This window comes from Panthera onca, chromosome A1, assembly GCF_046562875.1.
Source record: "Panthera onca isolate mPanOnc1 chromosome A1, mPanOnc1 haplotype 2, whole genome shotgun sequence".
In the NCBI taxonomy this organism is placed as follows: domain Eukaryota; kingdom Metazoa; phylum Chordata; class Mammalia; order Carnivora; family Felidae; genus Panthera; species Panthera onca.
Genome location: NC_138339.1, coordinates 127,398,876 through 127,469,850, shown reverse-complemented (window position 1 = coordinate 127,469,850; position 70,975 = coordinate 127,398,876). Strand labels below are relative to the sequence as shown.

General features: G+C 49.4%; 1 long non-coding RNA gene across 1 annotated transcript; it reads left to right on the top strand.

Moving 5' to 3' along the window:
- The first annotated feature begins 36,187 nt into the window (after nucleotides 1-36,187).
- Nucleotides 36,188-56,791, top strand: LOC132681529 (uncharacterized). The gene is made up of 4 exons (XR_009611093.2): nucleotides 36,188-36,369; nucleotides 37,000-37,060; nucleotides 38,913-39,118; nucleotides 56,526-56,791. It is a non-coding gene; the product is annotated as an uncharacterized LOC132681529 (long non-coding RNA).
- The last annotated feature ends 14,184 nt before the right edge of the window (nucleotides 56,792-70,975 follow it).

Genomic DNA, 70,975 nt, shown 5'->3' with positions numbered 1-70,975 from the left:
CGTACATGTGGACGGATGCACCATCAGAGACGTGCAAGGTCCTGGCCCATCATTAATGCTTTGTAGACGTAAGGCTCACAACTCAATCCAGTAAATGTTCACGGACTACCTGTCATGTGCCAGGCACCAGGTTTGATTTTGGTCTCTAAGGCACTTTGAGGGAGGTGGTGGTCGGGCTGTTGGTCAGCTGAGTGTAGTGAAACTTAGGTCACACACACTGCCCCCAGGTTGTAGAACTCGAGGGTGCTCATCACTCCCAGGGCTGGCAGTGAAATGCCAGCGGTGTGCCAGGCTAGGTGGGGGGCTCTGGTGGGTGGCGAGCCCCTCACAGTCTTACCCTTGTTCCAGGGTCCGACGGGGAGACCATTTGGATGAGGACAGAACAGGATGAGGGCAGGTGATGGGCAGCTTCTCAATGAACAGGATTAAATATTTACATTAGGTAAAGATGAGAGTTAAGTGCCTCAGCGGCAGGCAAGGGAAAGCAGGGAATTGCTGCTGGGGCAGCTCCAAAGAGCTTCTAGAGAGCTGCAGGAGGGAGGACCCTCTTCGGGGGCTCAGTGGAACCAGCGGCAAGGGGCTGGGGCCAGAGCGCGAGTGAGGGGCCGCGTCTCCTGTGAGATGTGTGAGAATGTGTGGTGGCCAGGAATGTGGGCGCCACATACTTTTGTGTAATTAGGTTGGCTCCTCTGCTGCGGCTGCAATTAGCTGCAGGCGGGTGACAGGACTTCCTGCAGCCAAGGTCACTGCTGCACCTGGGGCGGCTTACCTGGGCTCCTGCTGTCCGGGCCCAGCCTGTGCAGTTTCCGGCAGGGGCAGCCAAGAGGCAGGTGGGGCTGTTGGGACGCCAGGGCCACAGCTCCTACCTCGCAGCAGGAGGATGGAATTGTCCTGGCCCTCCTCCCGCTGTTCAACCCTATTTAGTTACCTCTTCTCTGAGGCCCAGCTGGATGGGGGTCCCTTGCTCCCTCCTGTCACCTTTTAGGTGGCCGTTCTGAGTTTTTCCCACTTTCTCTGCATGTGAATAGCACTGTCCGTATCCTGGAGGTAATGAGCATCATGATGGGTCAGTGAATGCCTTTCTGCCTCCTTCCACGGAGAGCTCAGTGGCAGGAATATTCTGAGAATTTGGATTGCTCTTTTGAGGAGCTCAACCTATCCTGCCTTAGTGGAAAGATGTAAAAAAAAAAAAAAAAAAGGATTAAGGCTGCTACTTTGTTTCTCTTTAGCATCCAGGGAATACTACTTTTTTTTTTTTAATGTTTATTTTTGATAGAGAGGCAGAGAGAGAGAGGGAGATACAGAACCTGAAGCAGGCTCCAGGCCCTGAGCTGTCCGCACAGAACCCGACACCGGGCTCTAACCCACGAACTGCGAGATCATGACCTGAGCTAAAGTCAGATGCTCAACCGACTGAGCCACCCAGGCATCCCCCAGGGAATATTACTTGATTCATTTAATTTCATCAGCAGCAGTAACAGCCACTGTCTTTGTGATCTTCCCTGGCTCTGCTGGTGTTGTCTCTGCTAAAATGGTGAGATCGTAGATGTGAAGCATTGGACGCAGGAGAGTGACTCTTCCCACTTTGAGGTACAGACGGGAGAAACTGGAGGTTAGAGTAGGGAGCTGTTTGCTCAGGGCCACATGGGGAAGCCAGTAGTGGCCTAGGGCCACCGTGTGCCAAGTGGCACCATACTCAGGCTTTCACATCTCAGCAAGGGCTGAGGCTGGCGTCTGGGCTCTTCCAGCATGCCAGGCTGGGAAGGAGAGGGTAGTTTGCCTGGTGGCTGTCACACTGGGCAAGGGGAGTCGGTGTGGTGCCTCCTGTAGGAAGGCCCTGACTGAGGCTCAATGCTGGTGGGTTTGGGGGTATAGGTTTGGGAGGGGGCACAGGCTGGCTGCCCTCTCAGGCCACTGTTTCAAGGCTGGACAGAGTCCCAGGTCTTGCCTCCCCTGCTGTGTACCCCAGAGTTGGAAAATGGTGTAAAAATCTTTGCAGTGATGGCCTTCCTCAGGTTGCCCAGCCTTCTCCTTGAGGAACCCAAAGCAGCGATGGTAAAGACTACCTTCTATGAAAGCACAAGTGCCCTTGGGCGTGAGGCCCTTAAGCACCCAGTTTCCCCGGGGCACAACGAGATGAGATGGGGTGCCATGTGATCCATGTGGAGTCATTAGTATGTGCCCAGCTCATCCTATTACTATTATTACTATTTTAAACGCTATGATGAAAAAAGGGTTCTAGTCTGAGAAGACAGTCTGCAGGGATAGGAGCTGACACCAGCTGCTGGCCCTGTCTATGCCTCCTTTCAGTTTGCATTCCTGGATAGGCTTAAGCCACCTTCAGTAGGAATAAAACCCCAGTTGCTGCTCATGATTCACGGTGGTTACGTTCCAGAAAGTCACCACGACCCTGAAATAACAAGTGCTGGTCTGCTGTTCCTAGGGGAGATACAGAGTTCAACTCCTGTGAGCCTCTGGTCCCAGCATATTCATCAACTGATCGATACATAACCTAATGGGTTTTTGTTTAAAGACACTCTCTTTAATACGCGCGTGTGTGTGTAAATATATATTTGGTTGATTAACCTGTATTTGACTGATACATACCTTTGTTTGATCAACCGTAACTCATGGTCAGTAGCACTTTAACGGATGTCTGATCAAAGCTTATCCAGCATAGGTATTGTCTCCAAGAGGCACACCACAGCCTTCCTGCCACTTAGGAAAACCAGACAGCCCTTGAGCACTACATAGAGGTTATTTCCAACAGCCAAATCACCAACAAAAAGCACGAGTATGTGGCCAGCATGGCCCTGTATAGACGGTGAAAAGGGTACTTGATTGCTAGATGAGAGCTCAAACAGGAGGCGGGGGGTCGCCTCGTTTAACCTGTGCTGGGAACGTGCATAGCTGGGGACTCGAAATTTTTGCTGCTCTATGCATGTCCACATGGGATCTTGAAAATGCTACAGGTATTGATCCTTGGGGTAACACAGTTGAACAAGGAGGCGGTCTGCATATACGGAACGTGAATACTGAAGATAAGCCGTGTGTGGTGGATGACCCAAACGTCCGAGCCAGCGCAGCTGTGGGGGATGGAGCCAAGGTTGGGAGATGGCAGCCGAGCCCTGAGCCACATGGAGAGCAGGGAGGTCTTCGAACGACAGCTGGGCCAGATGCTGGCCCAGCCCTGAGCAGAGAGAGGCCCTGGGCAGGGCTGCGGCTGAGCCGGAGGGCTTTGTCTGAGGCGTCCTGATGGGTTCTCCACGTATCACACTTGAGCTGTTTACAGCAGTGGATAGGAGGGATATGCTTCTTTTTACTCTTCGGACATATTTTGAACATAGAAATGGAAAGAAACTTGTCTTGGCAGGATTTTCACCCTGTAGCCCCCTTCTGTACCCCCACTCACTGGTTTCATAGAGCATTGGCAGACATGGAGGCATCCTTGGAAGTGGTTGTATGTTCTGTTGGGAGCCTGCGCATCTGTGCAGGTGGAAGGGGGGGAAGGCAGGGGCTATGACTTCCACCGTAGAGAATCCCTTCAAGATTGGCTCAAGGGGGAAGGTGAGGGAGGGCTGGAAAGGAGCAGGGCAGGTCGTCACCTACAACTCCCCTATCTCTTGGGCCTCCTGGCAGACTTACATACGTTCCATTAATCTTCTAGAGGCTGAGTTTGAGACCATGAAGGGTCTCTGGGCTCCAGTCACCTTAGGTTTAAGTGGCACCTAGGCTCAAAGAAGAGAGGTGCTTCACTGATCACCACAGAGCAGGGCTGGAGCTGGAGCTGGAGCCCAGGCTTCTAGACTCCCAGTCCAGTGCTCTCTCCACATCAGTACAGTGCCACTGCTGTTTCTTCTTACAGAGCCACTCTGCATATGGTGGATGGATTTGTTCTGTGAAGGGCTTTTTGCGAAGGATTGCCTGCAGTCCTGTGGACTGGTTAGGAACTTGGGCTTTGGGGTCAGACTATCAACCTTGGCATCTTGTCTTAGTCACTTGCTACGTGACCTGGCACAAGTAACTTAACCTCTCTGTCTCAATTTGTTCATTTTCTTCTTGTAAAAACATGTCTATTTTTGAGAGAGAGAGTATGAGCAGGGGAGAGGCAGAGAGAGAAGGAGAGAATCCCATGCAGGCTCCACACTGTCAGTGCAGAGTTGGGTGCAGCGCTCGAACTCATGAACTGTGAGATCATGAACCGAGCTGAAACTAAGAGTTGGACACCCAGCTGACTGAGCCAGCCAGGGACCCTGTTCACTTTCAATTGAGGATAATAATACCTGTTACTCGAGGTTGCATTGAGGATTTAATCAGTTAATATTTATAAAACATTGAGAACAGCCTCGAGCACAAAATTAGAGCTATGTAAGGATTTGTTAAATAAATAAAACGTATAAAGATGCTGTGATCTGGGGGTGCTTGAGTGGCTCAGTCAGTTAAGCGTCTGACTCTTGATTTCTGCTTAGGTCGTGATCTCAGGGTTCGTGGGCTCAAGCCCTGCATCAGGCTGTGCGCTGACAGTGCAGATTCGCTCTCTCCCTCTCTCTCTGCCCCTCCCTTGCTCTCTCTCTTTCTCTCTCTCTCAAATTAACTAAATGTAGGAAAATGCTGTGTTGTGGGGCCAATTACCCTTAGCCTCACTTTTACCATCTGAGAAATGGGGATAGATAATAATACCTGCCACAAAGGGTTGTCGTGATGACTCATTGTGATGAACATTGAATTTAAGATGCTTAATATGGTGTAACCTCTTAAAAACTCTCAGTAGCTTTCATCGTTGGTCTTCTTGTCTCCTGGTACCCTTGTTTCTACTGACACTCGTCTGCCCTGAATGCAGATGAGGGGAAGGAAGAGCAGACACAAAACATGGGCCAGGAGGAAGGGAGATGACAGGGGCCGCTGAGGTCTGCATGCCCATGAAGCCGGGGGGTGGCTTTGGGCCTTGAGGTGGCAAAGACGCTGTGACCAGCTGGGTGGAAGGTTCCCAGAAACAAGCGAGTGGGGAGGTGTTAGCTGTTGTCAGAGCCACGCCCTGCAGGGGGCTGCCTTCCCCTACCCCTGGGGACTCTGAGAACCCTCCCCATCAGCCCTGCGTCCTCCCAGGAGCCTCCTGCACAGGCTTTTGTTTGTCGGGGGCGGCCCCTCCACCTGCCCAGGCATCTGAGTGCGAGCAGAGCCAAGGGCACCAACAAGCAGTGAGAACGGCTGTCAGAGGAAGCGAGCGTGTGCAGAAAACTACCCCCCAAGCTTTCTTTGGAAGGCTCAAGATACACTTCACAGGAAGCGTCAGCACAATTTTCTAATCAAGTTGAAGTCCGTGGCCCGTAGTTAGAAACAATAAATGAAATGCAATTTGAGCCGGCAGTTTGCCTGAGTCCCCGTTTCTGGAAGTGGGTGTGGGTGAGAAGCTTGTCTTTCTGAGGGAAGAACTTGCCCCCTGTCACCCCCCTCCCGCCCCCGAACCCTGACCATTTCGCCCCCAGCCCCACCATCGGCTTGCAGGGGTGGGACCCTAGGACTTCATTTGAGGTAATCATTCCGAATCCTGATTTTGATCTGTCAGGTCAAAGTCCACACTTCGCTCTAAATCAATGCAACTATTTAGCCGACTCTTTGTTTTTTCTCCTTCCAGCTCCTTCTACCTACCATGTTCAGAGTTTAGTCTCGGAGGTCATTGTTTAATCAATATTAAACCATTCACGTAGTTTAAGTGTTTACTTATGTGCTTTGAATCATAGCTTTCGGTAAGAACAAGTGATGCCCCTAATCTGCCTTCGCTGCGCTCCCCAATACCCTAATTATGTAATTTAGAAAAGAACATTTCCTGACAGCAGTTTCTCAGTGCGCAGCAACAAATGCCGACTGGGGACGGGACCAAACAACCTGGTAATAGCTAGCACATGGAGACCGCTGCCTCGGTCCAGGCAGCCCGGGGTTGGGGCGGCTGCCCGTCCGTTTGGGTTAAGGCTTTCAAATGATGGCGTATTAGTGCCAGAAGAAGTAATTCCACATGAAAAGAGCTGCAGCTAATAGCCCATCTCCAGTCTCTCTTAGTTTGTGGAATAGGTCCTCACTGCAAATTGTTACTGACTCAGACAGTCAGGAACAAATATCTGACCCAGCCTGAGAGACTGACGCGGCCAAAGACGTGTCCAAGAGGCCAAGGTTTAGACCAAGTCGTTCTTCATGTCTTGGCCAACGCCCCCATCTTTGGTCCAGAGGCCGGGCCTGAGCGTTTCTCATATTTTCTTATTGCTTTTTGGAGGAGACCTGAGGGACCGCCATGCCCACACCATCAAGCTAAGTAAGCATTTGAGGCGGTGTGGGTGTCAGGTTGTGTGGTCGGCAGAACCCAGGGTTTCAGAATACATCTGTACCTCAGTATCATCTGAATGATGTGTGTCATTCAGTGGTCGGTGTGGCCTTTTGGGGCAGAAGGGCCCTGAATGCCTTTCCCTTCGCCAGTCTGCTAGTGTCCGTGACTGGGCATCTCAAGCCCACTTCCCCTTGGGAGCAGAGCCCAGGGTGAATTTCTGTGGCCATGTGAGCCTACATGCTCACTGACCCAGCCGTTTCCCTAGCAGGAATGGAAAACTATCTTACTGCTTTTCCTTACCCTGTGGAGACCTCCATCCAACAAATACTCTGTTGCTATAGGAACCCAGGGGACGCCTTTGGGGGCTCACCTGTCTCAGCATCTGGGGCATGTGGGGCCCAGCCCATCCTCTGAGAAATCCCGCAACTGTGGGCTGGTGTTGCTCTGTAGTCATCCAGCTGCCATGGACCCGAGCTCTTGAAGGTCCCAGAGGAGGAGGAAGGGATGAGTTAGGAGCAAACTGAGCTGCAGAAATTTTAATTTGGCTCTGAGTCCCAAACCAATGCATTCGCCTTTTTAGAAGCACCGGTTGCTATAGCGATGGAAGCGGTGCCAATCGCAAGAGTTGTTTTTGTGGTTAGGGTTCCCGTCTTAGACAAAGAGAGTGAGGCCAAGCCTACAGCCTCAGTCCTGCCGGCCTTCCAAGGATTAGGTATTGTCAGGCTGGCTCCAGGAGGAGGGGTGATAGCCACCCAGACAGGTCTTCTTGCCCTCAAACTATGGTGAGGGTCCAGTGGGTCCTTGCCCAAAAGGAGTGATCACCTGGCATCCTGAGAGAGAACCCACAGGTGGGTTTATGGACAACGAAGAAGTGACTATTTGGTTACGGCACAAACTAGAAAGTCCTATGTCGGGGCAAATTTACGGTAGAGCGTTCTTGATGAGCTCGTCTGTCCCTCGGAGCCTGGCCGTGGGCCCATAGGGGTCTGCTCACTCAGGCAACATTTAGGTTTGGGCTTCAAACGTTACCTCCCCTGAAAATTTTCCTAAGTGACAGAATGGAGGCCTTTTCTGTAGCTGGGTGCTTGTGTAGCTTGTTAACTCTCAAAGTGTCTTACAAATATTTATCCACCTTAGGTCATTTGAAAACCTAACCCTGTCATCCCACCTCAAGGCTGTCCCTTCTAGCCAGGTTGCCCAAAGTGAAGTCAGAAGCCTTGGACTGGGGATTCCACGTTGGCAGATTTTGAAGAGCTGGCCCGAGCGGTTTGTTTATTTCTCTAGTCTGCCCTTCTTAGAGTTCCAGAATGTATCAGGACTTCCCAGTCCAGACATGCAAAGCCCTTTGCCCTCCCTGCCAGAGGTGAGAATATTTTATTTATGAATTCACCTTAAATCACTTTTAAAATCAGTTGTAATGAATGTTCTTTCTCTGTGATTATGTCAAAGCATCCAAATAAAGAGGGCATTGGATAGGAGTGCGGTTTATTTTAGGCCAGGTCACCAACCAGTCCTCTTTGCCTTGCTTTCCCGGCTGGCATGGACAAAGCAGGGGAAGCCTATTTCGTTTTGTTCTCTGAGATCCCTGAAGTATATCTATTTCCTTGTAAAGAGGAAGGCCCCTGGGATTTGGAGGCCTGGGCCCTTCCCAGGGGCAACTGCCTGCTGCATGTCAGTGATATTTTCCCCAGGACCCACCCAGATGATTCCTGGGCTCCTGCCCCTCCCTGTCTTCTCAGCAACCCCTACTCTTAGTTGCTTCGGGGCTGCTGGCCTCAAAGTGGCCAAACCTGAATTTGCCTTTGCTCTGGGTCTCAGAACTTCTGACTAATGAAGGCTGACCCCTGGCGAATTTTCAGAAGCCATGGCTTGCCGGCACCCAGGCTGTTGGGTTGATAAGATAGGCTTTTGTGTATAGCAGGCAGGAGGGTAACAGCTTCAGTAAGGGCCATATCAAGGTGTTACTAATCCTTCTGCTGGCTAATGTTTGCCAAATAAATAGCCTCATTAGGAAGGGCTATAAAAGTCTGATAAGATTCTTCTAATTATCCCCCAAAGCACAAATACTTGGGGTTTCAGTTTAGTATAATAGGAGACATCCAGAAAACAGGGGAAAATGCATGAGAGGGGCTATGTTTCTAGCCATGGCTTCCCCCCCTGCCAACCTTAACACCGACCGGCACATCTAGCATTTCATATTTTGCTTTTGCAAAAAAGCAACAAATTGCTGAACAGAAGAAAAAAAAAGACAATGACATATTTTAGGTTACTATTTCACCTTTGCAAATCAATATACAAGCCGTTAAAACTACATTTTTCCATTAATGATAAGTGTAATTACCTCTCTCTTGCCATAAAAACTTGTCCTTATTAAATGTAAATATTTAAAAATGATTGAAATATATTTGAAGGGCACTTTATAGCTTGATTTTATATGCTGACATCTGGGTTGCCTTTCCTAAAACACTCTATTTCTTGGAGAGTTATTAAATTAGTATTTTGAAAGGACTAACACTAGACTTGTTCCTTGTTTCAATTTTAATTTCGTACATATTTAGATTTACTGGGAACTCAGAGAGGGTTTACATTTAACTAATACATCGTTATGTTTGCAGGGCTTGTACACATAGAGGCTGTGATACTGTTTGTAGAGGGGATCTTTAAACATTTGGAAACCCCCGTCTCCACATTTATTTTGTACCCCTGCAAAATATGAGTGGGAGAGTCGAGATTCCAAGGTTCTTGGCTGCAAATGTTTGATTTACCAGTTCTTCTTTGGAGCAGGGTGATTGTTTTAAATATTTACTATACTTTTAATTGTGCATCATTTTGGACGGCGAGTACGTGATCGGTTTCTTTTAGAGATCTGTCCGAAGGTATTTAGTTTCACTCCAAGAAAGAGACAACAGTGTGATAATTTTTTTCAGCTTCACTCTTTGGAAGAGATCACTTTTTCTTTAAAAGTTCACATTTTTAGTTGTCTCACTCCACCTCTGTGTTTGGAAAGGTGAGATTGTTCAGCTCTATGCTGGCGAGGGTGTCAGCGAATGATAGAAAATCTAATATTTGAAAATACAGGCTTCAGTAGAATACCTAATTCCAGATGGCAAAAAGACCTTGCCCAAAAATGTGAAAGAATTCAATATTTGGTGGCTCAAAGGTTTTTCACGATAAACAAATATTTCTGGGATGGATGTATTCCTGAGCTCTGCATAGGAAGGCAGCCATCCATGCAAGCCGCACCGGGCTGCCCTTCAAACCCTCTTTGCTCTTTCCCTTTCACTGTGCTAAATCCTTGAGATGCGTAAAGATGTTATGATAGGCAGCGGGTCAAGTAATCTGCACATGTAGCTTTTTATAAATTTTTCTTTGCGAAGGAAAATTTTTCTTCAAATAAATCCCCCCAAATAAATGGTTTGTAAAAACAAAAGTCTGTTTGTTTTGAAATAGCACACAAGAAACCACATTATAACAATATCTCTCCTTATTTGAGTTCTGCCTGAGAAAAGAAATGTACCTCTCGTCAGCAATTTCCCTCATGATAAGCCTTTAAAAAATAAAGTTGTCTCTTAGGAGAAAATAAACATCAGGGAAGTGTAGGTATTGGTGACGAGGTGGCCTTGATTCACTTGTCCCCTGGAAGTGCTTTATCTTTGTTTTCTTGCCTCCTGCTCTCTCTCTTCCTTTCTTTATAGTTCTGTTGGTGCACATTTCCAAACCGTAAGCATTTTCGAAATGTGTTGCTTTTGATTACATAGATACTTCTTGAATGAGAAATGTGCCATTTTTTTCTCCCCTCGAAGTGGAAATTTTAGACAAGTTTTGAAATCCATCTTTTGCCGAAACTCCTGGCAGCATGTCTGGACTTTGCGGGTATTTTCACAGCGCCGCTGAAGGTGAGCAGATGAATGGGGAACCCGCAGCGCACCAGTCAGTAACTTGGGGATATTTCAGGAGGCATCGTTTTCTTACGTTAATGCCTTTGTAGGTTGCACCGACGTTCAGACATCAAAGAGCGTGCAATTAATAACGGGCATCTGGAGGGCCGATCACATGCTTCCGATGTTAGTGTGGTGGACGAACGACAGGGAAATCAGCCGTGGTCAGGTATTAGCTCTAATTGTCATCGTTTCTAAACAGCAGCAATGAAGGCTTCTCTTTTGTGCTTGTGCTCTCAGAAACACAAGGGCTCACATACCGAAGGTTCCCGTAGACGCTTTCCCTCTGGTGGATGAGTGAATAATAAATGATTTGTAGAACTAGATTGTCAGGGTTGATTCAGATCACCTTAATTTCTTCAATAAATGCAAGCCCAGTGTTGTGTGAGCTTTTCCCTTGAAGCCCAGCATGGACGTGGGGCAACAGAGAGCTGGTTGTATGATTGGAGGGTTTTGTTAATCCTCACAGGTCTACCCCTCTATTTGTTTGCATTTTCCAAAATAAATGTGGAGCTCCTAGCACGAGGATAAGAGTCACTTTCTGCTTGCTGTGACCGAAGCCGTCTTTACTAATTCTTTATTTTCTCTTTTACGGTAGCCTGCTTCTCTTTTCCAAAGCGATATGTGTTACCCAACCCCAAGTAATATAAGATAGGGAGGTAAGACTGCATTTAAGCTCAACAAAAATGCTCCAGAGAAATATGGCGCTCTGGGCTCCAAACGCTCGAGCACGTATAAAAACCTGCAACTATTTAACAGTAATTCTCATTTGAGTAGGTCACAGATAATAAAGGAACGCTTGTTTCTGGGAAATTAAAAAAATGACATGGGGGGGAAATATTTATTTGCTCTCTACATTGGTCAAATGACTGGTGGATATTAAAAACTTGTAAACAGACAGATGCAACCAATTCTCTTTCATTAACGAATTGCAATTTCACAATCAAGAGAACACATTAAAAAACGTCTACACTTGTGAGAAGCTGAAATCATCAGCGTTGGAGCCTGCCTTAAAAGTTATTTAAACATTTAATATTCTATGATTATATATTCTCATTTGTGCAGGGAAGAAAATGTTTTCTTGTAAATCTTTAAAGAACCAACCTGAACGTTAAAGTCTCCATTGGTTGTTCATCGAGCAAATGGACAGATCAACTTTGCATACATTTCTGTACGTTTGTCCCTTGACTAAATCTACCCAGTCACCAGCTTTGTTTCCCTTCTAAGGACAAGCCATATCAGCAGCTTGTTTTAAAATTAATTTGAAGCAGGGTGTATATTGCCATCAGCAAATACGTTATAGGCTTATTATTTAACAGTGATTCCCAGGCGAGGCCATCATCCTCTCTCTAAATCGCAATATAAATGCTGAAGTCATATTTGTTAAAACTGTCATTTTGGATTTGCGGCCCAGATTGTTTTCCTGAGTGCGCTGGGCTGGAGGCTCAAAGGCAGCTCCCAGCCGCAGGCACCCGGAGAGCCCAGCAAAGCTGCTCGCGGCCGGTGGCTGAGACGCTCCAGCCGCCCAAACCGCCTGCTTCCCCCAAACAGAGCTCGAGCTCCAGCCCGCTCATGGCTTTTCCACATTGTAAAATCATTTGATTTATTTGTTTGGTTTGGTCTGGTTTTTAGAAGCCCTGCAGAAATTATTTCCTACTGGCAGAGAGGGCACTCGGTGTTACACTACATTAGTTTCACATCATTAGTTTAGGGTTCTCAAACTTAAAATTGTAAAGTATATGGGAGGCTTCTAGAGACCTCAGTTCTGACCAGAGCAGAACCAATTAAACCTGATGGATTCCTTTCACTGTCTGTAACGTGTGAGGCCGTACGTAACAAAGTGCCGTGGCACTTCTGCGGGGTTCCCTCTGTTAGCTTTGGAATTTGGTGGTAGGAAATGTTACAGTTATTTATAAAGAGGAAAAACTCCTCTGTCGCCATTCCGGTTCTCAAAACACGTAATTTTATCATCGCTGCTTATAGCAAGAAGCTAGGAAGGGGGTGCCAGTGACAGCCACGAGCCCCTATCTCTGGGCTGTCTCTCTCACCTCCAGCAGTTACTCGCGCTCTGGAATCTTGATCTTTACAAGTAATTCTAAACCTGCTTGCGGACAGGGGACGAGCCTAGATTGGACCGCCCCCCCCCCCCCCCCCCGGCCTGTGGTCTGTCCAGGGGCAGCCTGGGTGGAGTGGGTGTTGCCGGAGCCTGGGGGAATCTGTGCCCTGAGTTGGGGACCCTCTAGGCCCAGGCTCCCATGGAGGTGTGCAGCAAGCGAGGTCAGCCCCCAGGTGGGGAGATGCGGGGCTCGAGTCCTGGAACACCTTCTCTGGACAGGGCTCCACAGGACGCGCCTGGCTGTGTAGCTCCCGGGGACCCATTCTCCTTCCTCTGTCTGGCTCTTCTTGCCCCGCGTGCTGGAGCTACACCGTGGCCTTTGCGGGCAGCAGCCATGGGACCGGCTGCAGCCCTCAGGTGAGCGCTTCCCAAAGCTCTCCTGCCACCTGTTGGCCGCTGGCGGTGGTGACGCCGGGAGAAGCCGCACTTGTGGGACCCGCCAGGCCTGGCTTTTGCACCCCGTGTAGGACTGCGAATAACTCCTCTGTGACAGTGCTCTTTGTTCCGGGGCCGAGGCCCACAGGCTGGCAGACCTAGAGCTGTGCCCTCAAGCCTCCACAGGCTGCCCCCTCCCCTACCTTCCCTGGGCCCCCAACAAATGAAGTAAGCTGCCCAGGAGTACAATGTCCCAGGGCCCCGCCAGGATGCCTCCTATTCTGGCATTGCCGTGCCTCTGAGGCAGCTGTGGTGCTGATTTAGGGTTGAGAGTTTTGCTGAGAAAGGAAGTCCACATGCCCTAGATCCTTATATGGCAGCAGTGTCTGGAGAGGCCTTGGTGTATGTCCCGGGTAACAGGCATGGTGGGAGACACGACCAGGTGCCCCTGACGTGGTGCCCTTGCTCTGCCATGAGACAGCAGAGCAAGAGGTTCCGGGTCAACCTGTCCAACTTGGGCTTTCTGGCCCCTTGGCAGGAGGTTCTGCACAGGCTTCTCCTATTTCCTTTTTCACCCCCTTTTCCTAGGGGGTGTTCCTAGGGAGTGGGTAGACTACATAGCACACGGCCCTTCAGCCAAAGGTCAGAAGCCGAGGTGTGGGAGCTTGACGGTATAGGAGAGTGCGATGCCTTCTCATTGGAAGTTCTGGGCCTTGCATTGCATGATGAGCCGTCCCTAAATATTGTAGGTGAGCTGTTGTGTTCTGAGGAGGAGGCTTTCTGGGCTCTCATGTCGAGAATGTACCACAAACACGTGTGGGTTGCCCCTTGCAGAGAGCTCTGCGAGGCGCTCTTTAACCTGGCGGGGCTCTAGTTTGGTAGCCGTTTGGGGCATTTTTGGTACCCAAGCAGCGTAGCACTTGCATTTCTGAACCATCTGGGGGCAAAAGTAAACCTCTTTTCAGGTCCTGGAGGCACCGCCTCTTAGGAATGGATTTGGCCTGGCTTTGAAAATGTCACATGTGGTTCAGGAGCCCTGAAGGTGGAGGTTCTGTGTGGTAGTGATGCTCTCATTCCTATTTTGGAGTAGGGGACCGGGAGCTATGGCTTTCCCCTGGGCCCCTCTGAAGGGGGCCGAGAGTCACAGCTGCTGCTGGCCCACAGACTGGCCCATGACCCAGTTAGAGATGCGATGTTTTCTCATTCCATGGTAGTTTTATACACAAAGTCTACGTCACCCTCAACCGCACCCGCCTGCAGCCTGTGAGCGTGAAACAGCATCCGAGGTCCGGCGGGGCGTCCATGCTTGACGCAGCTCAGCGGCATGGAGGGGCTGTTCAGGCATCCTGGTCTTGCCGGCATGGGCCAAGGTGTTTCCATCTGGCTGATTTATGTCTAACCCCAACACCTTTTCTCGGCTCTGTAGAAGGGGTCGGCCTTGAAAGCCGAGGGCGCCTGGTTTTAGGTGATTGTCTCCTGGCTCATCTAAGACCCAAAACGTTCTTACCTCCTGGCCTCTGAAATCGTGGAGAGGGACTCTGGTATTTGGCCAAATGGCTGCTGAGAACCCAGCCCTGAAAAGTTATTTTCTTAGTCAAGGGGCTCATGTGAGCCTTGGACTAGGGGTGATTTAGTCGTGTTTTTTCAGCTCACCTCATAATTTAATGTAGGAGAAATTCTTTGGCATGTTTCCTCCTGGGTGCCGACTGCCTTTGGAGCAGTTCTGTACAGAGCAATGCCCCATAGTCAGAAATCTTGTTACGCAGGCCTAGGCTTTCGGTAACTGCTGAGTGGTTCCCTGTAATCGCCCAGGTTGGCCAGCTCCGGGAGGGACAGAAATCCTCCTTAGCCTGGACTCACATTTTTATGGAGAAGAAGGAATGCTGGAGAAGTGCATAAACCTCCAGTCCTCCCAGCCCTGTGAATGTGAAGAAAAGAAGGAAAAATCTTAGCCAGCTGGTTATTTACCCCGAGCACAAAAGCAGCCTCCCTCCCATCCACCGCCCTTTCATTTCCAGCCACTCTGACAGAAATACATTACTGGCTGAATACACCTTCCCACAATACCGTCCATCATGCAGGTATTGGGGGACCAAAGGTAAGACGAACTTTAAACACACCTGGCACCGCGCGCTCCTGCCTTTGTGCTTGGAAGGGCCACCAGCCACCTGGCTGCTGTGTCCCCCATTCACAAGCTCTCCAGAGGAATTCTGACAGACTGACTTTTTTCTGGGGCCACATGGTGTTCTCAAATCAGGGAATGCAGCTGCCGTGGGAGAGCTGAGGCAGCCTGTCTGGTGAGCAGCCTTGTCAGACCCTCAAAGCTTGAAGCTGCTCAGCCAAGAGAATTATTTGGGGATGAGCCTGAGGTGCGGGCGGGGCAGGGGTGGGTGGCGCTTTCTGGGATTCTCGACTCTCACCTTCAGCAGTGAACAGAAAAGGTTTTGCAAGCCTCCCAGGTGATCGCTCCCCACCCCAGCTCCCAGCTGATGTGGTACCTCTAGCCTCCACTGGGGTCTCAGAGGGGAGGCAGGTGACTGAGCTGTGGGCCGTTTCCCCAGTTTTATGCATCTGGAATTTCCAGCCTGCCTTCTAAGTTGGGGCGACTAGAGAAGGTGCTTTATGGGCAGTAATTCTGTACGGTCATTCGCTGAACTAGGACGACGGCTGCTCCCCCTCGTCCCAGACAGCTTGAAGGGGCAACTAGCATTCGACCTTCCCCACAACTGGGTAGGAAATGACCCTGTCTGGAGTGAAGTGGAAGGGCTCCTGAGTCATTCTGTCTTCCTCCCCAGCTGCTACAAGTTCATTTGTTTTAACTCTCACTCTCCTGAGATAACATGTTCCAGAGGCTGGTGAAAAAAAATGTGGTGTGTGGAGAAGTCTTTTAAGTGGGAACATTCTTGGCTGGGAGATTGAGCTGTTGAGGGAGACGTGCATGCTTTCCTGGTCCATGAAGGTGAGAGGTGATGAGGCTATAGCGGCACTTTGGGTTTGGGGCTGATAAGACTTTTTCTTACACAATGCTGCAATCTCTGTGGTTATCACTGGAGAGGCGCATCGTAGTGTCAATCTGTAAGGGAAGGAGAAGACAAGACAGGCTTCGACACAGTCCATTGAGTTGCCCATTGTCAAGCAATCACTTAGTATTTGCTCTGGCTGTGGAGTGTCATTGCTATTCGCCACTTAATCCCTGGGAGAGGCTGTGCTCTGGGTCACCCCCATCTTAAAGATAAAATTCAGGGGCACCTGGGTGGCTCAGGAGGTTAAGCATCTGACTTCAGCTCAGGTGGTGATCTCACCATTTGGGAGTTTGAGCCCCGCATCTGGCTCTCTGCTGTCAACACAGAGCCCACTTGGGATCCTCTGTTGCCCCTGTCTCTGCCTCTCTCTCTCTCAAAAGTAAATATTAAAAAACAAAAAAGGTAAAATTCAGCCCTGCTTTTCTGCTCTGTGTGATGTCGGCACAGGCAACTGAGTGTGGCTTTGACTCCAATAGACAGACCTCTGTGACCAAAGTCCTTGTTACCAACTCCAATCCAGACTGGATGCTGAGCTCAAATGAGGTTCAAGAGCTTAGGAACAAATGCTTATGGAAGAACTCAAGGAGGTGACAGAGGCATCATCATACTTCTCAGGCCCCTCTCTGTGAATTTCCATGCCCCCCTCTCCCTCCCTCCCTCACCCCTGCATGCCCCACTGGAATCGCTTCATATTCACCTGGCTGTGGGAGAGAACGTTGTGAAATTTTGGAATGCTACAGCAATTTGAAGACATGGAAAATGCACACTCCTTGGTTGGTCTGTCCTTTTTTCTGCCAATACGATCTGACGGAGGGGTGGACGTGCTGATGCCAGATATAATCCAGCTAAATGAATCTCTAAGAACATAAAAGCTCTCTCTTTTGTTTTTTTGTACAAGAGTCATTCTTGGCATTTGAGTGGTGTCAGATGCAATAATCCGGAATAAATCTCCAGGAAGAAAAATGCAACTAAATGTGAATGATCACTCATTTCCCATTTGTGTATTGGATGAGTCACTGGGGTGGCTACTGACAACTTCTGTTGGCTGGTCGGGATTGGGGGCAGGATCACAGGGACCTGCTAAGGCCAGATCTACATCAGTCTTTGAGCCCCAGCTGGGAGAATTTTGGATTTTTGCCTTTGGGACCATGTCCATTCTGGCTGAGGGTCACCAGAAGATGATACCGTTTGCTTCCAGGCCTCCGCAATGACCTAGGCTTCTTCAGGAGGTCCCTGGGTGTTCTTGCCAAGTGTATCTGCTGTAAAAGACGGGCACATCTGGGGCGCCTGGGTGGCTCAGTCGATTGAGCCTAATATTCGGCTCAGGTCATGATCTCGCAGTTTGTGAGTTTGAGCCCCGCATCAGGCTCTGTGCTGACAGCTCAGAGCCTGGAGCCTGCTTCAGGTTCTGTGACTCCCTCCCTCTCTGCCCCTGCCCTGCTCATGCTTGCTTGCTCGCTGTCTCTCTCGCTCTATCTCTCTCTCTCTCTCTCTCAAAAATAAATAAAACATAAAAAAAAAAAAAGACAGGGCACATTTCAGTCACATGTACTCTTTGGACAGGTTAAAGTTGATGAGTCGGGGGCTGGCCTCTCTGGGCCCTGGATGGCTGCCCTCCTGGGAACACCTGCTTATTCATCAGTGAAGGTGACGTGGCTGTGAGGCAGAACACATTGGGGCATTTGCTACAGCAAATTTGCTAAATTTGCTCAACTTGGTAAAGCCCGATTTCAAGGGTCTCCTTCAGAATTGGAAAACTCCTGCCATTGAATAGTTAACCGTCCATTGTTTACCTTCCCATATGGTACCTATTCCAGATTTTTCTTTTCGGTACAGGACCCGTCCATGATCACCTACTGCATTTTGCTGTCTGCTCGCTTCTAATCAATGATTAATCTGGAACAGTTCTTCAGCCTTTCTTTGTCTTTCACAACCCTGTTGTTTTGTTGAAGAACAGGTCAGAATACAGGCTGTCTGTTCCTCAGATTGGGTTTGTCGGATACTTTGTCATGACTAGTTTCAGATCGTTCCATCCCTGGTTGGTCTGTCGTGTTTCTTCAGGACACAGCATCTGGAGGCACATGCTGTCTACCCCTCCCTGGTGATGTTCACCTGGACTTCCTGGGCAAGATGTCTGGTTACTACTGCCCTGTGTAATTAATCTTCCCCCTTGTAACTGATTAGCGGTCTGTGGAGACGCTTTGTTGTGCAAATATCCTCCCCATCAGCCCTCCCCCAACCACCCAATTCATGCACCCATTGATCATTCTTCCCCAGCCAGTCGTCATGTTGCTTACACAGTGGTGATTTTCCGGTTTCAATACCTTGTCCTCATTTATGGGCCGTCATTGTCCTCTGATGGAGAACACACCCTTACATCCTCCTTCTTCCTGTTCCTTTCTGGCCCCCTTCTTCCCTCCTTCTGCTTCTGCATCCACTCTGCTGCGTCTCCTGCAGCATCACCAGTACAGTCTCATAGATTTTTAAAAATATATTTATTGGGGCACCTGAGTAGCTCAGTTGGTTAAGCGTCCGACTTCAGCTCAGGTCATGATCTCATGGCTTGTGAGTTCGAGCCCTGCATTGGGCTCTGTGCTGACAGCTCTGAGCCTGGAGCCTCTTCAGATTCTGTGTCTTTCTCCCTGCCGCACCCCCCCCCCCCCCCGTGTCTCTCTGTCTCTCAGAAATAAACTTTATTTATTTATTTATTTATTTATTTATTTATTTATTTATTTATGAGAGAGAGAGAGAGAGAGAGAGAGAGAGAGAGAGAGAGAGCGCATCAGCAGAGGAGGGGCAGAGACAGAGGGCCACAGGGGATCTGAAGTGGACTCTTGGCTGACAGCAGAGAGCCCAACACGGGGCTTGAACTCAACAACTATGCGATCGTGACCTGAGCTGACGTTGGACATTGAACCCACTGAGCCACCCAGGTGCTCCTCTTAGATTTCTTTTTTACTCACCAAGTTATAATCTATTACTACCTTTTTTTATTTTGGTGCTTCAGTTGTCTCACATGTAGCCAATGAGATACCCTTCAAGTTGGCTCCTGTGTCCTGTTGAAATGCCCCCATCATGACTTTGAGTTTCATTTCTCATACTAACCAGGCTTACCTTGTGTAACTTTCCTGCCCTAGTCTTGGAATCAGGCAATTGGCTAAGGAGCCCTGTTTCCTTTTCCTGGGAAATATTTAAAATTTAAGACCTAGACACTGTGTGTGTCCTGTGCTACCGACCTTTTCAAGTCTAGGATCTATATATTATACACTCACACACACTGACACATACTAGGTTTGAAACCTATAAATAAATACATACACACATTAAAATTATATACACGTATTCAAAAATTTACATATGTACGTATGATATTCATATACAATATAGTATAAATCATATATACATATATAATCCAATATGTATTATAGATATATATAAAATATATTGTATTGTATAATATATATTTTATATACATATACAATATATATTATATACACACATACATTATACAGCATAATATATATGTACATATACAATATAATATATATCATGTATACATATACAATATAATACATAAGATATATACAATGTAATATATGTTATATATACAATACAATATATATTATACATATAATATACGATCTATATCATATACAACGTATATATAACATGTATGTATATATAATATATATATCATGATTTCATGCTGTTACCCTCTGATCCATTCCATTCCTCCATGTTTCTCATTGCCTCTCCTTATCCTGTATTCAAATCTCACCTCTTCCACAGTGAGTAATCCTGGCTTCCAGTACTGTCACACAGTTATACATATCCTGCAGCATATCTAAAATAGTTGCAGATTGCTACACCCATACCACTGTGGAGAACAAGCCTGGTTAAGAGAGTTCATGATTAGTTTGCAGCCCTTTTTCCCTCTAGACCGTGCGCATACAGTTTATGTAATTTTTGAAGAAAGTACCTTGATTAATTCTTTTTTTTTAATGTTTGCTTATTTTTGAGAGGGACAGAGACAGAACACGAGTCGGGGAGGGGCAGAGAGAGGGAGACACAGAATCCAAGGCACGCTCCAGGCTCCGAGCTGTCATCACAGAGCCCGATGCAGTGTTTGAACCACCCAGGTGCCCCTAGATTACTTCTATTTTACAAGATTTTTTAGAGTTTAGGGGCACGTGGGTGGCTCAGTTGGTTAAGTGCCCAACTTTGGCTCAGGTTGTGATCTCATTGTCCATGGGTTTGAACCCCGCGTCAGGCTCTGTGCTGACAACTCAGAGCCTGGAGCCTGCTTCAGATTCTGTGTCTCCCTCTCTCTCTGTCCCTCCCCCACTCATGCTCTGTTTGTCTGTCTCAAAAATAAATATTAAAAAAATATTATTTTTAAATGAAAAAAATTTAGATTTTATTTACTTATTTTGAGAGAGAACGAGAGGGGGAATGGCAGAGAGAGAGAGAGAGAAAGAGAATCCCAAGCAGGCTCCATGCTGACAACAAGAAGCCTGATGTGGGACTTGAACCCATGGACCATGAGATCATGACCTGAGCCAAAACCAAAAGTTGGACGCTTAACTGACTGAGCCACCCAGGTGCCCATAGATTAATTCTTTCTTTTCAGTGTGGTTCTCCACTGGGGTTCTTCAGATGGTTTCTCCTAATTAGATTTACTTGAAATACAGTGTGGTTCATTTGCTTTAGTTGTAGTTTTCATTCTCATCCTTGTTGATTTCAGTGTTGCTTATGTAGAATATTAACATGCTAACAAAAGTCAGAGCTATAGAGAGGTGTCCTTGGAGAATTGTTATCCCTTCCCACAGCCCTTTTACTGTGTCCTCTCTCATCCCTTGGAGGGAACCAATCTTATTTTTTCTGTTTCTTTTTCTTCTTGTGTTTCTTCTTTGCAAAGATCAGCAAGAAATGGCTGTTTTCCTATTTCTCCATTCTTTGTTGCACAAAAGGTAACGTACTATATATATTATCTGGCATCTCACTTTTTCCGCCTAATATATTCTAGAAATCACTCCGTATCTGTTCATAGAGATTTTCCCCATCCTCTCTCTTTTTTTCTAGCAGCATATCACTCCACTGCATGTATATAACCACGTATTTTCAACCAGTATCCTATGTTTGAGAATTTACGTAGTTCCCAGTATTACGTGGCAGTGAAAATGATTTATGTGTGTAGATTTTTATGGTTGGTTGTGTATCTTTAAGGGTAATTTCTTGGAAGTAGGATTGCTGGCTGAGTAAAGGTAAACAAATTGCCAGTTTTGTTAGTATTGCCAAATTCTGCTTCTTAGGGGTTCTGTAATGCACATTCCTACCAGCAGTGTTGAAGATTGCTTGTTTCCTACAGCTCTGCCACCAGGGTATAGTGTGAAGATTTTGAATTTTTGCCACTATGATGACTGAAAACCAGTGTGTCAGTGAAGTCTTAATTTGCATTTTTTGATGATGTGTGATGTTTGTTGAACACTTTTTTTGTAGGTTTCAGAGCATTTTAATGTCTTTTGGTGAATTGCTTGTGTATGTCTCTGGTCACTTTTCTATAGGGTTTCAGGGTCTTTTTAAAGATATATTAGCCCTTTATCTGTGATATATGTTGCAAATAATATCTCCCAGTTTGATGTTTGTCTTTTGATTTTGTTTGTGGTGTTTGCTTTCTTTCATTTTTGTGTTTGTTTTGTTTTTGTTTGGTTTTGCCTTGCAAAACTTAAAAAATATTTTATAGTCAAAAGTAACAATGTTTATTTGATTTCATCAGATTTTTGACTCATAATTAGAAAGCTGTGCTATACCCCACTTACAAAATTCACTCATAGTTTCTTTTCATGCTAGTATGATTTAGTTTTTAGTATTTAGATCTCTAGTCCATTTGGAACTTATTTTTAAATGTGAGATAAGGAATGGATCTATTTTTCTTATATAACACATTCTTTTTTAAAGCTTATTTACTTATTTTCAGAGAGACCGTGCAGCAGGGGAGGGGCAGAGAGGAGGGAGAAACAGAGAATCCTAAGAAGGTTCTGCGCTGTCCAAACTCAAGAAAACTGTGAGATCATGACCTGAGTCAAAACCAAGAGTCAGATGCTTAACCGATTGAGCCACCCAGGCGCCCCAGGAATGGATCTAATTGTTATTTTCTTCCAAATGTCTATCTAGTGTATCAATGCCCTTGATTATAACATCCGTCTTTGTCTGAGTGATTTGAGATGTCACCTTTATGAAACCCTAAATTTTCACAGGCAGTTTGGCCTCTTTCTGGAGTTGGCAGTTTATTCCATTAGTCTGTCTCTTTATATGCCATTACCACACTGTTTTAATGATAGAGGCTTTGTAATACTTCAAAATATGTGGTAGGGCTAGCCCTCTTTTCATTGTTTGCCTCCCTATTCTGACACATTAATTTTTCTCTATGAACCTTAGTGTCATCTTGTCCAGCTGCAGAGGAATATCTGTTGAAATTTTTATCGGGATCATATTGATAAATGAACTTAGAACTGACGCGTCAATGATCTTGAGACAGCCCAACCACAAACAAGGATGTCTTTTCCATTTGTTCATGTCTACTTTGCTGTTGTTTCAGAAGTGTGTTACAGTTTTCCTCCTATTGATTTTCAACATTTCCTTTTAGATTTATTTGTAAGTGTGTTATCTTTTCTACTGCTGTTGTAAACGAGGCCTTTCTCCTTTGTTACGTCTTACAGTCTTACACTTGGTTGCTATTTGTGCCTAGGAAGGCTGTGGACTCTCGCTGCTGATTTTACATCCTGTGAGTGTATGGAGCTATTTTATTGCTGGAGTTAGTTCAATGGCTCTCACTATGTGGTCTGAGTTCCTTTGGGGTTCCTGAGACCCATTTAGTGGATTCACAAGGTCAAAACAATTTTCATAATAATACTAAGACATAATTTGCCCTTATAGCTTGCGTTCTCTCTTGAGTGTACCGTGGAGTTTTCCAGAATCCACATCATGTGTGATATCATAACAGATTGCAGAGGCAGAGTGAAAATCCAGCTGTTTTCTATTAAGCTCAACAACAAAGAGATGTGCACAAATGTAAAATAATGTCATTCTCATCCCTGAAAGTGTTGGTTTATGCTTATTTTTCAGAAAATGCGGTACTTAGGTTAACATGTTCATTGTTGTTACTTATACCTAAATTGATCACCTTTAAATTTTCCTCAGCTTTAATTTCTAATCCAGTAATATAAAAAGATATCCCCTACATAAACACAAGCTCTTTGAGGTCCTTAATAATTTTAAGAATGTGAAGGGGTTCTGCTTTATCAAAGATTTTGAGAAATTCTGAGTTAGCTTAATCATTTCATCTCTAGTTCTCTAGGTATGCTGTCCTGTCCTCTGCAGTCGGGTCTGCTTTACTTATTCTCCAGTTCTCAAGCCTCTTACTGTTTGCTCCCAATTGCATTAGCTCATAATTCCAGCACAGTGTTAATAGTGGAAAAGTGGGCATCTGTGTCTTGTCCTTCCCCGCAGTGGGAATGTCTCTGGTATTTCCCCATTAAGGAATGTGCTAGACTCCTTAGGACTGGCTTAGAATTGTGTGTATTGTGTGTACTGAGACCTGTCTCTGAGTTTGATGCATTTCCATCATTGCCTAAAAATTCCTTTGGTGGGGCGCCTGGGTGACTCAGCTGATTAAGCGTCTGACTTCTGCTCAGGTCATGATCTCGTGGTCTGTGAGTTCGAGCCCCGTGTCGGGCTCTGTGCTGACAGCTCAGAGCCTGGAGCCTGCTTTGGATTCTGTGTCTCCCTCCCACTCTCTCTTTCTCCCTCTCTCTCTCTCTTCTCCTCCCCTGCTCATGCTCTGTCTCTCTTTCTCAAAAATAAATAAACATAAAAAAATTAAAAAAAATTCCTTTGGCATTTAGAAAAGTTTGTATTTTTAATCTACAGGTTACCTTTGTATTTATGCCTTTTTTGCTTCCCTTAATCCCTCCTTTTCTTAAACCTATACTATCTGGACTGTCAGTTTTAAATGGTATCCTTTGGCCCCCACCTATAACCTGAACAATAATCTCTGGTCATACTTTGCCTTCCCCTTTGTTATCATCTTTACGCTTTGTCAGAACGTGTAATGTTTACACTTGGATGTTACTTTGACCTCATACTTGTTTTTGTCTTGGCTCTATAATTAAATGTATTAAATGATCACCCTCAGTTCTTTTGAGGAAGCTCCCCCAGTTATCTCTTATAGGCTAAAGCTTCACTGGAGGAAGGGTAGATATTAAATCCTTGGCTTGTGCTCCGTCTCCTTGTGTCTTGAAAATGCTGCCTCACTCCTGCCCTATTCTGTATGTTGTTCTTAGGAAGTCTTATGCCAGCCTAAATTTGTTACTTGAATAATAATTTGATGTTTTTGCCTAAAGATCCTGAGGGTTTCGTTCTTTGTCATTAGAGTTCAGTCGTTTTACTGGGATACATGTCTGAGTTGATCATTCTAGATCAATTTTCCAAGGCACACAGTGGGAATCTTAAATATGTTGAATGAAGATTTTATTTCTGGCAACTTTTTTGCATTACATTTGCAAATATTATTTGTGTTCTATTGTTTTACATTTCTTCTTCATGGACTCCAATTGTACATGTGTTGGACTATCCTTGCCTGCCTTCCATTTCAACTAGTTTCTCTCTGATTATTTTCAATTTTTAAGCTCATTTTTATCTTGCTTTATGTCTTTTTACCTTCAGTGTCTCTTATCAGATTTTCATTTGGACCTACTCTCTCTTAGTCTTTATTCCTGAAATAATTTTGACTTTTTCTGCAAAAATTTTTCCCGGAATTTGACAAACCCTCATAGAATTTCTTCTTGATTTTCTAGGTCCCCTTCTATTCTTAGATTTTATAAGTGAATCTAGTTTTTGTTTTAATCTTCAAATGCTTGTTTTATAATATTTAATTCAGTTTGAAAGATGATACTTCTGCTTCATGGTTGATTTTCTGGAGGGTGGAATTTTCATTAGCTGAAATGTTTTGATTTGTATTTTATCTTTGTATCGTATCTTAGTATGAAATTAGTCTGATTTTTCCTCTTCCCCACCCCTCAGCGGTTTGTGAAGAGGGTTTCCTGTTTCAAGGGTGCCCTCTTCTGTCAGTATAGCAAATTGCAGCTGATTGAAAGAGTAGTTCTGGAAGTGGGGAGAGGGAGGGCTTTTGTTTTTCTTTCTTTCTTTTTTTTTCTGCAGGATTCTTGGTTTTCCACTCTTCCTAATTTTTCTCGACTGCCACATCTCTCAGTAGCAGCACATCTTGTTCATTTATTTCTTCCTCCTCTGAGAATCGTACTTCTTGACATTGCCACCTCCAACCCTGCTCACTTTGAGGTACCTTCCCTGCAGCCAGTATTGTGAACTATTAGGTTTCAGACTTAAGTTCATCATTTTGCATTTGGTGGATATATTTTTTAAGCTTTGTTGAGATATAATTGAGGACTATTTTGCATTTAGGCTGGACTTTTCCTTTCTGGATGATTCTGTGTTTCAACTATGTTCTCCACTCCCTTCTCCTTTTCTTCATAGAATTTCTTAAGTTTCCCGTTTGTGCTGCCCATATCTACAGACTCGCAGTAATGGTAGGTGATCTGTTGGAATTCGGTGCTTATCTCCGTGCTTACATGTTATTTGAAGTTCATAGTATTATCCAGTTAGTGATGCTAAAAGTATGGGTCATGTGTAGGCTTTTGTGTGTGTGGCTTGTTTTTTCCCTTGTTGATTGTAGCTTTGTTTTTCTTGCCTTCAGTTTTTAGATGTGAGGAGTTGTTAGGATTTAGGAGGTCGCCATTACCTTCCAATCTTATTGCTGACTAAACAGTGAAAATAGTGATTTTCAAAGGAACTTTTGTCATCTCAACAAATGATTGTAAAATGACTTGGATTAATGTATTTGGCGATAAGACCACTAAGTGTGTTAGTCATCTTTACATTTATTCTTTTCAGTGGGGGAAATGCCCCATGGTGGAAGTTTTTAGAGATTGTTTCATACCAAATAGGATGTAAATGTCTCCTGGGAGAAATGAGGCCTCTACAGAAAGAGAATTGTTCTTAGAAACACTTATCCCGAAACCGTTTCAATTTTAATGCCGGCATTTTCCTACTATTCCTATGTTCAAGAACCCCTGCTCTCATCTTTTTTGCTGGTCATTGGCATAATGTTAAGTTTTCAGTAATTTTTCTTTTTTAAGCGTACAGAGAAATGCTCTGAACACTTATTTTTTTTGATGGGGATGAGTTCAGTCTGAACTTTCTCTCTTCACCTTTACAGGTGAGAAGAGCCTGGATTCTTCCAAGCAGCTGCTAACAAAGAAATAAAAAAACAAATCAGGATGTTGTCTTTCTAATGAGGCAACCACAGATCAATTGCTTCTTGGAGCTATTGATTTGGTGTTTCCATGTAGTGGTTTCCTAGGGTTTTTCTTACTCAATTTCCAATAGGTTTTTTTTCCCCCTCAAAGAATCTTCATAAAAATGAGAGCAGCGTAGGCAAATATTTCTTAACCAAGACACAAAAACTGTTAACCATACAAGAAAATAAGTTAATAAATCCGACCATTTAAACTTAAAAACTTCATCAGAAGACGCTGTTAGGAAGGCAAAAAGGCAGTCTACAGAATGGAAGAGGAGTTTTCAGAACCTCTGTCTGGCAAACGGCTGGCATCCAGAATATATAAGTAACTTTTGTAAATTGATAGGAAAAAGAAGACACCCTACTGGAAAAATGTACAAAAGACTCGAAGAGATATTTCATAAAGGAGGTTATCCATTGGCCAAGAAACATAAGAAATAGTGTGGAGCTTCATTAGTCCTTAGGGAGCTGCAAATTAAAACCATAGGAAGATACACTCCACCTACCAGAGTGAGAACAGTGGAACAAAGAAACAAACCCAGAAGATACCCAGGTGTTGGCAAGGATTTTGTAAAAAAAAATTTTCTATAGAAAATTTATTGTCAAATTGGTTGGCAAGGATGTTGAATACCAGAAATCGCATCTACTGTGGGCAACTTTTGGTATGCACTGAGGTTAAACATGTGCCACCTTATGATTTAGCCTTTCCATTCTAGATATATATATCCAACAGAAATGCATGTATATGAACAGTAAAAGGTGTGTTAGAATGCCCCTAAAAATATTTTTAATAGCTCCAAACTGGAAACAATCCAAATTTCCATCAAGAGTAGAATGGATAAATGAATTGGAGTAGATATATGTACATATTCACACAGTGGAATGCTATAATGCAATGAAAACCAATAGTCTACAACAATGTGTGATAACACAGAATGCAGCTCACCATACATACAGTTGCACTTCAGTAAAAAGTTAAAGCAGAAACAAAACCAAAAACCTAGTGTGAGCAGAACCCCAAAACTGATGCTGATGGGAGGCATTCTTATAGCTTTGTGTCATCATGGCATCTTCCACATGTAGGATAGGTTGACAGGGACATCTCTGTCCCTGAGAGTGGGGCACCTTCAAAGAAGCTATGACCTTTGGCTGAAGGTTGTGGCCAGTTTTTGGAGACCTCATAGGTGGAAACTAGGAGAATGCATACTCCAGTCTCCTTCTCTTCCACCCTTTTGATCTGCTGGTGCTCCCGCTTGGCTGGGAGGCATGGCCAGTCACTGATGCCATTCATACAGGCCAGCCTACCTGGACAGAGAGCAGGGCTGAGTGTGGATCTGCAGAGGCATGTGGAACATTGCTGGGAGAGTGTGGGTATTGCCAGAGTTTTCCTGGGTATTTGCATATGTGTTTCTGAATCCAGAGACAATATGTGGTTTTGTTTTCACTGCATATGTGTAGAGTCATATATCATGGCTCATTCAGCAACTTGGGGCTTTCAGTCATCACCGTCCTGGTGTTGTTTCCATGCCAGTACCTCAAGATCAACCTCATTCTTTTTTTGTGGCCAATGGTATGCCATAGTGTGGACATATTATAGTTTGTCTTGCCATTCCCTCTTGACTAAAACTTAAGTTGCTTCCGTCTTGACAATGTTGTCTTCACCCTGAGAATTCCCTTCCCATCTTGGGAACATCTGGGAAGTTGCCATATGCCGTATCGTTTGCTCCTGTGGAGTCTCATGCTTGGTTGAACGTTTTTCCGGGGTGCAGTGTTTACTTCAACGATCCTAACGTCCTGGGTTTTGGCAGCTGTGGGGAGAATGTCAGGTGAAGAAGGCCGCGAGGACAGAATCAGGCACTGGGAGATGGGTTTGGGGTCCAGGCAAGGCCCTGCCTTGCCGTGTCACCTTGGGCAATCACTTAGCCTCTCACCCTCAAGTTTTTCTTTGCAAACTACAGATGTCACTCCTACCTTCTTAACCTACCCCACGGGGTAGCTGTGTGTCCTGAGACATAGTGTAGGAAAGTGCTTGAGATAGAAACCACGGATGTTCCCTGTCAGGGTACAAGGCTCGAACTCCCTTCCTCCAGGCCCCCCTGCAGTGAGGACACGGGGATTGGGGCCAGCTAGTCCGCTGTCTCCCTGCACTCCCCATCCCTTGTTCTGACCCATGGCTCACACTCAGTTTCCCTGAGTGACAGGGCTACCCCAGACCAAGGACTGTCTGGCCCTGTGCTTTTGGGTAGTCTTTTCCCTGGGGCTAATTTGCTATGGGATTTGGGACTCCTTCATCCTAGAAGACTGAATAGTTCTTGGAAATGGATTGATGTGTCCCTTGGTTGGAGGACTGGTAGCTGGCCCTTCCCTCTTCTCTGACTCCAGATCAAAGAGATAATGTGTGCCAATGTCACCGCCCCACAGGGCAGGGTGACAAGCTAGGGAATGGACCTCTGTCCCTCTCTTCTTGCAAGTCCTCAAAACTGGCGTTCTCTGGAAAGCTTCTCTCGCAGTAAAGCACAGCTGATATTTCTTGAGTGCTTCCTCTCTGCCAGCCGCTTCCAAGTCCTTCCCATACACTGCTTCATTACATCCTCTCAAGAACACTCTTGTTCCTATTTCTGTCTCCATCGTACAGGCAGGGAAAGAGGCCCAGAGGGTTTAAGCCTTTGTCCCAGGTCATAGTTAAAAAGAGTCAGGGTTAGGATTCAAAGCTCATTGTCTCTGACAGCAAGGGCCGTGTGCTTGGCCACTAGGCTGTACTCCCATCTGGCTCCCCTGCCATGCCTGACGGCACTCTGCCAGACTTTGGTTTCATATGGTTCTTTGTGATTTGACCCACAGTAACTGCTACCTGTGCATGCCTTGTTTCCTTGAAAGGAGTGAGAGTGGTGAAAGAAATGAAGTTGTTGTCTTCTTCTTTTTCTCCCCCCAGAGTGACTGGGACAGAGTTGTGTATACAGTTGGAGCTTAGCAAATGCCGGTTTCTTGTGAAAATCCCCCTGGGGCACTGTTGGCAGGCCCTGCATACCAAAAAGGCGGATTGGCCCTTTATGGAAGTTATCAGGAAGATGAATAAGGCTTGAAATACAAGACCCTGGCGGGGCTGACTCAGACCTCACAGAATGGCTCGCCCAGCCTTTGAAGAGCAGAGAGCTATTTACATCCTACTAATGGACCTCACTGGCTGCAAGCAGTCAGAGCCTGTATAAATACCCTGGCCTAAGGCCACAGAGCGAGTGAGGACAGGGACAGGGAGAGCCGCTTCACTCCTTAGTATGGCATTCATAGGCTGAGAAGCTCTGAAGGTGAGGGTTCTAGTTTGGTGGGAAGCCACATGCGGCAGGCCTGTGCGTGGTTGCAGAACGGTTTTTAGTTGTCTGTGTGGTATGTACAAGACTCTCCCTGCATGAGATTCTTTGCATAAATAAATGGTGACCAGCTGTTAGGGCTTGTTTCAAATATAAGTCTGGGAGGGAGAAGGTCAGACTCCCATGAAAGGCAAAATGTTACAATGATAGTCCAGCCCAGTCTGGCACACATCTGCCTAGAGACACTCACAGACTGGAAGCACTGGCTGGGATCTATCCCCAGGGCTGGGCTAGAGGGTCTGATAGTCTCTTTAAGTGCCCGCCACCAGTAGAGCTCCGCTCACCCAGGGAGCTGTGGTTTTTGTTGTTGTTGTTGTTGTTGTTTGTTTGTTTTTTCAGTAGGGAACACATGAGACCGGGCTCCTGTTGGGAGCCTGTTTGGTGGAGCTCGCATAGTGCCAGTGACTTCTTCTCTCTTAACGGATGCCCTCCCCCATCCCCTGCCGCTCTCCTTGCTGCATAGCAGACTTTGAGACGGTACAGGTTGGCTGGGAAGGGAAAGGTCTCCTTCCTTAGGGTGCAGCCCCCAGCCTGTGCATGGTGGTCATGGCCCACCAGCTGTTTGTGACGCCTTGATTTGGGAGTAGCTGGTGACAAGTAAGGCAGAAAGTCACCCTCAGTCTGGCTGATTCTCCAGTGCCATTCTTTGCCTGCTGCCGGTGCAAAGCCACCATGGCAGTCTGGTCTGCCCCCAGCCAGGCTCTCGGAGGGAGGCAGTGTCCTGTCCTGCTTGTACCCCTCCTCTCCCCCCCCCCCCCCCCAAACAGGGAAGTCTGTCACTCTCCTCAGACATTTTGGATTACTGTTACTGCTTTTCTTTTTTTGTTTTTTTCCTCTGTGAACTCATTCATTCATTCACCCACCCATTCTGAAAAGATTTAGTTTGTATCTGCAGCATGCCAGGCCCTGGGAATACAGGGGTAAGCAGGACAGACATGGTCCCGAGTCACTGGAACTGACATTTCACTGGAAGGGGGAGAGCAGTCGGACAAAACAGAAGAGATGGAAAGAATGGCAAGTTGGAGAGAGTGCTGCTGAAGAAACAAAGGGGAGAGGCAGCAACAGAAGAAAGTCTACATAGAGTGGCTTTTCTGAGGAGGTGAATGTGCTGAGGCCTAAAGACTGAGAAAGAATCCGTCAAGTGAAGAATAGGGGAAAGAGAGACTGGCATATGCAAAGGTCCTGGGGTGGAGCAGAGCTTGGTTCCCTTGTTGCCTGAAAACCATCAGCGTGGCTGGCAGTGTAGTGAGTGAAAGCAAGCTAAGAATATTCATACGGGGTGGCAGGCCCTGTGGCAGGCTGGTGTGGAGAGGAGTTGCACAGGTTCAGATAAGGCAAGGAGGTTTCACGGGAGTCGGGTGTGCGGTGCACCGACAGTGTTGCTTTCTGAACATCTGGTATATTCATTCTAAGCGTTTACTGGGAGCCTCGTGCTTGCCAGGCCTGGTGCCGAGTGCTGAGGCAGATTAAACTTAGGACATATCTCTTGGAAGCAAAGAGGAACCCACGGGGATCTGTACTTTGGGTGACATGGTGAGAGCAGGAAGCAGAGCAGCAGTAGGGGCTGTGGCTTCCGTGAATTCTCTGTGAAAAGCCTTCCCAGAAGGCACCACTCCTTTCCACCAATCCCCCTTCTCCCTGCCAGCCTGAGCTTGGGGTTTGTTTGGGTTCTTGCTGCCAGGGTGGCTAAGTGCCACCCAGACCTTGTGGAGTGTGAGCCCTGGGGACACTGCCCTTGGGAGGAGAGGGCGGTCTGCATTAAGGCACAGAGGCCTCAGCCCTACCTGCAGATGTGGTAGGGCAAACAGCACTTCTTGTTTTTTTTTTTTTTTAATTTTTAGAAAATGTTTATTATTTATTTTTTAGAGAGAGAGAGAAAGAGAGTGTGCAAACAGGGGACGGACACAGAGAGAGAGAGACATAGAATCTGAAGCAGGCTCCAGGCTCTGAGCTGTCAGCACGGAGCCCGACACGGGGATCGAACCCACGAACTGAAGTCAGCCGCCTAACCGACTGAGCCACCCAGGTGCCCTGACAAACAGCACTTCTTAAAGCTGTAGTGCACTGGGTGCTTGTCACTTCTCCTCCGTGTAGGTGGAGAAATTGAGCCCTGGCGACAAAGTCACAGTTTCTTGACTAGCTGAGAATTCTCTTTTCGGTTTCTTGTTTGAAAAGTACTCAAAGAAATCGATGCCTTTATCCGCACAGCTCACGGATCTACCTTTGGTGCTGCGAAGATGGCTGACTATTCCTGAGAGCGTCCAGCAGCTGTGTCCTGGAGAACCCTGGGGTTGTGCATCCTGTGACCTTTATTCCTGAGGAAGGAAGTTATGTCTGTCCTGAGAGGCTCTGCACCCTCGTAGTTTTGGAGGGATCATTTCTTTCCTTAGTTTCTTTGCTTTCCTTGCAGGTTTGTGGGAGGTGTTTCTAGCTTTTACCATGCTACCTCTGGGTGGCGCTGTGGAGAACATTGTCAGTGCTTAGGTAGCTTTGGGATGTGGCTTTCAGTGGGAGACATGACGGTGTAGTGAGGAGGATGTGGCCTCCAGAGCCATGTGGCCCGGCTTCTAGCTGTTTGACTTTGGAGAAATGGCTTCACTTCCCCGAGCCTTGGGTCCATCAGGGGAGAAGGGAGAGAGTCGGACAGTCATTCCTGGAGCGGTGACGACTCCTTGCTCGTCAGGTGCTTGCTGTTGAACAACTTCCTTGCGTATGCCAGTGATTCCAAATTTGAGTGGGCCTCACAGCCACTTGGAGGGCGTGTGCGCAAGCCCCACCTCAGAGGTTCCCATTCAGTAGGTCTAAGGTGGGGCCTGAGAATCTGCATTTCTAACATGTTCCCAGGTGATCCTTAATGATCTTGGCCCCAGGTCCCCCCTTCGAGAATGACTGCATGGAGCTTATTTAATTCAGTCATCATGGCAACCCCTTCAACCTGCCATTCTTGTAATTGTCACTTGGCTGTTCAGGAAATTAAGGATCGGAGCAGGAAGTAACTTGCCCCGGGTCACACAGACACGAGGTGCTGAAGGTGCAATTTGAATCCAGGGCTGTGCTGTGCAAAGCCGTTGTTAATAGATTCTGTGTAAGGATAGTTGTGAGCCCTGATGTGGTCACTGCCGGGCAGGGCTGAAATTCTCAGTAAATGCTGCCTCTGGTCCCTGTACCTCTTGAGACCCAAACTGGATCTTTATACAAGATGACAACTGACACTAAATGGTTTTTGTTACTGTTTTGTGGTAAAAACAGAAAAGTTGGATGAGAAAATCCAGACTTGGGAGGCTCGGGAGCAGGACGGGGGCTGACCCGTCACAGTGTTGTTGGCCTCCATGGCCAGGAGGGGCCGCAGACTCATTTGTGTAGCCTCCAATCGGTATTCTATAGTCCCTACAGCAAGGGGGCTCCCAGCCGGGGCTCAGAGAGGTCTGGGAGCTCCCTCCCTCCTCTGACCATGGGGCTGTGTGAAAGGGCTTCCTTTTTAATGTGGAAATTTGTTTGATGCAAGCTAGCCCAGCCTAGCAGCCTTTCCTCTTTCTCTGCCTCTCCCGGTGCCCTTGAGGACAAATTGTCCATGCTGTGAGTCCCCCAAGCCTGTATAAATAGCATGGGTGCTGTCACGGAGGGCTGAGCTCCAGGGAAGCAATGGGCACCTTAATGCTGGGCCTTATAGGGAGGGAGCTGGACAGTGGAGAGAAGGCAGGGCAGGCCTGGCAGGGGAACAAGCAGGAGCAAAGGGTCAGAGGGTGGAAATGCAAACGGCCTGCTTGAGGTGTAGCTTTAGGCTTCTTCCTATGCTCCAGTCCTATGTCTGCAGCAATGGTTCCCTATGGAAGCTTACCTTCTCCTCTGGCCAGACCATAGGCAGCTTGACTACAAACTTGAGGCTTTATTAGGATTGTCTCCTGCTGAGATAAGGGGCTAGGGCTGCAGGGTTCCAGGAGGGGCCGGTCTCCTCCCCCAGTCTCAGCCTGCTCTTGGGGCTTCCTAGGAGCATGTTGGCTTTCTTTCTCGATTCTCAGTCCAAACGTTTGTGCTAGGTCTCCCTGTGAATTCTCTGGAAGCTGAGTTATCACGGGGACTTGAGGTAGTCCGTTCTTTGCCTGCCCCACTCCACCCCACCCCACACCCTTATTTTTTTGCTGGCAAGAAGGAGTAGGTTCTGGGGAGTCGTGCTCTCACATCCAGCTCCCCCAGCCTGGAGCAGGCCCTGACTAAGCTGGTACCTTCATCTCAGTGAGCTCAATCCTAAACTCTCTGGGTCTTAGCTGGATTAAGGGCCTAGATTGTTGCTGAGGAGGAACGAGGTACCTCAGTAATTGCTGTTTAAATCTACCTAACAATAGCCACATGTGGAGCCAGATTTGAGGGTTATTAACTATGAGCACCATTCTTCCCCCAAACATGCCTTTGTTTGCAGAGCTGGGCAACCTGGGGAGGGGGAGAGAAAATGCTGCAGAGTCAGAAAGGGGCTTCAGAGGCCCTGTCTCCAGGAAGGAACACATGCTTGGTTCATGGCGAAGCCTGGTGACCAGTGTCCCAGCCCTGGCCTGGGCAAGCCGCTTTCTGGGGGCCCCTTGCTCACAGCCCATGGATGGACTGTGTCTGACTGTAAGCTCTGAAGTCCATGCGTGGGCAGCTGCTGTAGCAAAGCCAGTCCCTGCTGCTGTTTTAGACAGTCTTGTCACCCTGCAGCAGCCACCGACAGTCTCAGGGTGACACAGAGGGAAGGACAGGGTACAGTGCAGGGCCATCCCTAAGCCGGCCCCTCTGCGACTAGTGGGGTACATGGCTACATGCATTTCAGCTTTTTCCTGGTGCCCTTTTCCCACACTAGAGAGTAAAGGGCAAAAAAGTGTGATTTGAAGGCATGCCATTGGCTTCAAACTCCGGATGGCTCAGTTTCCCTGCTCTGCGCTGTATGGCCTGTGTGCAGACTTTGGGTGGCATGGGCTCCTTGTGACCAGTTGCTTTTTTGGAGACCTAAGGTGGGCTCATGTGTGTGCGTATCTGTGTGATGGGGAACTGGGTCAGGGAAAGGCCTGGAATAAGGGTGGAGCTGCCTGTCAAGGGGGTGTTGGGTTCCTCCGTGGCTCTCTTGTCTGGGTGCCACGCTTCCCCTGAGGCTTGGGCCTCCGGAAGCAAAGGTCCAGCAGGCTCTAGGGCCCTGGAGGCAGGGTAGCAGGTGTTGGCTGGGGCAGAGGCCACGCGAAGTCTGGGCGCTCTAGAAGGGCTCACGCTCACCAGCCCCCGCTCTGGGGAGCCCCAGAGTCCAGGGCAGACCTTCCCTTCGGAGGTTTTCTCTCCTGCCGCTCATCAGGCAAGGTAAACGTTGTCAACCATGGAGAACAGAGTGTAAAGTCCTGCAAAGGGGTGCCTTTGCAGGTGACGGATCCTTTGATTTTTGCTTTAAATTATGGATTTAAGTGACTCTGTAAACTAGGTTACTAGAAGTTAATTTTTAGAAAGGAACCTCGAATATAATAAAGACAAATGACAGGGAAATTACATTATTTACATTATATGATAGATCAAGAACATAGGTATGTTCTTATGAAGAAGTATAGATTTCTTGGGAGGATGGGAGGCAGTTATCAACCCTCCCATAATGCTGGGGGCAGCCGGGGCCAAATGGCTACAGTGTTTCTGAAAGGCACTTTGGCAAACATTAAAATATGTGCACTTGAAAATAGGTACAATGCTTTATCTTTTGTCTGTAAAGGGCTCTGTTTCTTACAATGTTTTTCTCCCATTTTTTTTTTTTCTGGTAGTGAGCAGCAAATTTTCCTTCTGTGGGTACAGTTATCTAATATATTTGTTACAACACTTATTATGTTTATATATTTACATTATAGTCGTCCCGAAATGCTGTTACACATAGTGTCTACCCTGCTTGGGCTCCACATCACCAAGGTCAAGAGGCCTGTTTCCAAGAGCCCTGTAATACCACCTGTTCTCAGGATCAAAGGCAAGAGAGAGGGGTAGGGGGAGCAATAGGAAAAGTAGATGAAGGGGATCAAGACGTACAGACTTCTAGTTATAAGATAAATAAATCGTGGCAATGGTAAAGTACAGCATAAGGAATACAGTCAGTAACATTGTATAAATTTAGTGTAGTGACAGATGATAACTGTACTTATGTGGTGAGCCCTGAATTACGTATATAAATGTTGAATCACTCTGTCGTACACTGAAACCCATACAGTATCGTATGTCAGCCGTACTTGAGGAGAAAAAAAAAGAGTGGGGATAGGATAGAAGATGAGGGAGAAGAGAAGTGGGCTTTGGTGTCTGTCAGAGATTCAAATCCCAGGAAGGAATGTGGGCAAAGCCTCTGACGCTGCACCAGCACAAGGGGAGGACTTGGTGAATGGAGCAATTGTTCCCGGGTGTGTAGGGTTCCTGTGACTGGGGCTTAGTCACCTGGGCCCGGCGAGCGGCGGCTGTTGATCAGGTCCGGTCCCTGCTTCTTGGTGCGCCTGCCTTCCAGGCATCCCCACGGGACAGCAGTCTACCCCCAATCTCACAGACCTCAGGGGAAGGAGTGCCCAGACTCCTGCTTACTAATGCATTCCATCGTCAACCCCTCAGAGCCAGGAAGTCCTCCTGTGTGTCTACACTTAATCCCCCTCACCAGATATGAAGCTTATTTTCTTTCGCTCTTTCTTTAGGGGGAAAAGACTGAGATTCTGCTCAGGCAAGACATCTGACTTGCGCAGCAAGCGGCTCTATGTTGCAATCTCCCTATGAAATCACTTCGTAAGGAGATCCAGGAGGAGGAAGTGAGAGGGGCTGAGGAGCGAGGGGTAACATCCCCGGATTCGTCCTTTAACGGCTATTGGAAGGGACGACATCGCTGTACGTGCTCATATCTGCCCTTGGGACTTATATCCTCAGTGGTGTGCTCCAGGTCTCCATGTGGCCATTTCAGAGGAACTGGAGATACACTCTGACCCTGCTCCTCCAGCACACCGCCTTGCACCTCCTCCAGGGCTCCCGAGCTCAGGGCACGCGTCTCTGTCCATCTGTTCACACAACCGGGCCCCTGGGAGGCACCCTCTGGCACACCCCGTCTCCCGCCCCTGGGGCGATCCAGCCTGAAGTCTTGTTACTTTGATGTCCTACAGCCCTTGACTCTGTCCACTTCTGCCCATCTTCACAGCTGCCCCCTAGTCCAGTTGCCTTTGTCCCCTCCCCAGCTGCAGCAACATCCTAGCCATCCACCCACTTTTATCTTGCCCCCCCTCCGCCGTTGGACCATTCTCCATGCAGGGCCCAGAGCCAGCTCTGCCAAACACAGACTGACTCTTGTACTTGCCTGCTTTAGCCTTCCAGTGGCAGCTCATTGTCCTTTGTATAAAGACCAACTCTTTTGTGTGACCTACGATCCCTTATCTGTGGTCATGATGCCCCTTGCCCTCTGCTTCCCAGGCGCTTTGGCCACCTTCTCCCATTTCCTCAAACATACTACTTTTTCTCCTACTCCAGGGCCCTGACACACGCTCTCACCTTTTCCTGGACTCCTTTCTGCTCTACCCGAGTCTACCAGGTAAATTGTCCCCTTAGATGTCAACTCAGTGGTTACTTCTGGCAAAATCTCCCCTGACCCTCAGACTAGCTCCTGTGTTGTTACAAAAATCTCTCCTAGGAGCCTCTGTACTCCCCCCTGGTTAATCCTCCGAAACTTGATTTCAGCTCAGGTCGTGATCTCGCAGTTCATGGGTTTGAGTCCCGCGTGCGTGGATAGCGTGGAGCCTGCTTGGAATTCTCTCTCTCTCTCTCTCTCTCTCTCTCTCTCTCTGCCCCTCCCCTACCTCTCTCAAAAATAGATTACCAAAAACCCCGCCACTGCCACTACCAGCCAAAGCTCTCCTAGGCCAGAATTCCTTTCCTGTGGCGTCCCTAGCTGAGTTTGCAAAGAGGCATTCATGAGCGTGTCCGTTTGATTGACAGCTGTCTCAACAGCCCCGCACACTGTAAGCTCTAGGACAGAGGAGTCCTGTTGGTTTTGTTGGGCGTTTGACCCGGTGTCTAGCGTGAAGTTGGGCATGCAGTAGGCACGCCTGTGGATGAGTATTTATGTCTCAGTTTTGACAAGGACGAGGACTTTCCCAGCCTCCCCTTTGGGGATTGTCTTAGAGCCCATGCCTAATTCCCCTGGCATCCTTTCTCTGGTCGTGCTCCTTTCTCACCACCTGGGTCACCTTTGGGGCAGGGGGTTCAGTGTTGAGACCAGACATGAGCCATTCACCCGATGCCTTATGTAGAGCAGTTGTCAAACCCTGACCTACAGTAGCTTTGTGCTTTTGCGTGGCTGGTGTGCCGTCCATGGATGGTCTTTGCAAATGGGATTATACGCAATTGCTTGTGGAAGGGCTCTTGTTTTTTTATAGGAACCCTGTGGTAAAGAAAAAAACCAATCCTTTGGTAAAGCAAATGATGACCAGCTAATTTGTCCCTCCTCTGACTTCAGGTTAGTGTATGTACTGAAAGAACTTTGTCGGCCATCTTTTAGAGAAATGAGTGGCATCAGCTGGCCAGAAAATCCTTGAGGGAGTGAGGTCAAGGGGCCCTGGTGATGATGAGGTCTTCTTACTCACCTGGTTCTGCCTCTCAGTCTCAGAAGTGAGGCAAAGGGCATTTGGTATTTCCCATAAATAAATTGTCACTGTTTCCAAACTTTCCATTGGGTTGAAGAGCTAATTCTGTGCATCCTCTCCCACCGCCAACAGACCCTCTCCCTCTCAGCCCCTGTGCAGCCCTAGGGGGTCAGCATGGATGGGGGAAGATACCACCTCGATGGTCCAGGTGGTCTCCTGGGAAGGTTGGCCTGGGTTTTCATCCCAGTTTTGTCACTGGCTCTCTGTGTAAGCTGAATCGTGACTTCATCTTCTGAACTCAGTCTCCTGCCCGATACATCTCTTACAGGTGTGTGGGGCTCACTCAAAGGTAGTGTTCAAATCCAGGAAAGCCTGAGGGTTGAAATATACCAGTTAGCAAATTCTAATCTTCTAGTATGATTTTCAAATGCTTGATCTTCTCGGGTTTTTTGTTTTTTTGTTTTTTTTTTTGAGAGAGACTGGGAGGTAGTGGGGGAGGGGCAGAGAGAAAGAGGAAGACAGAGAATCCCAAGCAGGCTCCATAGCTGTCAGCGCAGAGCCTGACACAGGGCTCAAACCCACGCGCTGCGAGATCATGACCTGAGCCAAAACCAGGAGTCGGACGCTCAATCGACCGAGCCACTGAGCTGCACCTATATCTTCTGTTCTAATGTGTAACCTTCGTGCATAGGTTCCCCTTACTTCCCTGGGTCTTAGTTTGCCCATCTGTGAAACAAGATGGGTTGATTCTGGGTTGGCACGGAGGAGAATTAAATTCTCTCTCTCTCTTTCCTTCCCCAGCAAAGGCAGACATCCCTAATGAACTCCCAAGAATGCAGTCCTTCTCAGAAGAACAATCGGATAACCTGCCAGGACTAAGCTACCCAGGTTTGGTTCAGGGCTGAAGCTGTTTGCCAGTCATGGAGAGTAAATGCTCACAAATCATCTGGGAGGTACGGACAAGAGAAGCAAGGTCCGGGGAAGCTGACTTGCCTAAGACTTGGGAGGTAAGGGCATCTATGAACTGACAGCTGGCTTTTAAAAGATTGTTTGGGTGGATTCTCATGTTAGGAACATACTGAGCAGGTCTAACCCCAGGCCAGAGTGGGCCATTCGTGTGTTCCAAAGGCATCAGCTTTCTTTCCTGCCCGTCCCCCCCCCCCACCCCCACCCCGGGGCCCTTGACTTTGTCCTCTGATAAAGGTCATTGTGTTTGTGTCCTTTTGTCTACCTGCTTCCCCTCCTGGGGTGAGCACAGTAGACCCCGACAAGGATGCTGCCAGTTCTTGCCAAAACAGATCCGTGGCCATGGCCATGGCCCTTCCTGGGCCTTTCCAGAGCTTTCTCTGGAACAAGGATTTGGGGCTGTGTGTCCTAGGATGTGTCAGCCTTTAGAAGCAAGCTGATTTCCCATCTTTGGAGAAGTCTTTCTGCTCAGAAGTGCTCCACGCAGAGTTATTTGGGGGGCAGGGAGGAGGATGGGGAGAATGTGCTGCCTCTCTGTGTGCATCCAGAAGTTTGAGTGTTTCTGGACGCTCCTCACCTCGCTTTCTTCATTGTTGGGTGGCTCAGGAAGGAAGGGTCTGCCAGGTGGGGCCTGAGCTGAGATCTGGAGTGAGGAGCCAAGTAGGCAGTGCGGCATTTGGTTTGGGCTTCCTAGCTCTGTAGAGTGGTTGCTGGGGGGTCTGCCTTCCCGTTCAGACCAAGGGTGGGAGGTCCCACGGGAGAGGCACAGGTCCTCTCTGGAGTCTGTCCCTTCTCGTCCCTTTCTCTATTTTATTCTTTCCACTTTCCTTAAGAAATTGATGTAATGAAGACGGTCAGACCCCAGTATGCGACTTCCATACTCCAGATCTAGATTCCCCTCCCCCACTCCGCAGGCATGTCCCAGGGGCCACGTGCCCCTGCTTGCGAATCTGGGCATCTCAAACAGGCGCTTGGCTCTGACCTGGTTATTTAACAAATTCATTTGGGGGCGAACTCAGAGATGAGGATCGGAGGAGAGAAAGAATTGTCTTTTCTTAACTGTCCCCAGGACGCCTTGAGCAGGCTTGGAGGATTCTCGCTAATCTAATCCCTGTCAGAAAAGGAACGATAAAACAATTCAGGCTTTAGAAGCCAAATCCCCTTCCTGCGCTTGCACTGTTTCTGTATCTCTCCCTTCCCATCTCCCCCCCGTCTGCAATGAAGCCGAGGTGCCTTTCTCGGTGAGGGTTTCAGTGGATAAAGGATTTCATACTTCGCTCTTTCATTTTTCATATTTAAATTTGCTTTGCTCTCCGGTTTGACTTTCCACTGACCCTTGAAGAATTGGCGTATTTCAAGGAGGGGGAAGAGATCTCATTATAGGAAATGAGAAAAATGGAGCAGAGTTTTAAAACTTTTAATGACTAAAACACAGTGTTCCAAATCGGTATTGCATCGGAGTTGAAGTCACTGTTTGGTTACAAGTCTTTTAGGCCTAAACGGGGTTGATGACATCTGTTTAATTTTAGATGTCTGGAATACATTCTGAAAATAATGAAATCCAAATGTATGACCAAATTAGAGAACAATTTTATCTGCGACAAAGAAGTTTTTAAAATAAGAGCAAACATTTCGACCAAACAAAGTTTTAAAAGACCCATCAAACCTTTGGTCATCTTGCCTTGACTTTTCCCAGTGGATATCCACGGTTGAGAGAACTTTCCTTTCCTTTTTGTGTGAATCAGACATTATTATGTAATTTTATACCCATTTTCCTATCCTTTCTCTGGGCGTGCGCCCTGCTCGGTGCTGCCAGCCCTGGAGAGACCTTATTTAGGGGAGTGAGGAACCTTTCCCCGGAAATCTCTCTTGGTGAAGCAAAGGGCTCAGGTCACAGACACTGAAGGGCCACTTGTTAGCTGTTCCCTAATAAGCTGAGCAACCTGGGAGGGGCCCCAGGGAAAACTGAGAAGTGTAAAGGCCTTGCTGATGGAGGAGGGTCCTACACTGGTCGTGTGCTGTGTGACTGGGGCAGATCCCTGACCCTCTCTGGGCTTCACTTCTTCCATCTGTGTGAGCAGCTCAGGATTCTGGGAGCCTTGTTGTGCTGGCTTCTCTGCTGGTAGGTTCTGTTGTGGTGAGAACCCCCTCCTGTTGGGAGGTGTTCTGGATAGTTCTTCTCCCACTTCCTAGGAGCCCAGCACCTAGGCCGATAGGGAGACTGCCCATGTGAGTCTCCTTGTGGGCAGACAGACACCCCCATGTCTACTCTTTGCTGCCGGGGTAGATCCAGTGTGTAGACAACTCCTCCATCCTTGGCAAGACTTTCATGTATAGACAGTAAGTGAATTATGGTCACAGTTTTACCTGAAGTCTTAAAATACTTGGCTGCTTGGCAAGGTCATTCTGCCTTTCCTGGGTGTTTGCACCTTCCGAACATCTGTAGACTCTTATCTCCCTGCTTTGTCCCCTTGCTCCAGGGTCAGCTCAAGTCCTCTCCTGAGAACGAGCCCCTTGTCTCTTGAGTTCCCCCAGTGCCTCTGCCCAGTGCTGTTGGGCCAGGGTCAGCTTCCTGGACCATCGTCTACACATTTCACTCATGGCTTGGGCTTGTCTTGCTTCCCAAAGACAGGAAAAGGTTTCCCAAGTGTTTGCCTTTGACCTGTGACCACAGAAAAGCCTGGAAATGGGGATTATAAGCCTGTGGTGCTTGGGCTTAAAGGCCTGGGGTGAAGCTTGGGCTTAGTGAAGGCTCTGGGCCCGCTGCCGTCTGTGGAAACGAGCAGGTTGGGATGTTGGCTGCTGTAGGCAGATGACAGATGGACAGATAATGCTCAGGTGAATCCCGGCCTGTCCAGAATGTTGGGCTGGGTCTGTACCTTTTGTCCGTTGGCCCCTTGCTTGTGCCATCTGGCTCCTTCTCAGGACTTGATTTTGTGGTCAGTGTCCCCCCTCACCCCTTAGGAGGCATCATTGCCTGTGATCTGGGCATGATCGAAGGTTGGTGTGATGGCAGGTATATTTGCTACATTCCTGGGAACTCTCAGAGCCCCCATGGTCAAAAGGCATGTACTCTGTTACCTCAAGGACAGTGGGCTGAAATCAGCAAGAAGGACTTCTGGAGGGGACAGAGCCGCCCCTCTGACGACAGGTAATTGGTAAGAAACGTGAGGTGGGAATTTCATTTAGGTCTGGGGGCTGGTGGACAGAGAGCATGGCGCCCTGGGCTGGGAGTCAAGAGACCTGGCCCCTGCTCCACGTGACCGTGAGTGGGCCACATGCCTTGCTGGGCCTCAGCTCAAACTCTGTACAATGTGAAGTCGATACCAACCTGATAGGCTCACGGGGGAGCCCAGATAATAAATTAGAGTTGAAAATAATGATAAAGATGGCATTTCATGAAGGCCCAGACAAGCGTGAGGTGTTTTCAGTCGTGTTGGTACTAGTAGAGATTTATAAGGAGTAGTGAGATGATGATAAGTTCATCCTTACTGTTGTTGTTGTTGTTGTTGTTGTTGTTGTTGTTGTTGTTTTTAACCCATTCGGGACGTTGGGGTTCCAAGAATGTGGAAGTAGGAGCCAGGCCTTTGGATTTCCTGGTTTCTTGTACCTAACTCTCTGTGTGGCTTTGGGCAAGTCCTGCCTGTCTTTGGGTCTTAGTGGCCCCGTCTGTAAAGAGAGGTCTGTAGTTCCCATTCTTCTTTCTCCACCGGGCCACTCATAAGGTGGCGTGAGCCAGCGATTTTGCAGCCTGGAAGCACCGTGGGGGTGGGTTGGGCTGGCATTGATCGCAGCAGTTGATGGAAAGGGCATCCAGGCCAAGATATCTTGATGCAAATCCAAGGCCCAGTGCTGGCCTTGGGGACTGTTCTGAGCTGGACGTTCCGCTGTGGCCCAGGTGTACCCTGTCAAGTAACTAGGCTGTGGGGCTCAACCCCTCACTCTGATTGGAGTGAGGGGCTGAGTGGACCAGAGGTTTGTCAGTGTGGCTGTAATTACAGCTCGTGCTGGGGAGGCATTACGCGTAGCTTAGTGTTCTCACCATGGCGTAGTGAGTTCACAGCATCAAGGTTGGTTCTGGCTACTTGGTAGACTGAAGGCATAAGGAGGCATAGGCACATTTTGCCAGATGCGAATCAGAAGGCAGCCCTGGGGGCCAGGCGTGGTGCTCTTTCATTGTTTGGTTTTGTTGTAACAGACTTTAGTTTTCTGAGCAGTTTTATGTTCACATCAGATTTGAGCGGAAGATCCAGAGAGCTCCCCCATACCACCCACACCCCCCAGAGGCATAGTCTCCCCTATTATCCACCTCCCTGATCAGGGTGGGACCTTTGTGACAACTGATGAACGTTCACTGACCCATGATGATCACCCAAAGTCCACAGTTGGCATTAGGGTTCGCTCTTGGTGTTGTCCATTCTCTGGGTTTGGACAAACCTATGATAACACGTATCCTCCGTTATCATATTGTATAGAGTACTTTCAGCTCCCTAAAAAGCCTCTGTGGTGTTCACCTCTGCCCCCCACATGCAATTGATCTTACTGTCTTGGGAGAGGTGAAAGGCCCTTGGCTGTAACATATGGGCCCTGCCTGTGTGACTCCAGAGCTGGTGCTTCTGAGCATAAGGCTGCCGGCTTGGCGGGTAGTCCCCAGGCCCAGGGCAGGTGTGGCCCAGAGCAGCTCGGGCAGGGGAGAGGTAGAACGTTGGCCCGGGCTGTGATTCTTTCTCCCCTTCTCTGTCACCCATTAACTCTGACATAATAAGGACATTGATCGCCACCATATGGACGCTGGGCCTCATGGGAAAGGCCAGGGTCTTGGGGGAGGTTGGATGGGTGGTGGGCGGAGAGATGAGGAGATGGGAAGAGGCGATCCTTCACATCATGGTGACTGAGCATCAGGTCTGCACCAGGCACTGTGCTAAATGCTGGAGATACTGCAGTAAGCATGACAGATGAAGTCCCTGGCTCCCAGGGCTCATATTCTGGTGAGGGACACAGCACACACATATATAAATAAATACAAAAGTTGTCAGTTGTGACAAATACACTGTAGAACATTAAAATTGGGTGATGTGATGGTGAACTCTTTTAAACTGGGTGGTTAGGGACAGTGTCCCCGAGGAGGGGACAGTTGAGTGGAGATCTGTGTAACAAGGGGTCAGCTGTGAGAAAATCAGGGAAAAGCATTACAGGCAGATGAACCCACAAGTGCAAAGGGTTGGAATAATCCTGGTGTGTTGAAGATGTAGCATGGACAATGCAGTTGGACTTAGGAATCAAGAAGAGAGTGGTAAATGAGGGTACAGGCGAGGGAGAGTGTAGACCTTATGGGGCTATACAGGGTAATGTCTGGGAGTTTGGATACGATTCCAAGTAAAATGGGAAGCTCCGGTGGTGATAGTGGTGGTGTGATTGGATTTGTGTTCTAAAAAGATCCCTCTGACCACAGAATGGACCGTGGATTTCAGGGAGCTAAAGTGAAGACAGGAGATCAGTTAGGCTAGTACAGGAGTGCAGGCACAAAAGGATGGTGCTGTAGGCTAGCAGGGCGCTGTGTGGGCAGAGAAGTGGGGCATCAGGGTATGTTTTGGAGGTAGAGGTACTAGGATTTTCCGATGGGTTGGCACTCCATTGAGGCGTTGTCCAAGCCGAGGATTACTCCCAATTTCGCTCCTTCCCTCAGCCCCACAGCCATTCCTGAGATGGGGAGAGGAGGAAGAGCAGGCTCAGGTGAGAGGCAGTTGGGGGTGTGGCTTGGGACTTGGTAAGTTCGAGAGCCCTATCACTCATATAAGTGCCAGTGTCAAGGTGGCTGTTGTGAGCGTGGAGCCACGAGGAGGGTCGGGCTGGGAATCGATACCCACTGTCGCTGGCTTGGTGGTGGCATTTACAATCAGAGACCGGGAGGAGGTGGTCGGCAGAGGAGAGGAGAAAAGGGGGTATGGGGGGAACCGGCCAGCAGGGGTGCCTGGGAAGGTACAGCCAGGGGCGTGTGGCATTCTGGAAGTCAGGAGGAAAGAAAGACTTGGGGGAATGGCTGATGTCAGGTGGGGACGCAGTGATGAATCCTGCCCGGGCAGGGCAGAGAAGACAGGGTGCCATGGATGACGATGTGCCAGGCATGTCCCCATGGATAGGCCACACAGCTCTTGAGTCGTTTTGCCAAAATATGAAGTGGAAAAATGGGGTGGCAGCTTGAAGGGGATGTATGAGTCAAGGCAGCATTTTCGAGACACAGGAGACATTCCAGCAAATTTGTATGATGTATGGTGATGCGGATGGGAGAAGCGGGTGGTCCTTAGGGGAGAGGGGACACTGATAGGAACCACATCCCTGCCAGGGTTTGGGAGGTGGGACTTGGTGTGCAAAAGCAGGAGTGGGTGGTGAATAAGAGCAAGTGTACTTTCTTCAGGCCCAGTCACTGTAGGGAAGGCAGAGAGTGTGGAGTCGGTGGAAGAATCCCTATGGTTCTCTGACCCCCAGATGTCTGTGCCCAGACCAGACCTCTCTCCTCAACCTTTTGATTCCCCATCTGCCTCCTGATGTCTCCAGCAAAATGCCTCCGAGAATACTTGTCCTTTCCCCCTGGGGCATCCTGCTTTACCCCCTTTTATGGCCTTCCATGTTTCAGCCCATTCTCCTCCAGCCTCTTATCTCCTTCCTCCAGGGAGCCTCCGGGATTACCTTAGTCCACAGTGCTTTTTCCCCCGATTGGGCTGCTGGGGCCCTCAAGATCCAGGACCCAGATACACCTCTGGTCACTAGGCCTCCAGAGACCTGGGAGAGATGTACTTTCATCACTCCTGGGAGGGATGCTGCCTTGTCATGTCTTGGGTGCCATTGTTGTGAAGTCCTCTGCAGCTAGGGAGCAGGCCTTTGGTTTGTGGAGAGAGAAGAGATTGAGGGTTTGGGTTCCAGAGTCTCACTCCCCTGGGTTCAAATTAGAGGTCCTTGCTAGTTTTACAACCTTTGGCAGCTTTTTAGAAGCCTCTCTGACCTCAGTTTCCTCATCTGTAAGGTCAGGTTAATAGGACTTACCTCCCTGGTGTTTGATGCTGGTTAATTGAGCTGACACACATAAACGGTGCCTGGCACATTATCAGCACTCAACCAATAGCATCATCATAATGATTAATATGTTATTTTTTTCCCTACTATTTCTTCAGTGGGACCTTAGGGAAGTCTCTTGACCTTCCCATGCCTCAGTTTCTTCATCTGAAAACTGGAGATAGTCACGGTGTCCTCCTTAGGGGGCCATTGAATTTAATGAGCCGAAATGTGCAAAGAGTTTAATCCAACAGCTGGCACATAGTAGGTGTTCAAGAAGAAGAGCTTGCTGCTGGTGACGATGGTGGTGGTGGTAATTATCCCTCTGCATTCCCATGTCCCCTGCTGAACCCCCGCTGGAGCTGTGGAGCTGGTTGCCTGGGGGGTCCTGTCCCCTCTGCCATGCTCAGGCCAAGGTGCCCCCCACCCCCACGCCTGCTCCCCCAAGGCTCAGCTGTTCACGCTTGGCTTTTCACCCTTCCCCATGAACCCATTCATCTCTGAGTCTCTGTAAGGTTACAAGGCTTTGAAAATTAATTTAAAAAAATTATACTCTTCTGACCCTTTAAACTTGATTTTAAACCTTCTTAGTGCTGTAATGAAGCCCAGGCTATTTGGGGCATTTTGAAGGAGTGTGGCTGACAGTGCCTTTTTAATTTACATAGAAACCTGGGAACACACATGGACCCAAATATGTATCTGTATAATTAAGGATAAAAATCATAATCCCCTAAGCGAGCTCTGCTAGTGAGCATCAGGTTTAATAGGGATTATGAGGAGGAATTAAAGTTGCCCAAGGGGTGCACTGAGAGACTTCAAACACCTTTCGGAAAACAAATTAACGTGCTTTTCAGAAATCATTTTCCAAGGGCGGCAGAGGGTTTTCCTCGGGCTTCCCTGTTTTCTTTTGAGATGTATTTTTAACACTTGTATAAACAGTTTGGGCCCTTGATATGGGGCTTCCTGTGCTCCTTTCATTAGTTGGTGTCTCAGCAAGAATTCGGCTCATTATCCGGGGCATTTTGATTTCCCTGGCCGCTGTTGCTGGTGCTGCTGCTGCTGGGCCCAGCCTGGGGCCATCCTATTTTCTTTACTATTGCCTAGTGGTATGGAACCAGTTGGTTTGTGGCTTGGCTTGTTTCTCTGTCTTCCCACCCCAGCCTGGCTTCCCAGAGGTGCTCTCAGTTCCCTGGAGGACAGGACTTCTCAGGCAGGGGGCAGTGGCTGGGAGGTGGGAGGCTGGACCTACCTCAGGATCATCTGAGAAGTTGGCCGAATCGGCCTTCATCACCCAGGCTCCACTGGCCCCTTTGTTTATTTCCCCTTCCCTCAGGTGCATCTGCAGTGGACTATGTGGCCTCTACAGGTACTGAGTTCCCCATCACTGGAGGTGTTCAAGCGCTATCCTGGCTTAGGTTATGAGGGTATCTGTGCCCAGCTATAGAGCAGACCTGGATGGTCCTTAAAGTCCCTTGTAAATCTGAGATTCTGTAATTTACACTTTACACATGGACTTGGGCAGGGCTCTGCTGAACCTTTACAGCAACAAGTGTACACAGCACTGGGCTCTGAACAGTCACTGTTGGTGACCCCCCGTTCTGCTGTCCTTGCTTGGGGCGAAGGAGAATATGGTGCTCTCGTCTCTTCTGGAGGTTTCAGATTTATGCTCAGTTACAGGATTTCCTTTAGAAATTTGATCCTGTAGGGCCTCAGAACAAAAATTCCAAATGGGGTCTACCTAGGTTCCCTTTTAAAGCTCACTTTCTTCCTTTGCAAAACGGGAGTGATAAATGATAATAGCTAACACGTATTAAGTGCTTCCTGTGTGCCTGACATTGCTTACAAGCACTTGTTTGCTTATAACTACTTAGGCAGAGGTAGTATTATTGTCCCCACTCTCTAGAGCAGGACACTGAGACTCAGGGGGGTTAGTAACTTAGTCAAGGCCACAACTAGTAAGTGATGAATAATCACTTCCAATTATTCTAATTAGAACTATTCTAATTTTAATTATTAGAATAGCATCTAATAATCAGCCTCTGGGGGTCTGCTGAGCCCTTCACAGGAAAGTGGAGGTGCTGCCTTGACCTACCCCAAGTAGAAAGCCAAGTGGGCATTGTCCAGCCATGGGTCTTGACCTCCTGAGAAGGCTCACATTAGTGCCTCTCAACTTGGTCAGTACCTTGGCTAGACCCAGCAGGGGCCAAGTGGTGAGTGTGACATTGCCTTTGCCACAGAGGGCAGAGCTCCTGTGAGCTGGCCAGCTGGCAGCATCTGGGCTGGGCTGGTGGGCGTACATCTTCTAGAGGTTTTTCTCGGCTTTGCAAATGGGTTGGAAGTTGGAGGTGAGCTCTTTGCGGCTGATTCACGGTGAGTTCACATGAGGCCATGTGCCCACAAGTTGCTTTTACTTCCTGTTACTGTTGGTCAGGTGCCTGTGAGGCAAGAAGGAGGGAGTTTTTTATCTTGAAGAGGGGCTCTTAGAAAAGGAGGGAGCAGGGGCTCCTGGGTGGCTTAGTCGGTTAAGTGTCCGACTTTGGCTCAGGTCATGATCTCACGGTTTGTGAGTTCGAGCCCCGTGTTGGGCTCTGTGCTGATAGCTCAGACACCGGAGCCTGCTTCAGATTCTGTGTCTCCCTCTCTCTCTTCGCCCCTCCCCTGCTTGTGCCCCCCCCACTCTTTCTCTGTCAAAAACACATAAATAAACCATATATATATATGTATATGTATATATAGATGTATATACATACACACATAAAGAAAGGTAGGGAGCATATATTTCCCTGATCTGGAGGTGTGGACACGGAGAGGACTTGGCTGGAGTGCTCATGTAATCCTGCTTCCCATTGGAACTGTGTGTAAATCATCATCCACCCTCTGTGCCCACCCCTGGCCACCCCGGCTGCCTGCTCTGCCCTCACAGGGGTCTCTGGTCTCTTGTCTTGTGTCAGAGAGCTATGGTCACCAGGAGCGGGCGGCTAAAAGTCAACAGGAGATTTCTGCTGGGTTCACAGGTCTGGCTTCACCAAGGAGGTAGGATTTAGATTGAACCTTAAGGCACTGGTGAATTTCTGGCAGCAGGGAATAGGGCACTGTTGTTTCTGAGCACATCCATAGAGCATGCGCCATGCTAAGCTTTCAACATCCATGATGTTATTTCATGCTCATGATGGCCCAGTGCTACGTTCTGCCTTTTATTGGTGATGGAACAGAAAGGGGAGATGACTTGGCCAGGTCCTACAACTGGATCGGAACTCAGGATAAAAGCATGCCCCTGCTCACTCCCCTAGCAGCTGGGGGAAAGCGTGAGCTATGGCAAGAAGGCCTGGGAGGACCTGTGGAGGTCCTCCACCTGGGCAACCAGCCAGAGGGGAAGGGTGGGAGGGCGGAGGTGGCACAGTGTGAGGCTGGTGCTGCTGGTGGTGGTGGCTATGTATGTCCAGAATGTCAAAGTCCTCAGTGGTATGCTGGGACTGTTTACCAATCAGGTCTCTGGAGGGGTGGGGGGAAAGGAAAGAAAAGGAGCAAGCAGAAGGCCCTGATGTGAGGTGTTTGCTGATGCCCATGGTATGAATGTTTCCACCTTGGCCAGCTTCGAGTTACCAGTGTGATGGCAGTGAGCACTGAGTTCTCCTCAGCCATCAGGAGCTGCCCTCAGCACTTGCAGTGGCCGCATGTCCGTGGTGCTGGTGTTTGGGGTTTATCTGGGAGACAGTAAGAGAGGAGATGACTCTGTCAGAGCTTTTTATCAAAATGCAACTCTGAGGGTTGTCTAGTGGTGGGAAAAGAGGCTGGAGAAGATGGCCACCTGGGGGAGGCCAGTGCCGACCCCTGGAGCTGGAGGGGCCGGGACCTAGGGCAGGCAGTGGGTGGGGTCCCTGGAAAGGAAGGGCCAGATCCATTTGGTGTAGCTGATGTCTTTGCTTCTGTTGGAAACCTCGTGGGTCTCTCGCTCCAAACATGTGTGTCTCCGTGGGAGGCTTTTGGAGGCAGTGAGACCTCAGCACCCCATCTCCCTTTTCCCCTCCGAGGTCAGGCTGGGCTGTGAGCAGTTTCACACGGGAGTGCTGGGCCTTCTTCTACACGGTCCAGTCCAGTGATTTAACAGCAGCAGCAACAACATTCCCCCAAGACATGACCTGGGAATTTTCATTTGGGAAAAAAATATGGTCTTGGAACTAAACCCATTTGGGGAGTTCAGGGCCAAAGGGCACATCAGAGTTTGTGCTCAGCTGTGACAGAGGCCCGCTGAGCTGCTGGGACCTCGTTGGGCCTGGGGAGGGAGCCACAAAGGCCTTCTGCCCTGACCCGTGTGGTCAAGGAGACCGAGGCCAGGGGAGTGTGGCCAGACAGGCAGAGCAGCGCTGGCCCAGAACCAGCAGTCAAGGCTTCCTGAGGGAAAGTGGTTCTAGCTGAACTTTGAAGTGTGGGCAGCATCTGGAAGTGAAGGGGCCCTTCGGGCAGTGTCTGAGGGTATGTTTGTGGCAATCATCCGCGCCTTACTTGTCAGATCTGTTCCCTGCCTGGCTCTGTACACAGGGGCTGGCCCCGCAAACTACAATTCCCAGGTCTCCTTGGCAATGGGTTCTGGTTAGGTCTGGCCCATTGGATGCACCGACAGGAGAATGGAGGGGCAGGAGGAGGGGAGAGGAAGGGGCACTTCTTCCCCCCCCACCCCTCTCTGGCTTGGGAATCCAGCAGCAGTGTCTCCTCTGTGGCTCTGATGTCACTGTCTCACGTCTCCTCACAGTCTGGCTTCCTCAGCCTGACGAGGCCTCCTCCCCAACAGCCCTGGCTTCTGGGCTCTGGAAGCGCTTCCTCCTAGTTTTCCTCCAGCCCTGGGGTTGGTGCTGGCTTTCTCTTGCTACTGCTGGTCTTTGCATCACCTCACTGTCCCCTGCTCGTCTTGCAGCTCTGTAACCAGGTCACTGTGATGGCTTACTGGGCCTTGGCTGTGGGCTTTGCTGCCTTGACTGGCTCCTGACTGATCTCTGGGAAGGGACAAGGGGGCAGGAGCAGCCTCCCGGTGGGTGGGGTGTGTATCTTCCCCTCATCTTGCTCTTGGGTCAGACAGCCAAATCTGATGCCCAGCAACCTTCCAACTCAGCCTCTGCCTGTCTGGGCCCCCGACCCCTGAGCTTTCAGGGACTTCCAAACCTGATTCCAAGGCCACTGTCTGCTGGAGGCCTGGTGCCTGGCTCCAGAGGCCTGTTACCATGTGGTTCCCTCATTCATGGAGTCAGAGCTACATACTGACTGGCTGGCTTTCATTCTTGCCCGACCCCCCTTGCTGACCCTGCCCTGACCTGCTCAGGTCGGAGGGACCTCGGACCTCTGGCCCAGGTCTCCCATTCTGTAGCTCCTCAGGAGCCCATATCTCAGGGGGAAGAAAGGGTGAGGCTGGAATTCTGTCTTGTGAAGGGGAAACACCTGCCCAGGGTTACGCAGCAGGGACAGGAGGCTCAGCCGTGGTAGACTTTCAGGCCACAGCGTGTCCCCCGGGGCTTCCAGGGAACAAAGCTGGGAAATCGCAGTCTAGTCCCTGCTTGCATTTCATGTGAAGATACGGGGGTCTGAGAGGAGCAAGAACTTTGCCAGAGTCACTCTGAGCCAGTGGTAGAGCGAGAGCTCAGGCTATGGTATGTCCGCCTGGCGCCTGGCGGGCATGCTTCTGCGTCCTCAGCGGCTTCAGGAAGTACCATGGGATGGGCCAGATGTGAGCGTGCTGGGAGGCTAGTCTGCTGCCTGCTGCCAGAAGAGGCCTCTGCTGGGGCAGGGTGCTTATTCCCCAGAACGCTTGGAGGTCAGCAGAGGTCTCTTCAGAGCCTGGGGCACCAGGCCACTATTTTCCAAGTACGGGGTACGCATGTGTGGCTGCCTGCCCCGGGTGTGGCCCTGGAGAAATCCCCAGGTACACAGCGGGCTGGTGCCAAGTTGCGCAAGAGCTGTGGCAGCCGTGGTGCTTTGCGCAGGACTGAGAGGGCATCATGGTCCTGGGAGAGGGATGACTCAGCAGTGCTGGGCCTCTGGGGCAGCTGCCAAAGGAGGCCAACCTGGTGGGGACACCCCGCCAGGGCGCAGGCAGTCTCTGGAGTCCTTTGGGGAGTGCCCTTGGCCTAGGTCGGTGACCTGCCATGCACATACTGAGTCCCCTCCCATGCCCGCTCTCAGCTCTGAGGCTGCTTGACCACGCACAGCCCTCCCCAGGCTGAAGAGCTCCCCCAAAACTTTGGCATACTCGGCTGCTCTGGGCAGCGGACCTGGGTTTGCACACACTTGAAGTTGTGGGGACCTAGAGACAGACCATGCAAGGAGTTCAGTGGCTAGTCTCATCTGAGTGGGAGGTAGTGTCTGTGTAGGAGAGGGTCCCCAAAAGATGTCCAGGGAGGCTGCTGTCTAATCACAGAAGGCCTTTAATGACTGGCCTGCCCGGGGTCTAGTCTCTGAAAATAGGGAGCCATGGAAAGTTTCTGAGCAGGTAGGTGATAATGCCAGAGATGTGCTTCAGGGAGGTGGGGAGGGAACAGATGCAAAGCGTGTATGAACCTCTGCTAGGGTGGGGCAGGCCAGGCGAGGGTGAGGCCACACTGTGTCTGACCCAGGCATGGGAGAGGGCTGCTTCAGGCAGCGGCCACGGCGCTGGAGCCAGCTCAGTTCTTCTCGCTCAGCTGGTCGAGGTCTGAGGAGGAGCTGCTTTGGCCACTGTGTGAGGGGGGCTGGGCTCAGGTAGACGGAATGACTTGAGAGCTCGCTGCCACCTGCTGACTGGCACCTTGGGCAAGCGACTTACAAGCCATTGAATTATTAAGCAAATTGAGACCCACCTCTGAGCCTCAGCACATCTGCTAATTGGGAGTGATCCATGCTTTCTAACATTGTTGTGAGCACTGATGGTAGGTAGTAGCCCAGCAGGGTGCCTGGGGGAAGCTGCTAACAGAGAGGGGTGGCCAATCCATGTGCTGGTTGACGATCCCCCCCAAAGGTCCAGTTCAACATCCTGCCTCTCAAATGTTCTCTTGGCCCACGTGCTCCTTTCCAAGGCCCCTTCCTTCACAACCTCTTTGAGGTGCCTGTGGGTCAAGGTGGATGATGTCAAAGCCCTACCCCTCCCTCACTGCGCCTTCGCCTCTCACTGTGGCTTTGGGTAGGATGAGGCAGGAACCAGCCTGCCCTCGAACCTACTGAGGTCACTGGAGGGTCACAGCTGACGATCCTCTGTCCTCACCCATGGGGCTGGGCCCTGAGTAGGCTCCCTCACCAGCATTCAGCTGGTGGGGAAGATGCCCCACGGGGTGGGTGGCCTGACCAGGTTGCTTACGCTTGTCACTTCTGAATCCCCCTTCTTGTAATGGCTGTAATTGTCAAGCAGTTTCCTCAGAGACTTTTTAGTAAAGATATGCGAAAAGAATGTAGCTATTAACTGGAATGTGTTTCTGGGAAGGCCCTGAGTTCTCTCTCATCAATAATGGGGCTAGGTTGGTAGGGGACGTGGACAAGCCCCTCTTCCTCCAGGGACCCCAACTTCCTTTCTGGGGCTATTGGAGCTGAAGATCAGGGCCTTCTTGTGGGCATACTGGAGGTTCTGGCAGCATGGAAGAGGACAGAGGCTCCCTGAAGTCAGACGAGGGGGAGGTAGCTATGGAGCTACATCTTGGGGGCCCCTGGAAGAGGTGGTGTCTCCCTGGAGGGAAGCGGTGCTGCCTCAGGTTGATGAATGGTTCCCAGGCCTGTTCTTACCCACGGACACCACGCCCTGGGTTGCCCTGAGTGCTGCATCCAGCCTGGTGGGACTGCCAGGCCTTTGTCTCCGTCAGTCCCTGGCTCTATCCTCGCACCTGAGCCGTGAGCAGAGGTGACTGACACAGAGCAATGCTTTCTCGGCAAACAGGGCACTCCCTCCTTCTCTTGGGGACCTTCAGGGCAGGAGGCTATGTTTGCCAGAGTGGAGGCCGTGTGTGTGTGTGTGTGTGTGTGTGTGTGTGTGTGTGTGTGTGTGAGAGAGAGAGAGAGAGAGAGAGAGAGAGAGAGAGAGAGAGAGACCTTTAGGAGGGTAAGGGGCTGGCCCTTGGGTCACACAGCAGCCTGAGATGTAGTCTTGTAAGCTGGAATCTTGGAGAGATTCTGTGAGAATTGCCTCCTTCAGCATGAGGGACAGGCTGAGTAGAGATTTTCCTCCCTGCACAGCATCTGTACTAAAGACTGTCTTGAGCATCTGGAGAGACTGAGGGTGATGGAAGGCCTGAATGAAAAAGGAGGCTTGTTTTGGCTTCATTCTGATGCCCCAGGGAGGCTCAGCCTTAGGAGAAACCACTGAGTCCCATGGTTACGCTGGGGACCTGTGTGCAGGCAGATTGGACAGGCTGACCCACTGGCCAGATGACCCTGGTGTGTGACCTCAGCAGTGGCTAGTCTTGGCACTCCCTCCACTGATGGGTGTCAGTTCAGGAGGGGCATTGGGGCAGGGTGCCAGGGTCTGGCCCCATTGCAGAAAGCCTCCCCCTGCAGGCAACCACCCAGCTGGGCAGCCTGGGACTTAGAGTTCCCCCATAAAACAGAGTCACGGTGCTCTTGTCCATATTGGCAGGGGAGACGGAACCCAAACTGGAGAGAGTGGGTATAATGTTCTCAAGTGTAAGTTGTTCTCTTGTAAATTTTTAAATAAACCTTTGGCACCCGTTATGTCTTCATCCCGGGAAAGCCCTTGCTGATGCCAAAATTACGGAACTGTTTCAAAATGTGTGAATCCACTGAACTGATTTGAAGTTCCACATGAACACTGCTGAGATTAGAACTTTAATAGTTCAGGGGTGCCTGGGTGGCTGAGTCAGTTAAGCGTCCGACTTTGGCTCCATGATCTCAGGGTTTGTGAGTTCAAGCCCTGTGTCAGGCTCTCTGCTGTCAGTGCAGAGCCTGGAGCCTGCTTCAGATCCTGTGTGTTTCTCTCTTTCTCTGCCCCTCCTCCACTCGTGTGTATGTGTGTGTGTGTGTGTGTGTGTGTGTGCGTGCGCGCACGCATGCGCTCTCTCTCAAAAATAAATATTAAAAAAAAAGAATGAAGATGAGGGGGTTAAGAGTTTATTTAGGGCAGGTATTAGTATTGCCATAAGGCTCACATGGCTTTAAGGGAATGGGCCAGCTCTGCAGAATTATCACGTGATTCCTCATTGACATTGGTGCTGTAGGCTTATGGCAGAGTTGTAGTTTTGTATGCAGCTGGTTGTCCTTGCAAACAAGGCCTTGAAGTTATCAGTGCCACTTGGTTTGCCTCCATCTGTCTGCAGACATTCAGTCTCTGTGTTGGTATTAATTACATCAAAAGTCAGAAAAAGAGCTGGCCTGAGGTTACATCTTTCTCCTATTAAATCCATTCTGGGCAATTTGACTTTGGCACAGCACGTCATCCAATTTTGTTGGTAGTTTTGTTTGTATTTAATTTCCAAATTTTCTTGGGCTTTTTAGGTATTCAGGAGTGATAAATAGGCGTGGAGGGCTCTAATGTTTGTTTCTATACATGTATGCCTTCAGTGACCAGTCTATCTTAGAGGTTCTGCTGTGTGACTGTGTTCCCAGCACATTCTAGGCACTATGGCACAGAAGTCAACATAACGGTAAAATTGCTGTCCTCCTGGAGTTTATAATCTAGAGATGGTAATAGACCCCTCCCCCCCGCCCCTCAAAAAAACCCAAAACAATAAAAACTCCACAAAACCAAAAGGCAAAACCATCCACAAACAGTGAATAAATTTATGGTTTAACATTAGGTGAGGATGAGGAAAAAGTTAGCTGGGGAGGGAGGTAGAGTCAATGAGGAGGGGCTCTTAGATAGGATGAGGAGGACAGATCTCTCTGGAGAGGTGACATTGCTCAGAGACCTGAGTGAAGCCTGCTGATTGGGAGAAGAGAGTTCTAGGTTCGGGGGCAGTAAGTACAAAGACCCCTGAGATGGGGATGTGGTCACTGGATGTTGTATAATATTATTTTAATTAGGATATGAATAAAAAATGTGATACTGATCAACAGTGAGAATGGGTACTTGGGGTTTGGGGCATGGCGGCAAGCAATGGGGTAGCTTCTCAGCCTTCTGAGAGTATGGGAGCCCAGGAGGACTCCAGAACCAGGCAGGGGAGTAGTTGGTGGGGTCACAAGGTTCCCTGAGGCTTGCTAGCTGAGAGGTGGCACAGCACATTGGGCCAAAGGAAAGTAGAGTAGCTGATGGCACCCTGTCTCCAAATCCAGCCCCTGACAGCATGGCCATCCAGAGGAGTTGTTCTCTAGGCTTAGCTGCACCAGAATAACCTAGAGGGCTTGTTAAGACAGAGGCTGCCTGGCTCCATGCCAGATTTCTGATTGAAGAAGTCTGGGGTGGGACCTGCCAATACCTTTCATACTATTTCCCAGGTGCTGACATTGTGGCTGGTCCAGGGACCACACCTTGAGAACCTTTCCTGCTGGCATCTATCCAGAGTGACTGTAGAAAGAGAATAAGGCTTGAAGCCTCAAGAAAAGAACTGGTCCCGGTCCCTCAGGATGGTTGTCTGGCCCACTGGGTCTCCTGGAGAGTATCATCCATGATCCTGGTGCCCCCAGGACCCTGTCCAGGTTGGCACTGTCCCTTGGTGAATGTGGGTGTGTGTGTGTGACAGACATGGCTCGTGCCTCTGTGAATCCATGCTGGTTGCTGTGGTCGCCATAGTTGGAAGCTTCTTGGGTTAGAGCCTACAGCTCAGATGGGTGAGGGGGGACACACCTCTGGCCCAAGGCCCTGAGCAGAAGGCCCTCAGGAAATAGGAGGGAGCTGACACTGAGAAGCAGAAGCACTGTCATCCTCACTTAGTGGTTCTCATTTCTGCCCTGCGAACCTCAGGTCCAGCGCTCTGCGGCCCTCTCCACCCCTCCCCACATGGGTATGTGTAAGGGCTTTCTGCTTTGGTTTGTTTTTCCAGAAAGGTGAACTTGTGTTGTTGAGGATGGACCCCTGGCACCCGGCTTGGTTTTCCTGAGTGAGGCCTTCTGTTGTCACAGGTATAGCTCTGGTTGTGGGTTGGAGTGTCAAGGGAGAAAGAAGAAGGGAGGCAGCCGGCTATGCTTGGTGGCCTGGAGGCCTGGAGGGAGTTGATGGAAAACATCTGAGCCAATGGCTCCGTGCACTCAGAAAATAAATCCTGGCTTCCGAAGAAGCTGCAGAAAATTGATTTTTCGCAGCTTCAGTGGTCATCCTGAAGGATTTGGTGGGGCGGAAACTGGGCCCATTTCTCATCCCTGTGCTCTGTACTGTCGGGTCAGGTGCTGAACGGGCTTCTGTTAGAGGCAGAGAGGCCTGGGCCGGTCCCCAGCTCCTGTCATGTACCTCCCACTGCCCTGTGCAAATGGGGAGGGGTGGAGGGCCCATCTCCCTCAGCTTGCCCTCACACCCAGCTGCTTCTCGCCTGTGGCTTGCCTCTTGCGCCTGCTACCATGGACGTGAAAGGTGCGTGTGTTCATGCAGCTGAGCTGGGATTAAGGCATTTGTACACGGGTGCAGCTGTGGGTCTTTGGTGTCTGGGGCACTGTGGGGCAGTGGCGGGTGGATGCCTTGGGGAGCTCAGCCTGTCTGTGTCTGTTTAGTCCCTCGCTGAGCACTGCCGTTGGCTGCTAAGATCTCAATTGGCCATGAGCGCCACGTGGGCTGCCCCAGGGACAGGCCTTGTCTGGGGAGAAGGATTAGCTTTTGGTACATTTTCCCTTCATGTGTGGAGCATGCACTTAGCCCAGGCCCAAGGGAGCTGGAGGTTCCCACAGCCAGGGAGGGAGCCGCAGCTACAGACTGATGGTTCCCGGAGCTCCTGTTGGCTTTGGATGATTTTATGGAAAACTTGGCTAGGGTGTTGTGAGGCATAGCTATGACCTCTTGGCCCAGCAGCCAGCACAAGGAATGGCTTAGCCTTCCTGAGATGTGTGGTGTGGGCTACAACGTCCCTCCCCTGGCCAAGAGTCCAGGGGACAGAGGACTTGGCTCTGCCCCAACTCTACCCCAAGCCCTGAGACACCCTGGACACATCCCTGACTGTCTCTGGCCCCCAGCCTGCTCCTTGGCTATCAGGAGGGAATAACCCATTCCTTGCTGGGGTGGTGAGAATATCCACTGAGATGGGACTGGATCTAAAGTGCTCACCCTAGGGGCGTCTGGGTGGCTTAGTCAATTGAGCATCCAATGTAAGCTAAGGTCATGATCTCACAGCTTCTGAGTTCAAGCCCCACCTCAGGCTCTGTGCTGACAGCTCAGAGTCTGGAGCCTGCTTCTGATTCTGTGACTCCCTCCCTCTCTCTCTGCCCCTTCCCTGCTCATGCTCTGTCTCTCTCTCCCTTAAAAATAAATAAACTTAAAAAAAAAAAAAAAGTGCCCACCCTTTGTCTGCACGTGGAGGTGGGAAATCAGATACAGCAGGAGTCCAGGCCTCTGTTGAGGTCTTCAGTTGCCGTTGGTCAGGTTAGGAATCTGGAAACGGACCATCTTTCCTGGTGGTCTTCAGTGGCGTGGCCTATCAGTGCCTTTCCCCCTGAGCAGCGGTGCCTTATATGTCTTGCACGTTTCCATCTTTCTGGACTCATTGGAAGGAGCTATAAGTGAACACACTGCCAAAAAATATCAAGTTCCTCAGGGAGTGGTGATGCTCAAACCCCTGAAAAGTGGCAAGTATTTCGGTATTTTTTGTTCCTTGTTTGTAGTGGCAGCATCAGTTACCTACACCTCATGGCCCTGGTGTGTGAGCTTGGCGTTGTGGTGGGGTCATGAGCGGGAGGAGGAGGGAAGGAAAGGGGAGCGCTGGACAGTTGATCAAGGTGGAAAGTAAAGATATTTCCTTTAGGTGGAAAGTGAAATGGGAGGGGCACCTGGGTGGCTCAGTCGGTTAAATGTCCGAGTTCGGTTCAGGTAATGATCTCGTGGTTTGTGGGTTCGAGCCCCATGTTGGGCTCTGTGCTGACAGCTCAGAGTCTGGAGCCTGCTTTGGATTCTATGTCTCCCTCCCTGTCTGCCCCTCCCCCACTCATAGTCTTTCTCTCTCTCAAAAATAAATAAACACTAAAAAATTAAAAAAAAAAAAAGTGAAATGGGAACCCAGATAGAAATAATAATAATGTCATATGACACTGTGATAGATATCAGTATTTTTCCCCAACTTGGACCTGCTCAGGGCTTATATGCCCTGGCATTTCATAGATATAAAATATTAATATCATAATGTTGTTAATAATAATTCTTGGGGTGCCTGAGTGGCTCAGTTGGTTAAGCGTCTGACTGGCTCAGGTCATGATCTCACAGTTTCATGAGTTTGAGCCTACATTGGGCTCTGTGCTGACAGCACGGAGCCTGCTTTGGATCCTCTGTCTGCCTCTCTCTGCCCCTCCCTCCCCCCAAAATAAATAAATAAATGTTAAAAAAATAATCATAATTCTTAAAGAGTAGATCATTTTTTTTTTATCAGACCTGTATTTACAGATGCCGCAAAGTGCTAAGCACTTTATTATCTCACGTAATAATCTCAAGAACCCTGTGGGTGATTATTATTTCCATGTCAAAGTGGGGGAAAAAGAGGCTGAGAGGTGGCGTATCTTGTCCGAGATTCACTGAGGCAGATGATGGGAGCCAGCAGCTTGGGGCCAGAACTCGGACAGAACCTGGGTTCGCCCTAAGGATACCACTTCCTGGGTGCTTGGTTTTGCCTGGAAGGGGCAGATCAGCGGGAGTGTGCATGCTTGCCTTGTAACGATGACGAGGATGATGATCCAGGCCATGGTTAAGGACCAAGCTCTGGAGCTGGACTGCCTGAGTCTGAATGCCCATAATACCGGCTACCAGCTGGTCGGGAGTGGGGGCTGGTGGGGGGGGGGGCAAGATCCTGTGCCTCATCTGTGCCTACCTCAAGAGTTATTAAGAATTTCAAACTGTTGATACCTGTGAGGGTCCTACATAGACAGGTGCTATTAATATATGCTGATCGTTGCTTTTACACATTCTCACACGTCCACACTTGGGAGGTGTGTCCTGGGTTTTAGAACCTTGAGATTGGCAGGTAATGGATGCCTGATAAATATTCACTGCATGAAGGAATGGAATTTATCAAGTGGCTTGGAGGTCTCACAGTAACCTTCTCTTAAAAGGATCCTCCCCATAGCCTCCCCTTGCCTGAGACCGACCCACAAGTGGGGCTGAGCGTGGCTCTCATCCACATTGGCCAGCACGAGTAGGATGGCTTGGTTGGCTTGGCGGGATGGTCATGGCCATGGTCCTCGTGGACCCCAGTGCCCGCGGGAGGCGCGGGCCTCTTGAGGCAAGTGAAGGCAGATGGCAGCTCTCTGGCCTGCAAGGTTGGGGATCAGGGAGGCTGGCTGTTCTCTGACGAGAGGGGGCTGCTGCATGTGGATGTGTGAGCTCTGGAGCTGGAGCCCTCCCCCGAACCTCTTGAGGGTGCTGGCGGAAAGCTGGGCCATCCAGAGCAGGAGGCTGCCCAACCTGTTGAGGTTAACAGATAGGCTTTGGCCCTCCCCTAGGAAGCCATTCAACTTCTCCCCTGACTCAGGCCACATTGTTTCAAAGCATGTGGTATAAACTACTAACCACCGGGGAATTGCTTGAATTAACAAACTCGTTTTTCCCGAGACCTGAGGTTGAACTTGAGTGAGGAGTTCAGGGCTCTTTCCAGAAATCCAATAGATCAGGAGAACTCATGTTACACCATGTTTTCAACCTTGATCAAATGCACATTTTGCGTGGTGGGGCCTTCTCCACGCCTGCACGCTTCCAGCTGCACCCGATTGCTCAGAACCGTGGCAGACCAGAGTAGTAGCTGGCACCCGGGCCCGGCTTTGAGGGAGCCAGCCTCTCGCCTGAGTTGCAAGGCGTTTCAGAAGGTTTCCTTTCTTCTCCTCTCCCCGAAACTCCTGCCTCTCCCACACCTACCCGTCTGAGTACTATTACTAAGAGGAGGTATAAAGGTTTTGCCAAAATGATCCTGGGCCCTGGGCTGAGTCATGGGCCCCAGCTCCATTCTCCCCTATGTCTTGTTGCTGCCTGTGAAGATGGGCTGGGCCTGCCTCCCTCCATCAGAATGCCCGGCCCAGGGGTCACCACAGATCCAAAAGGTCAAGAAGAGTTGATTTCTTTCCTGCTACAAGCCCCACCCACATAGCCACATCTGAGCCTGAGCCTCTAGTGGGAGCTCAGGGGAAGTCCAGAGATGGCTCTGCATCTTGGAGGATACAGCCCTATCCAGTAGGCCGTGGGCTGTGCCGGGACAAGCATTTCCTGTGTGGTGTAGGCTGAAAACCACAGGGAACCTTGGGTGTCAGGGTGTGGGAAAGGTGGGGCTCAGGAAAGAGTTCCTACAAGAAGGATGGGCTTCTTGGAGGAGGTGGGGTTGCATTCATAAGCCCGAGAGAGGAGAACAGGTTTTGCTAGACTGATGTGGAACTTCCCAAAAAGCAACACTGCTCCTCAAACCCTGTCTCCTGCCATATGAATTCCGGGGTTTCAGTTTTCTTGAGGGAAGGGGTATGTGACCCAACCTAGTGGTTTCTAAACCTGGCCCAGCATCCTGACACCTGAAGGCTTTGTAACACTGTTGCTATACAGCCTCACCCCAGACATACCCAGTCAGTAGCCTTGGGAGGCTCTACACATCTGCATTGCCACAGCACCCCGGGGGGTCACAGTGCTGGGCCCCATTCCAGAGACCTAAACTATGCTCCACCCACTTCATTCCCTGCTGGTGGCTGCTAGGGGTTCAAGGACATCTGTGGAGACAACTTTGATGGAATCTCCATGAGTTTCATTGCATTTGTGGCCTGGAAGTAAGCTCCCAACTCAGCTCAGGCAATTGGAGGCAAGTTCTGGATCACATGACTCTGGGCCCCAGGGGTAGGAGATTGTGGTTCAACTACTCCCCTCTGTTGGCCTCTCTGTACCTGGGCTCTCACCCTCCCCTCTGCCCCCTCACCCTAGCTTCTGTCTTCTCAACCTGGGGCAACTTCCTCAACTTCGAACTTCTCAGTTTTAGGAAATGTTTATATTTTTCAGCAGACTCTGCTGCTGCACCTGTAGATATCTTAGAACTTGCTCGCTTCTGAGTTCCAAGGCAAGGAATCAGATTGACCCGACTCATAGGTCAGTGGTAGCACTATGGAGTGTTACCTCAGGGGCAGACAGTACAAAAGATGGCTGTCATCGGGCCAGGGGTGGGGCAGGCAGGTCACGGCCCTGCCCAGCCCAGCCCAGTGAGTCTCTGTGTGTTGAGATAGAATCTTCTGGGAAACAGCACCTTGGCAGAAGCATCTCCTCCAGGGAGATGTAGAGCAAATGGCCTTGCTTTGTTTCATCAGAGGAACTCAGAGTGGTCCTCAGAATCTTTGTCCTCCCTGGTTACTCTCCTGTCGGCTGCTGGTACCATAGGCATGTTCCTGGGAGGTTGTCACCCAGAAGAGGGTACGCCAGCTGACTGCACGGGGGCTGCGTTGTGTGTGTGTGCACTTCCTTCTGCTGGGCTGGCACCTGGCTTGGAAGAGCACTTAGATTTGAGTCCAGGAATATTTTTTACCTCTCCCCTCATTCTTCCAAAAGAGCTCCCCAGGGCTCAGGGAACCCTGAGCACTTCCTGGAGGGCATGCCCATAGGGATAAAGAAACTCCTTCAGTTTTGTGCTCCTTTGGCGGCCATCATAGCTCCAGGCGGCTTAGGTCCATGACCAGAGTGTGTTCCTGCTGGGCTTCCTGTCTAGGTCAGGGCCACATATCCTGGCTTTTGGGAGTTTTCCAACAGGATAAGAGCCAGTGATGAACGTTGCCACAGCCTCTCCTGAGCATGACGTATTAGTTATCTGCCAGAAGGGTTCTGACAGAGACACGCCAATGCCCTTGGTGGGACTCCCGGAAACAGTGAGGGTGCAGGTGCTAACTCTGGACACTGTCACCTTCCTGCAGCCCGTGTTCCATGTGGACGCATGTGTACTATTTATGAAGCTAATAGGCTTCCTGATGGAGGGCGATGTTTACATGCTATTAAAAAGTCCATTAACTAAATTTAAGTTTCTCTAGAGATCATGGGGCTTAATCTGTATTCTGCAGGTGACATGGAAGGAACCAGAAATCCCCATGACCTTTTCTGTTAGTCTTTGACTGGGATCGGAGATGTGAGCCTCACTGAATGAGTAGGTAGATGAATGAACGCATGAGGTGTGTGAGAGCATAAGAGAATGATATGGTCGGGCCAAGCGTTTGTCTTCTAAGGCTTATGAGCAACAGTTAGGCTATTTTTAGCTGAGTCTTCAGTAAACAGCGTTTTATTTTGACTGCCAAGTGGCACAGTAAAAATTCTCTATGGTAACAAGATAGCTTTGTTATTTTTGAAGATCAAAGTGTTTTCAAATGCCATTGCCTATTTTTAAATGAACTATTGAGACAGCATTTTTGTTTTCTTTTTGGCTAAAGACTTTGACATGGTTGAGAATCAGTAGGTGTTGAATTTTACCTGGTGTTACATTCTAAGCCTGAGATGAGGATTGTCTCGGAATTCAGGCAGGGCCCTTTGGCCCATCTGCAAATGGGCCATCTCTGCTGGGTCCCTCTCCTACCATTCAAAGGTCACCCAAGTCCCTGAGTTGGAGACAGGCACCATGTTTGTTTGAAATAGGGTCTCTGCTGCTCTTCCTGGGCCACAGCAAACCTTGGGCGACTCAAAGACCCCCTGATCCAAAAGGTTTCCCTGATCACCTCACACTCCCACATCTCATGGAGAGCTTCCACCCTATCCCTCTTGGGGCTCACACTTGGGAATAATCCAACTGTGAGTTCCCAGAAGCCAGGCCTGGACCTCCTTTTCTGGGGGCCTTTTTTCAACCCGTTGCTGGACAGGTAGAAAATAGTCACCGATACAGTATCAAACAGCACAACGTGAGGTGGTGGGAAGGCATAGAATGACACCTTAGATCCTGGGAGGCAGGTGCCATGGGAAAAACAGAAACTTGAGAACCAGGGGATCCTGAGCTTGAATCCTGGCTCTTGCACTCACTAAGTATATGACCTTGGTTAAGGGACATGACTCTCCTGTGCCCCATTTTGCTTACCTGTAAAATGGGGATGTTGACATTCGTACCTCATGAGTTGTTTTGAAGGCTTTGTGGAAATAATGATCATTAAGTTCCTGTGCTCAGTGTAGATAGGTGAGAACAAACTTACAACAGCCTGGATCTGAATCCCGGCACTACCACTCAGCCTGCATTACCAAGAGACCGAGTGACTTGCAGGTTGCCTCCATCAATGGTGTGCTGTCACCTCCCTCTTAGTGATGTCCAATGTCTCAGGCCCTGGGCTCAGCCTGTTGGTGGGGATGGTCATGTCATGAGTGCTTTCTGCTTGCCACTTGGGCCAGCCACAGGAAGGTAGCCTCATGGGCTATGGCTGCTGCCTGGCTCCTGTGCCTTTGTTGGGGCTACAATGATTTCATGATCATCCTCCCAGTCTAGGTTTGTAGGATTTGGAGGAGAAGGACCATAGCAAGCTCCCTGTTTACCAGGCAGGCCCAGGAGCCCACCCAGCCTCTTGATTGCTAGCAGGCCTCAGGACTGGCCAGGCTGTGGTGCCCTACCCAGCCCTGACCTTGGGGCCCGGAGATCCCGTGGTGCCCTGCTTGTCATCCACAGCCCGGTCAGGGTCGGCTCGTCGCACCCAGGGGCTGCCCCCACGTTTTTCGGAGTCCCCAGCCGAGCACGCCGAGTTATGTAATGCTGCTGAGCCAACATTTACGAGTCGCGGCCAATTTGCTGGCCTCGAGTTACACTGTGCAGATGCTCTGCGTTACGGTTGGCTTTTGTCTCGGAGGCCGTAAGCAGATAGCATAACTCCACTTACCATTAGACGTTCCGCAAATCATCTGGGCTCGAGCGTGCTGCAGCCAGACAGTTCATTTATGCTGCGAATGGTATGATTTGTAAAGTAATAAATTTCCCGTCTCTCTGCCAGCAATAAAGTACAGCAAGCAGGCGAAGCCAAAGCCCTCCAAAAATACGCTGGCTCCCAGTGAGACCTGGAAGAGAGTTGTGTCAGATTCTGTCTCTCTCTGTTCCTGCCTTCATTGGATTCTGGGAAATCAGGTTTGGGCCATAAATCCCCCTCTACCATCTGGGTGACTCTGGGCCCCGGCACGGACTTGTTATTAGCATGTGTAATTGGCCCCTACCATGACACATTTGTCACTTCCTGGGCCCCTGTCGATTCTGGCATTAAAGGAGACAGGAGTGATGGAGAGCCCCACCCTCTTGGTGTGCTTGGCGCAGAAGCAAGGCTCTTTGTCCTGGGAAGTTAGTGGCAGACAGTCATGGCAGTGGGCGGGTGTCCTGGTGGGAGCTTCTTACAGCCTCCTGTGCAAGTGTGCAAGGGCATTGTGTCACCCACTGTACGGGGATCTCATTGTGAAGGTGGCTGCTCTGAGTAGCAGGTCAAGGACAGAACTGGACTGAGCCTTAGGGTATCTGGGTACCCCTTTCCTACACTACACAAGACCGTTTTGCTGCATTTCCTCTGAGCTGAGGTTTCCATGCTGTTCTTTGGTGGCCCTTAAAGGGACAGTCTCCTTCAGTCGGGGCAGTTCTGCCATCACCTGCAGAGACCCTGGCCTTTCACAGAGTTCTTTGTCTTGTGTTGGGTGGGGGTGTATAGATTCACCCCTCCTGGGGGTGCTTGAGAAAGGCCTGAGCGATGGGAATTTGCTGTCAGTAAAGCTGCTTCCCAAGTCGGAGGCCAGTCTTGGAGGTGGGTAATAGGAGTGTGGGAAGGAGGTACCACGGCCTTGATGATTTTGCTGTCTACACCACAGCCCTTCCACCGATGGGCCTACTACCCCGTTATCTCCTTCCAACCTGGGTTAGACCTAACTACCCTCACTCACTGCATGTTGACCTTGGGCCCTTGACCTCCCTGTGTCTGAGTTTGCCCTGAGGTGGATGATCCTGCAGACGCAGGTTTCAGTAAATGCGGACCAAAAGTGCGGATTCTATGCCCATATTGGGTTCCCCCCTCCCACGGTCCAGTGTGCGTGAATCCCTCCCCTCCTTGCCCCAGTTGGGCACTCAGCACACAGCGTCTGCCCTGGAGGTGGCAGCTTGGGAGGTGATGTTTCCAGCCTGACTGAAGACTGGAAAGTCTGACAGAGAAGTTTGTCGGAAAGCAGGGGCGTCCCGCATGAGCGTCAAGGAGAAGACTCGAGTCTTGGACCTTGGACCTTGTTCTGGGGGAGAGTAGACAAGGGTAGTTGTGATGACCCAGGGCCACGAGGACAAAGCTGCTTGTCACAACCTTTGTCTCTTTGGAGAGAGGTGAGGGCTGTAGGCAGAGAACGTGGTCAGGACTTAGTGGTCAAAAGACTGCAGAAGAGAGGGCGTAAAGGAAGAAATTGTTCTACCCTTGTCGGAAGGGATGACCTGAAGCTACTGCTGACACTCCAGGGGGGGCGAGGAGTCCCAGGACCCAGGACAGGGTGACAGTCCAGGGGGCCAGGAGTCCCGGGCAGGGGACCCAGGACAGGGCTCCTCCCCAGTCTGAGTGTCAGCTGCCCAGATTCCATGTTGTCTAGACACAGCCGGAAGAGTCAGTAGGGATGAGTAGAGGGCCCCATGGTTTTGGCAGGATGTCACAGATCCCTCTTCTTCTGGCAAAATGGTTGATGTTTGCTGAGCAGTCATGACGTGCCAGGCCCCGTGTGAGGCACTTGATGTGTATTAGCTCTTTCTCACAATCCTTATAACAGCTCTCTGAGTAGACCTCAGAAAGGGGAAGCTGAGGCTCAGTGAGGTTAAATGATTTGCCCACATTTTCCCAGCCAGGAGAGGAATGGAAATGGGGTTCCTGTCACATCAGAAACTTCCACTAGACCGCAAGCTCTGTGAGGGCGGAGCCGCGGCCAGTCCCGCTCCCTGCTGATGGCCCAGTGTACCGCAAGATGACTGGCCCACACCAGGACCGGGTGAGACAGCCCATGAGCACACACACGGGCCAGGTGTGTGAGGTTCTGAGGCCGCTGCTGGCGTCTCTGGGGCTCCACCTGGAGGTTCTGTTTGCCCTGTGGCAGCCCTCGTGCCTTGCCCGGGGGGGTTGCACTTGCTGGTGGGGAGACCTTGGGTTCCCGACACCTTTCCCCCAGCTCCTCAGACCCTTTAGGTCCCAAAGAAACTTTTGAGTCACGTGTTTCCCTTGGATTTTGGTGATTCGTGATTCATGTTTTTGAGGAAGGCCGGAGAGTGACTCATGCTGATTTAATAAGTCTACGAATATTTTCAAGAAGCGGCTGATAAATCGCTGGCTGGCAGCCCTTTCCCCCATGGCCGCCAGTACCAAGTGCTCAGAAATCACCAAGTTAAACAAGTCTGCAGAAAATTCAATCTCCCCAGCATTATTTTCCTTATTTGAGCTAATAGCGTGCGGCGCCTTTCTTCTGGCACTGTGAGGTGCACCAGGGGGCCTGTGGAGAAGGAGAGCACATGCTTTACTTCCAGCAAGTTCCTGAAGGTTCCACGGTGATCAGGGGTGCTAGGACCTCCCAGGGTTTCGCTTGTGCCCTTGGAACCAGCCTGCTGTGTCGCCGGGGGAGCCGGCCCCATGCCCCAGCGCCTAAATGACGAGGTAATGTGAGCGAGGCCCCTTCTCCACAGAGGAATGAGAGCAAGGCCAACAGCAGGCGTCCTGGCCTCTCTGGGCCATGTCAGGACTCTCACACCTCGGTCAAGCCCGCTGAGCTCAGGTTACTTGGCATAAACAAGTAAAGGTGAAATGTGGCGGCTGCGAGGAGTAGGCCAAAGTGACAGGGCATGTGGCATATCAGACAGCTCTCCGGTGACTGAGAGGATCCCTGACCTGTCGTACGTCTTGACACCGGGGTTAATCCTAACGGGTTACAGTTCCATGCCGATGGCCCGCATATCTCTGCTCCAGCACGCTCAGGCTGGCCGGCTGGGGAAAACATTCAGAGATGCATTAAGTCAGCATCTGTACAAGGATCCGGTTACTGCTGGCAGTCTCTCATTTGGGAGCTCCAAGTCCCTTCCGAAACTCCTGTAGTCACGGGAGGGTGGGGGTGGATAGGCCGCGGGAACGGGGAACCCCGTTCCGGTGTAAGAGACTCGCTAAATCTCATCTCCTTTCCGTAAGTTCTTCAGTGTCCCCTCCCCACATTACTGAGCCCCTAGTGGAAAGTTAAGCTCAGGGCCAAGTCCAGCCAGAGGAACAGGGCTCCGCCCTCCTGAGTGTGGTGCTTGGTTAGAGTGAAGCCTTTCCTCCCCTCCTCTCCTCCCTCCTTGTATTCATCCATCCATCTGCAAAATATTGATTGAATGTGATAGTGTATGTAAAGCATTTAGCATCATGTATGGCTCAATAAAGGTTAGTTTTTGCTAGGCGAAAAGCAGTGAGTAATGGTACACACTGGTGAGGGTGCTATGTGAGACTGGGTATCTTGGAGACAATCTAGCTTTACCCCTCGCTGCAGGTGGGCATGCTGAGGCCCAGAGAGATACAGAGAGAGACTAAGGGGGGAGGGTCTTACAGTAAGCATGTAGCTAAGCCAAACCTACGATGTGGGGCTCCTTCCGCTGTGGCATGTGACTGATGCACTGGCATGGGTGGTCTGAGTAGGCTTCCTGGAACGGGTGGGTTTGAGATGAACCTGGGAATGAGCCCAGCAGCAGGGAGAGGGGCGGGTGAATGGGGTAGCAGAGGGTGTTGCAGCAGAGAAGGGCCTGGGACGTGGGAGGGGGACCACAGCCCTCTCTCTAACATCATTTGAGGAGCACTGAGAAGGCTTTATTGTTCCCAACTCATTCTCTGTGTTACCACCAGCAGATGGTTCTTTCTGGCATGTGCAAATCAGACATAGTGGCTCTGGCAGTCAAAGCTTGGTCTGCTTGCCTGCCTCTGTGCTCAGCAGGGACCCATGGGTCCAGGCTGGATGTCACAGGCCAGGAGTGGATGCTAAATGCATCTCCCTGGGGAGAGGAAACCCTTTCGGTCATAATTTGCTATTGACCCCTTGCATCTGTTTCCTGGGGCTGCTGTGACAAATAATGACAAACCTGGTGGCATAAAACAACAGAAATGTATTCTCTCTCAGTTCTGGGGGCTAGAAGTTCAAAACCCAGGTGTCAGCAGGGTTCCTTCCATCTGGAGGCTCTGAGGGAGTATCTGCTCCACACCTTACTTAAGGCTTCTGCTGGCTGCTGGCAGCCATGGTCTTTCCTTGGCTTGTAGCTACGTGACTCCCATTTCTGCCTCTACTTCCATGTCACGTCCCCCTCTTCTGTCTGTATCTCCTCTTCTTTAAAAAATTTTTTTATGTTTATTTATTTTTCAGAAACAGAGCGAGACAGAGCATGAGCGGGGGAGGGGCAGAGAGAGAGGGAGACACAGAATCCAAAGCAGGCTCCAGGCTCTGAGCTGTGAGCACAGAGCCCGATGCAAGGCTTGAACTCACGAACCACGAGATCATGACCTGAGCCGAAGTCCGACGCTTAACCAACTGAGCCACCCAGGTGCCCCTGTCTCTTCTCTTCTTAGAAAGACATGTGTCATTGGATTTAGGGCACACCAGTTAATTTGGGGCAAATTTCTTAACCACATCTGCAGAGACCCTTTTTCCACATAAGTTCACGTTGACAGATTTCGGGTGGATGTGTTGAGGACGGCCACCATTCCATCCACTGTGTCCCTCCAGCCGTATGAAAGTGTAGCTTGAGAGATCCCAAGATAACTTGACGGGATGAGGAGGCAACTGTGGTTAAGACACTGTAGTGGGGGGGGCGCCTGGGTGGCGCAGTCGGTTAAGCGTCCGACTTCAGCCAGGTCACGATCTCGCGGTCCGTGAGTTCGAGCCCCGCGTCAGGCTCTGGGCTGATGGCTCGGAGCCTGGAGCCTGTTTCCGATCCTGTGTCTCCCTCTCTCTCTGCCCCTCCCCCGTTCATGCTCTGTCTCCCTCTGTCCCAAAAATAAATAAAAAACATTGAAAAAAAAAAATTAAAAAAAAAAAAAAAAAAAAAAAGACACTGTAGTGGGGACAGTAGGAAAATTCCCAGAAGCGTTTGGGCCTTGGACACAGGTTTTTTTGTTTTTTTTTTTTAAGTTTATTTATTTATTTTGAGAGAGACAGAGACAGCATGAGCGGAGGAGGAGCAGAGAGAAGGAGAGAATCCCCAGCAGGCCGTGCACCGTCAGTGCAGAGCCCAATGCACGGCTCAGACACACAAACCGTGAGATCATGACCTGAGTGGAAACCAAGTGTCAGATGCTTAACTGACTAAGCCACCCAGGACCCCTGGATACAGATTTTTTTCCTGAGACTGAAGACTTAAGGCCCAACCTAGAAGTGATGATCAGGGCTGTATGGGCATTCAGCTGGGCCTGTTGACAATCCACCATGTCAGAGATGGAACGTTGTGACCACAGCCTGCGCCTGGAATGGTCCAGAGCGCTGCTGTCCGGTAGAATTTTCTGTGATGATAGAAATTTTCTTGAGTATCTGAGCTGTCCAGCGCAGTGCCTTCTCGTGTCTGTGGAGATTTTGAAATGTGGCTAGTGCAACTGAACGCCTCCGTTTTTCCTTCTATTTAATTCTGTTTAATTTGAATTAATTTAAACTTAAGTAGGCCTGTGTGGCCGGTGGCTGCTGTGTTTCCCAGCACAGCTCCAGAGCGTCTTGATTTGACCCTTTCCCCGGGTCTGTTCCTCATTGCACTATCAAAAATAAATTTCATCAGAAAGAGCTTACATTGCTCTTTGGCCGTTTTAGGTGCGTAATGCTTCGAGTTTTAACGTTTGGCCGAGAGACAGAGGCCAGA